Here is a 72,089-nt window from a genome sequence, read left to right as displayed (position 1 = left end):
CTCAGCAAAGGGGGGCCGTTAGAAAAGCATAATTCAAGCCTTTAGCTGTATTATTCTAACATATTCTACCATATAACGAGACTGGCTGGCAGCTGTGAAATGATTAAATGCCCTGCGGCTCTGCTTCAAGGCTACATTAAGGAGGGAGCCGGGCATTCTTCCTGGCGCTGCCTACGTTTGTGTTTCAGCGAAACTCTTGTTATCCTCTCGGCCCTGTGGCCTTGTCCTTTTCATATACAGACAGCAATGTTACACAGTCGAGCAGTGTAAGCGGAAAATATACTGCGAAGCAATAGGAACAGAAAGCAATGAGCAATGGTTAGAAAACAAAATGGCGATTCTTGTTACATCAAAATGGCTGTTCATTAGAACACTCGAAAACCTATATTCTGTTGTATCGTGCATGAGACGGTTGGCCCACGGCCACCAAAATACATTTGCGGTCTCAAATTAGATTTCTAGACTGACAAACCCTCCTTTGGCCGTATGCCAAACGTCTCATCTATTTATTGAAACCTCCTCTAGTGATGATGAATCTGAAGTACTTATGTCTGAGTCTTGCATGCTATCGTGGTCATCATTGCCTTCAGTAATATCTATTACCATCAACTCTTTCATTACTCTCATCTCATTTGGGTCTGGGCTAGTTCGATCATGGGGTTGTTTTTTCTTTGTTATCATTTGCATGCATCCTTCCGTACATCCCTCAGTTACCTCTGCACAAACTATGGGTAAACAATGTATACAACAACAACACGTTAGGAATATTCTGAACACCACTACTAGTATTGAGATCAGCTTCCATCCCCAAGATCGTAGTATTCCCCAAAACCAAGATCCTATTTCCCAGCTCCCTTCTCCCATGGGGAGTTCAGAGCTTAGAACGTGCATTTTCTTTATTGCTTCAAAGATCGTGGGGGAATAGTCATCGACATAAATGCAACATGCTGATCCCACTATTTTGCAAATACCCCCACGATCAACCAGGATTACATCGAGAGCTATTCTATTTTGCAGCGTTATTAACCTGATTCCTCTTTCTTCCAACGTCATGTTGAATAATATATCTGTTGTTGTGTTTATTGTATTCTTTAGGATTCTGGACAATTGCCTTATATTATAGAAGTTCACTATCTGGCCTAAGAATGGAATGAATAATTTTTGCTTTTGACTCTAGTTCTGGATAATTTGGCCATGGCTGCTGTTTCCAAGAGGAATGCTCCTGGGGACAATAGCCCGAGATAACATGTACCTCCCCAGTTTCTGGGCAACCAAGGGTATGCTTTCTCTCCACATATAAAATAAAATGGATCACCTACGTATACTGGTTCTATTTCCCATTTTAGTACCACCGTATTCATACAACCAGTATATGTTCCGACCGAAAAAGATCCTTTCTTTTTCTGGCAAAACGGGACAGTTCTTGGGCTATAATTCACCGTGTAAGATGGGGGAATCACATCTTTGTTCCCTTCTGTTCTTACACGAAACGTCATTACAGATGTTGTTTCTGGCGGGGACAATCTATCTCGTCTATTTTGTCATGTTATTTTTCGTGTGCTTTTCCTCGTGGGCTCTGGGGTTATTACTTGTGCTTTATGGAAAATGGAACAACCCACGGGCTTCATTATTATCTCCTCAAACTCATTCATGTTGGTTCTGTCTAATTGACCCGTATTACTCTTATTCCACTTCCCATAGAACATTGCACCTAAAGATGTACTACATGCAGAACTTAATGGTAACGGCTTCACATACCACCCTATTCCTTTCCCAGCATGCTGCGGTAAATGGGCACATACCCAGCAGTTTGTTTTCTTCAGGATTGCATGTGTCATGTTCATGATTAATAATAATGTATTATTCCCAAAACCTTCCCTGTGTTTTTCTTCCATTGGGGGTAGGGTATAAGTGATCACCTGAACCGGGCTTTCAGTAGTGGATATATTAATTATTGGTAAAAACATTTCTAATGGGTGTATTGTTTCTACCCACCATAATATTAGGGCTATCGATATTGGTGCTACCACGCTCATAAAGCACATCATTACCGTTAGTGTCAGCATACAATTTGTTTTACCATGCGTTTTTCTTAAAGTTATAGTCTTTATAACTGACTCATTTTCAGCAGTGCTGGTCCAGGAGGAGGCTGGAACCGTTCCCGGCATGTTTCTCGTCGTCCTTCTTCTTCCTTATCACAGTTCGTTGTGGCTATCTCTTTTCGTCGCGCTTGCTCTGATGTCTATAAGTTCAATGAAATTCTCCCAGTTCAGTTTTGCCTGTCCTCTTTTTTTTTTTTTAGCCTGGATTCGATTATTCGTTTTTAGGCGAGATCACTTGTCCCTTTTTATACTGCTCATAGGACCTTTGATCAGTTTTTGCCTCAGCATCATGTGCGCCCAGCTTGTCAGCTCTGGTTCCGGACACATGTACTGTTAATCAATTATCTCACTTGCCATAGTACCATGTGCGCCCAGCTTGTCCGCTCTGGTTCCGGACACATGTACTTTTATGACCGCACCGAGGAGCCGCGAGTCTTGAGTTGTCCGATTTGCACAATTCTCACGCTTCCCTCCTCTACACCCCTGGTTCCTTCCCCGTCCATGAGCTGAACCAGAGGTTGACATAAACACCAAAAGAAAAAGAATGCGGATCACTTTGTCTTCCGAGGCCGCAGGTTGTATCGCCTTGCTCCTGGTATCGTATGATCCGTGAATAGTGCCGGTGCACTCTCAGATTCAGGCTTGAAGTCAGCCTGCGGCGCTTCTGCAGGTGCTGGTGCGCGCCGCGCCAATAATGCAGATTCGGTCTTTGGCGTGCTGGCAAGTGCTGGTGGGCACCAAAGGGGTACACGATTTGTTTCTGCTGGTATTTGCAAGGCAGATTTTACGTCGGTCAGCAGTGATGTCGATTCTGCTGGGCAACGTTGGGGCACTCTTTGCCCTTCCCCCTCTTTGGCAATCGTCTCAGGCTTTGTTTCGAGTTTCACTTCATGTTTTGGCAGATCAGGTGGCTGCACACTGGCAACAGTTTCTTTTGTCTCTGCAACCGCTGTCTCTTTCTGGTCATCGGCGTCAGGCAAGACTTTCAGTGCAGTTGGAATCTTCTTGGCATCGGTGGCATGGATCCACAACTTCCTTCCATCCACCCGGATTGCCGTCTGCATCGCCAAAAGTACTTGATAGGGCCTGCGCCACCTGGGTGCTATTGACGACTTTCTTTCGAAGTTTTTTAGCAGCATCCAGTCTCCTGGCTCCAGCGCGTGCCCCGGACCGGTATACCGCACGGGTAATGCCTCCTGCACCTGCTGATGAATCAAACGCAATTTCTGCATTAAAAGGCCACAATAAGTACTAAGCAGAGGATGTTCTATCTCACTGAGCCGTTTTGGATGAGGTACACCATACATTTGCCGGCCTCCCCATTATGATCTCGTATGGGGAGAGCCCAGTTTTAGCCTGTACAGACGTACGCATGCATAATAGTGCTATTGGTAATGCATCCACCCAACTCAACTTGCTTCCCGCACAAATCTTGCTAATCTTTGATTTAAGTATCCCGTTGTGCCTCTCCACAAGAGCGGCAGAACTCGGATGCCGTGAACTGTGGAATCTCTCATCAATCTGGAGACCTGCACATATCTGTAACACCACTGCACCCACAAAATGTGGTCCATTATCGGACCATAGGACACGGGGAAAGCCAAATCTGGAAAAATACTCCTTCAACATTACTTTTGCCGTACTCATTGCTGTGCAGTCTTTTAAAGGATATGCCTCCACCCACTTACTGAAAGCACAGATTACCACCAAGACGTATTTTAAATTTTGACACCTTTCCATCTCTATGAAATCAAAATGAACTACCTCAAACGGCATGGAGGGCGGGCCAAAACTTCCTGTTGGTGTCACTGTTCCCTTTCCTACATTGTGTTGTAAACACGTGATACAGTTCGGCACCAACCTTTCTGCATTCTCTTTTATGTTTGCATTTTGCCATACTGTAGAAAGGTGTTGTATCATTTTCTTGGCACAGATGTGCGTAGGACTGTGGGCCATTGGGACCATTGCAGTCGCATATGAATTTGGCAACATCCAGTTTCTAGTTCCCTTGTCCACCCAACAACCCTCCAAATCCAACTCAGCAGATCCCTCTGCCCATCCCTGTATTTCATTGGCCGTAGCCTCGGCCTGCATTTCTTTGACAGTCGCAACTCCATCTTCTATCATACAGGGTACTTCCTCTGTCTGAACCGTCATAATCTTGGTATTTAAATCAGTGGCAGTTTGTTTCGCAATCCTGTCTGCAAACGCGTTTCCCTCTCCTATTTTGCATGTTACTTTTTTATGTGCCTCGCATTTCACTATTGCTAGGCGCTTTGGAAACGTGAGTGCAGACAGCAATCGTACAATCAAAGGGCCATGTTGAATTCTGGCACCATGTGATGTCAGAAACCCTCTCTCAGCCCAGAGTCGTCCAAAGTTATGAACCACTCCAAACGTGTACTGACTGTCAGTATATATATTCACGTTCAAATTTTCAGAAATCTCGCAGCTTGTGCTGAATTATAGGGGATTCTTTTACTTTCTATAACACTCTCTAGAGTAGTGATAGCGTATGCAGCAGTTGTCGTGGCATCTGGTAATTTAAAACATGAGCCGTCACAAAATAACTCTCCATCCGGCTCTTTCTGTGGAATATCACTTAAATCAACTCTCCCCTTGGTTTCTTCCTCAGTGACCATTAAGCAATCGTGGGGGGGTGATTCATTCTTCCCAATTTCTGTTATGGTTAATGGCATTAATTCTGCAGGATTCAAAGCGCTACACCTCATAATTTGGATATGGGGTGCGAACAAGATAATCTCATATCTTGTCAATCTAGCAGAGGTGAGGTGTTGCATCTGTGTCCTATTTAATAGAACGTCTATGGCATGTGGCACCATCAGAATTAAAGTGTGCCCCAATACCATGCCTTCCGTTTGTTTCACTGACGCAGCAGCCGCCGCGACAGATCGCAAACATCGTGATAGTGCGCGCGCTACAGGGTCCAGCGCAGATGAAAAATAGCCGCACGGCCTATTTCTTCAACCTTGTTCGTGTGTCAAAACCGCCAATGCACATCCATCACTTTCACACACAAATAGTCTGAAAATGTTCTTATAGTTCAGCATACCCAAAACTGGAGCCGAGCATAATGCAGTTTTCAATCCATCAAATGCTCTCTGACATTCCTCATCCCACTGCAAAGGCATAACCGCATCTTTTCTAGTCAAATTCACTAATGGTTTCACAATCAACGCAAAATTACCAATCCATTGTCGGCAATATGAAGCCATGCCTATTATGGCTCTGACTCCTTTTTGTGTCTTTGGAATAGGCATACAAGAAATACTTTCTATGCGTTCTGACGTTAGTCTTCTCCCTCCTTTCGAAAGTAGGTAGCCCAAATAAACTACCTCCTTTCGATTATACTGAAATTTCTTCACGCTAGCTTTATGGCCATGTGCCGCTAGGTGTGACAGTAGTAATACAGCGCTTTCTTTACAAATCTCCTCTGTGTCTGCAACTAGTAATACATCGTCTATGTATTGCAAAAGTACACAACCCACGGGTAATTCCAGCATGTCTAGCTGCTCTTTTAGTGCTCTACTGTAAATATTTGTACTTTCCGTGTAACCTTGTGGAATCCGTGTAAATGTAAATGATCGTCCTCCTAATGTGAACACGAACAAGTATCTACTGTCCTTGTCAACTGGAATACTAAAGAATGTGTCTTCAAATCTATTACACTAAAATATTCTGCTGAAACAGGTATCATTGTCAATATTGTAGTGAGGTCTGGCACTAAAGGAAATTGCGGATGCACTACCTTGTTTAATGCGCGTAGATCAATTATGAAACAGTATGGTACCTCATTACCTCCTTTTTTATGAACCGGAAGGATCGGGCTGTTACATGTACTGCCTGTGATTTCCTCTATTACCCCTAATTTCACCAAATCGGTAACAATACTCTTCAATCCTTTCTCACCTTCAACCGAAATTTTGTATTGGGGTATTCGCGGTAGGGTAACACCTTCTTTTAAAATAATCTTTACTGGCTCTATCTTTAAACATCCCACATCATTGTCAGGCATTGCCCATATACAGGTTGGTACTTTACTTAGTTCCACTTGTAACGCTTCGGACATGAATTCTGACACAGGGGCATCGTGTGGCCATATCATTAGAAACACTCAGTCTGCCGTGCAATGTATAACAGAACCTAGTTTTTTCAACAAATTCAATCCCAACAAATTTTCTCCACAATTTTCTGTTAGAAGGAAAGGACAATGTTCAGTGAATGGTCCTATGGTAACTGGGACTGGTTTGGACACTGGGTTTATGACTGGCGTACCTGCGAACCCTACAGAAATATTCTTTTGCCCTGACAGTGGTGCATTCGGAACCATGTGATGGTCTATTGAACACTTCTGTGCTCCTGTATCTACAAGAAAGCAGTGTTCCTCATTCTCGACTCTCATTTCTATCTAGGGTCCTCTCTGATTCACGGGAATAGACACTGATTCCGACCCCTGTCCTGGGCTGTCCTATTGGGGAAATAACACATCGTCCGATGTGTAATCATTACTATTACTGTAATACGTGTTTGGCTGTGTATCGAAAACATTTCCACTCTTCCCTCTATTTCCCCCACTCTGATTTCCATATTGTTGATTTTGCTGTCCCTGACTCTGGTTTGGGGCATTTTGGTTTTGGCCTTGGTTTTGATTACCTCCATTATTATGATGCTGCTGCATACTATTCCTATTTGGTCCATTCGCTCCTGTGTGTCCTCTATGCTGTCTCCTCTGACCAGACCCATTTCTGTTCTGTAAATGCGGGCTTTGCGCTCGCCAATGTCCTTCCTCTTTACAATATGCACACTGATTCGGCCCCACTGTTCCCCCATGCATATTCGAACTACTCCTTACTTGTGCGTTTCCTCGCCCTCTATTATGTCCTACTACTTACTGCATTAATACCTGTGTCTTTAGATTTACCCTATCCCTCTCTTCTTTTTCTTTTCCTGCAGTCACTCTGCGCTCATAATATTGGCCCATATGCAGTACTTCGCCTAACGTTTTTGCTTGCCATGCACTCTCTGATGTCATTATTAGATCCTGAATTGGAAGTCTTAACCCCCTCACATATTTGTCAACAAATAACCTCTTCCCTGCTTCTGAACCCACATCCTGCCCGCTGAAGTCTGTGAATACTTCTTCAAATCTATTAAAATAATCTGTAGACAACTCATCTTTGCCTTGTACACATGCAGTCAGTTTGTCCCATTGGATTCTTTTCTCTGGAACAATTGCTTTTAACTTCTGTACTATACGTGCTGGTAATGCCACCAGGTTCGGTCCTGGTGTTCCTCCAACCGCTTTATTCCTATCCTCTATCATCAAATCCGCCCATGTGGCGCCAAAGGCAGTTGTGTCATCTACCTTCCTTATTTGTTTCCATATATCTGCTGGCAGGATCACTGGGAATATTAGGTCTATATCACCCATGGTAAGCACGGATGACTGTAGGCAGGACTCTACTTCCTTGTAAAACCCTGCAGGATTCTTTCTTATATCAGGAATCGTCTGCTTTATGTTGTTCACCTCTTGTCTGGAAAAGGGGACATGCACGTTTTGGGCGGTGTAATGGGCTGGTGTTACCTGCGCTGCTAAATTGCCCGCTGCGGGAACCGCCACTTTGGGCACAAAGGTAGGTGGGACCTCTCTCATAGGAAATGCCCCACTGACCGTCCCTCCCCCTTCTCTTAGATGCAACAATATTCCCAGATCCAATGATAGGGCTGTTTCTCCTGTTCCTCGTTCTGATGCTCTCCTATATACTGCCATTATTTCAGGCGGGCTGGCCTTATCGTTTTTTATATCTTTATCTAATAAGTGTTCAACCATCGATTGTAGCGCTTTTCTTTTCATAGGCATGGAATATTCATCAAATATCTTGTGTATCTCCATTGTGGGAATACTAGGATCTGACATCCATCTAGACGCTTCTTGCATACATACTTTTAACTTGTCGCCCCTATGTACTGATGACATTGAATGTCGTCGCTGTATATATGGCTCTACAGTTTCCTTTTTATTTCTCCCAATATCTTTACTCCTATATCCGGGTGCAGTAAACATTTCGGCATAGTCATTATCTAATTCATCCCTTAAATCAAAAAGTCTATACACATGTTCTCTTACTTCTTCATCCCTCTCCCTACAGCGTGCTAATGCATTCAGATCTAACAATCGCTGTGGTGGTAATTTCCCAATTAGCTGTTTCCATCTCTCCACCAAATATTCACCCATGCATTCCAACACTACGAAAGTCATATATCGAAGCCAATGTTGCCGTACCATCATTCCCGTCTATATATATCTCTGCCTGTTGCTGCAATTCCACCTTCCTTTCCTTGCTGATTGCGCTGCGGGTTACCCTTGTGCACTGCGTTGGTCAGTCCCGCCTTCTGCCCCCGTGGTTTCAACTTCAATCCCAGGAGGAACGGACGGTACCGAGTCTGTGTCTAAGGCGGGAGGTGCGGATGGGAGAATGGGAACAGCGAGTGTCTGTTGTGGGCCTGGTTGGCTAGTAGGAAGTGTTACGTGCGCGGTCTGTGGCTGTGGGAGGGCTTGAGCTACCGGAGGAGGAGCTTGAGCTACGGGCGGGGTCTGGGCAATAGTTACTAACGTATCTGGTCTTTCGTCTGATCTTGGGCCTTGTTTTGTATGAGTCAATATATTTTCTATTAATTCATCTGTCATGTGTAATTCTCGTTGTGGGTATATCTTTTCTATATTCAACTGGTCACGCCTGCCTGCCCTTCTTAGTCTCTCAGTCCACTCCTCCTCTTCTTTTTCTTCCCCTACCTCACCTTTCGATTTATGCCTGCGCGCATGCTTTGCTCTGCTTTTAAATCGGAGCATTGCTTCCTTTCTCCAGTCTTTAATAGTTTCAAATGCTGCAGGACGCGCTTTCTTTCTTATCAACACCCTTTCCAAGTTATGTATCCTCGCCATCTCAAAACTACCATTAATCGGCCACTGGTGGTCTTGTTGCTTTCTCGTTTGCCTATGCCAAGTCTCACAGAATATTATCGCACCCACTCCATACTTCACATACATCTCATACACCGGCGTTCCCCCCAGGTGGTACAATTTGGCCATCTTGCAAAGATTGTCTACCACAGCGGAAAAACCCCGCTAAGGTGGACAATACACCAGGCATGTTTCAACCTTCCCCTTGGTTAATCAACCTTACCTAGGGCGTTTGATTTTGCAAAGTCAACTCTCAACCAATATCAGGATGCTTTGAAACGGGGAATGAATCACCTGATAAATCAAGTCGTCTGTATACCGATGCACCAAAGGACGTCATGTCTGCGTTTCTTGGCTTCTACCTCGTTTCGGGACCCTCGCCTCCTTGTTCTCTAGCCAGGCACGTCGATCAGGGATCAGATGTATGCAGATCTGCAAAGGAGTCTCTCATCACTATTACAGGGCGCCCCGAACACCTCTTGATCCCGGCTCGATCGTCCCTTCCTCACCGTTCTCTGCCTTTCTCAATTACAACGTTACGCGAAGGAACAAGTGGGGGAGGGTCCCTATTCGGGCGCCATCTTGAAAGGGGCCCCTAGGGGACCCTGACGTCTACGGAAACAAGGCAGGTCACCACACACGATAGAGACGCCAGACACAAGGTTGTATTCCCAAAGCTAGGGTTTTATTGCAAAGCAAAAGTCTCAGTTGGCCAACTCGGTCTCAACGTCCCGCGACGTGTATCTCTAGACCTCGAGGGACGCAAGAGAGCGAATTACGTACATCAGTTACATATATACAAAATGCATATCAAACAATCAGCTATGTCATGGTTAACACCCCTCTTCATTGGGTTCCTTTGAACTTGGTGTGACGATGGACATCTCCGGCCACTATGACACCTTCAAACATCTATTCTAGTAACAATTTGCAATTTGTGAGTGCTTAGGCATCTTTCGGTTATTGAATAGAACATGGCGCTTCTGTTCTTGGAAGCGAGCTACATGCAGAGGGGGTTGCATTCCAGACCTTGCTATCTATCAGGTGCTATTTGCGTCCTGGGAGCCGACATGCTCTTAGCGGGCTCAGCGAAGGGGGGTCGTTAGAATAATACCGCTAAAGGCTTGAATTATGCTTTTCTAACATATTCTACCATATAAAGAGACTGGCTGGCAGCTGTGAAATGATTAAATGCCCTGCGGCTCTGCTTCAAGGCTACATTAAGGAGGGAGCCGGGCATTCTTCCTGGCGGTGCCTACGTTTGTGTTTCAGCGAAACTCTTGTTATCCTCTCGGCCCTGTGGCCTTGTCCTTTTCATATACAGACAGCAATGTTACACAGTCGAGCAGTGTAAGCGGAAAATATACTGCAAAGCAATAGGAACAGAAAGCAATGAGCAATGGTTAGAAAACAAAATGGCGATTCTTGTTACATCAAAATGGCTGTTCATTAGAACACTCGAAAACCTATATTCTGTCGTATCGTGCATGAGACGGTTGGCCCACGGCCACCAAAATACGTTTGCGGTCTCGAATTAGATTTCTAGACTGACAATAGGCCTATAAGATGTTTGCTCCACCGGATTCTTATTGGGCTTCAGGACAAGGGTCAGCCGAGCCTCCTCCATGGAAGGAGTTATTCTCCCCGTCTCCCCAAAGGTATTAAAAAGATAGGCCAGCTGAGGGGCCAAGATATTTACAAAGGTTTTATAAAAGATTGCACCATAGCCGTCTGGGCCCGGTGCCTTATTCAGCGGTAACCCCCCAATCACCCTCCTCACCTTCTCCTCTCTAATTTCCCCGCTCAGCATCTCCCGTGCCTCTCTCCCTATCCTCTCCAGCTCAATCTTATCCAGGAAATCGTCCTGCAAGCATTCCCGGGGATTCTGCAATGCATAAAGAGCCTCATAGAAGGATGCCAGTGCTTCCCTTATCTCCCCTGCCACAGTAACCCTATCCCCCCTTTCAGTCCGCAGGGCCGTGATCGCATTTTTGCCCTTAGACCATCTCAGCAATCGCACAGGAGGGCATCTGCTTTGTTTGCTTTCGCATAGTATTGTTGGCGTACCCTCAGGAGAGCCCCCTCCGCCCTTTTAGTCCGAAGGACCTCTAATTGTCCCAGTGCCCTGCGGAATTCCCTCATAGAAGGCCTGGACGGCGCCGTCCCCGCCCTCGGTCTCGCCGTTTCCACTTCCTCCTCCAGCTGCACTTCCAGCGCTCTCAATTGCCTCTCTCTATGTGCCACCAACGCTATTAGCTCCCCCCGTAACCCAGCCTTAAAAGCATCCCATCTCATCACCTCCCCCGTATCTCCCCTACGATTGATGTTGAAGAAGTTCTGAATCTTCTCCTCTATGTCCTGCCTAATTATCGGGTCTCTGAGGAGGTGTCCCGGGAATCTCCACATCCAAACCCCTCTCTCCCTTGGGCCCATGTCCAATACCATTGAGACTACTGTCATGATGCCTACCCCGGAGACAGGGTTGGACTGGCCGCATCGGCCGATCGGCCACTGGCCGGTGTACTTTGAGAACTGGGGGCCGGTTTTTTGTGAAGCACCCCCTGGGCCGTTTTTTTTTTTTAATTTACTGTTTTTTTTTTTTAATTTACTGTTTGTTGCACGGCACTGGCTAGCAGTGGCAGACAGGTGCCATGGGCGCTGCGCTGCTTGCGTGAGTGTGCCACCGCTGCCGGGCCCGGGCCGTGTTTTTTTTTTTACATTAACTTTGCATCGACTCAGCAGGGCCGGCCAGGCTGGCTGCTGCTGCCTCGCTCGCACTCGCACTTCAGGCGCAGGAAACTGACACACCGACTGCAGCAGGGAGGGGGGCGGGCAGGGGTCAGGCTGGCTGTCACGCATCATCAAAGCAAGGTAACAACACACGTTGTTGTTACCTTGCTTTGATGATTTGATAAAGCAGGAGGAAGGAAGCAGCACATTAATTAGCAAATTTGCATGATGCCATCGTGCATTATAATTTATGCATCATGCAGATGCACCGTGCAGCCATGGGTGGCATGGGCATAGTGGTGCTCACTGTCACACTAGTGCTCACTCCCTCGCCTTGTGGGCCTGGGGGGGCCGTCCCCCGGCTCGCTGTCGTCGCTCTGCTAATGAAATTAGCAGGCCTGCGCCGCCTGCGGCCTCCTCCTGCCGCCAGGGCTGGGCCGGGGGCTGGACTTGGGCCGCCCAGGCCCCCAGGGGGCACAGCACACAGTCTGGCGCCGGCCTCCTCCACGCCCGCCCGGGCCCAACAAGTTGCTTTCAACTTTTCAGGAAGGTGTTGCCCTTTGTGCAAAGTTGAAACAACTGTTGTGCCTGGGCGGGGCTGGGCCGGGGACTCTGGAATATGGATGTGGCTCAGGCTGCGGCGCTGTCCCAGACTCTGTGTCGCCGGGCGGCGGGCCGCGGCAACTACCTAGAGAATAAATGGGCGTTCGCGGGCCTCTCTCTCCACCATGATCAGATCATCCCCCAGAGACGACTCGAGTACGAGAGAGAGACAGAGACAGCAGCGACCGCAGACGAAGTTCAGCAGGAGGAGCCTCCACCGTCCGAGCCAGGCTGCTCAGGTAAGAGATGCATGCACGGTGCACGTGCACCACTATTCGTTCCTTTCACGTCTGTATAGCAAGGGCCAGTGACTCATGGTGATATGCACTTCCCCTCGTTATCATGGATTGCTGCTGGCCGCGCCGTGATGCCGATGCCGTCACTGTTAGGCGCAAGGGGCGGCCAGCAGCACATCATCTGAAAATGAGCACCACGCCACTTGTGAATGAGGCGTACTGAGCATTTCTCTGGATCTGGCATCCATACACGGCCCGCTCTCATCCATTGTGTACCCCACGGTCCCCACCCCACCACCTTCGTCACCCATCCCATCCGCGATGCTCTCTGTTGCACAAGCCAAGAGGACTTGTGAATGGTGCAGAGTGTCCACAGCTTCTGGGCTCTCTGGCAGGTGCTTTCGTCTTGGAATACAAGCTAGACATCAAACAAATGGGGATTGGGCGAGAGGCGGGTAGTAGATGGGCGTTGACCTATTGGCATGCATGGATGGGGGGTAGAAGGGAAACTAAGAGGTGTGCATAGGGGGAGATGTCTGGGGGAGTTAGGCAGAGTGGGAGGGAAGAGAGGAAAATGATGGTGGAAACAAGGTCAAAGGGGCTGGGAAATAAAGGATGGATGGGAAGGAGAGCTGGGGAGTTGGAGAGTGTGCATACACAGTGGTGCCTCTAAAGGTGGGGGAGGGCAGTGGATGCCTTTCCTAACCCCTGCGCCCCTTATCTGCCCCCCCATGCAGTGAGCAGCAGCAGGCGTGCCGGCACTGGGCAGGCATGTGGAGCACACACACACTGTGCCAAGCTTCAGATTGTCATGAGTTCCTTTCTTGCCCAGTCCAGTCAGCTGAAACGGGTACACAATGAAATGAATGTGGGCTATAGTTTGATATTGCCCCCACGATGCTCCCTGCCAGAAGCCTTCCACTTGTCAGGTCTGCTCTGGCTTTCTTTCAGTAGCTGGTGTGCTATATTCTCAAGGCTGCAGCTAGACATTATTAGAGGTGCTCTGCTCTACATAGGACTGACAGACTGAGTGGCACAGGGATTATCCAGGGGCAACGTGATTGTTTAATGTTTCTTTGCCCTAACATTTTGTGTATTCAAAAATACTCCAAATATTGATCTTACTGTGGCCTACATTTTCTCAGATAAAAGAGTTGCTTGTACATGACATCTAGCTCATCATGCCTGATTCTTCCAGGCTGAGAGCGCTGTAACACAGTACGTGTGTTATCCCCATGTAATGGTACACAATGCATCGACCCCAGCGGGACGCAGCGGACTGGGGCTCTGAGTCTGACCCCTGCCCGCCCCTTTACAGCCGGAGCGGGGAGGTGTAGTAGGGCCCCTGGAGGCTGGAGCCCAGTTTGAGCTTAGCAGCTAGCTTAGCTAACTCTCTTCTTGGTGGCGGCCGCCGGCCGGCGCCGCGGGTGCTGGCGGCGGGCCACTGCCGACTCGAGTCGAAGAAGTGGGGCATATTTGTCTCGGACTCACTCGGGCACGCCACGCACCGGAACAGCCCACTGCCCACAATGTGTTCCTTTTGTGGCACTGGGAGTTTTCTGTTAAAATGTGATCATGCAAATTGTGCAATTTAAGAGGAACAGGGTGTGCCGTGGGGCTGGGGGCTTGAGCTGGAACGGTTCCTTAACTTCCTTTTGTGGCACTGTTTGAATAGTGCCCAAGGCGGAGTTTTCTGTTAAAATGTGATGCAATGTGCAATTTTAAGGAACAGGGTGTGCGTGCGGGGCTGGGGGCTTGAGCTGGAAAGGGCAATGTGTATGTGTTCCTTTGTCTATGTAGCAATAGCAAGCATTGAACTCGCTGAGCCTTTTTAATTGTATTTGGTAATGTATATGCTGTTGCCTATCTCCAAATGCACCACAGTATCTATCCCTATCTAAATGATATGTGGAAGTGTACTTTTTCATGAGCGTTGTCAACTTTTTACATAACTGGCCATTAGTGTACTATTTTAACAAATTTGTTAAGTTGTGAATTGACGCGATTCACGGATGATGGTTTGAGGGCCACTTTTCTGAGGCGAGGGGTGGGCCACTTTTCTGAGGCGAGGGGTGGGCCACTTTTCTGAGGCGAGGGGTGGGCCACTTTTTTTTGTGTGTCCGGGCCTATTTCTAGTCCCAGTCCGACCCTGCCCGGAGACCCAGACCAAGTCCAGCAACCCCGGAAGCAGGCATCAAGTTACCCCAAGCAAGCCCAACAACCACCACTAGGGGCTATTTGGGTGCACTCCTGACACCTATGGTGCCAGGCTCATATGGAGAGTCAGTCCTGGCGCCATAGGCTCATAGATTAAAACTTACCTGATGCAGACCATGCTGCAAACTTACCTGATGCAGACCATGCTGCAAGAGCTCCAAGCCAAACAAAGCTTGGAAGGGACTATTTTACCTAGGGACTATTTTTTTACTCGGATGGGGCTGGGGAGGAATACTTACCTGGGACTACTTTGGAGGCTATTTAAACCACGCCTGAAGAGCAGCACACGCTTCGCGTTATTCTGCATCCAGCAGCGTAACGCTCACCGTGCCTGCAAGTCTGCATCCAGTCTTCTGCCACGCCCGCCTCGAGTTTGGAGCTCCTAGAAAAAGGGAGAAAGAAGGAGAAAAGGTTAGAACAAGAGCAATACATTTGATCCTTACCTGAATTCCCGATCCATCGCACCTTCGAGCTGGAAGAAAGAAGTTATTTTATGCGCGTCGCCTCGCCTGCTGCAGCGCCGCGCTGAACTCACCGGCCTTCGCAGCATCTTCACATTTCACCGCATCCTCCTGCATGTTACCGCCGCACTCCGGCACCTAAGGAGAATACAAGAACAGCAAGGTGAGCCAAGGGAATACACAGAGGAATACCCCCCATAGATGTACCTGATTTTACCACCGGGGGTACTATTCTTCTTCACAGGTCGGCGCAGCTTCCACTGCATCCAAGCCGAACCCCGGCCCCTAAGGGGAAACAAAAGGACAGCAAGGTGAAACAAGGGACTAACAAGGGGAACCCTCCTCACCACAAAAGACTTACCTGATTTTACCGCCGCAGGCATTATTCCCCGAAACTTGATACTTTCTCTCAGCGCCTGAATAAGGGAGAAAGCAACAGGTTACTTATGGACATTATTTTATCGAACTGTGTTGGATAATACAAATCCTTACCAGAACATTACCGGTTGCCACTAGGAACTCTTCAGTAGGGTCAAGCTGCAACCTGCAAGGAATCGGACAAGAGTGAAAGTTAGGCATTTGAACTCTTACGAACTACATACTTACGGCGTCTTGCTGGGAATATCAGAGTCAATATTGTCCTGGAATTCACCAATTCCTTTGAGCCAGTGAAGCAACTGGTTATGAGATGGAGAGGTCATCTTTTCAAATCATCAGGCGAGACTATAAGAGGGAACATCCAAGGTGATCAGTGGGGAGAACAGCGGGGTGGGGGGATTTACGCTCAACTCCATGGGTGGTTAATTCCCTTTCTTCACTTGCAGAAGAATATTCCTACGGGCCAAGCAAACAAAGCTAGGTGGGCCAGTCCAGTCCGTCATCTCCACCCTACGTGTCACAAGGTGGAGACCGCAGCAGTACAGTCCAGTTCGACGCCTCTGTGGGAGCCAGGTGAGGGTAATAGAACGCGAAGCCAACCCACAAATTCCCACCCGGGCGTTATGGATACCTCAGAGACTGATCAATTGGCCCAATTACTAGGGGAACTGAGGGCTGAAGTGCATTCCGCCCGTCAAGAAACCAATGCTCCTAGGAGAGAACTGATTTTGTCAAAGGAGCCAACTGATGATCTTGCTAGGCAACTATTGCAAAGCCAGGCTGGACAAGCACCCCTACCTGGTTCTGGGGGAAATCCAGCTCCTGTGTTATCGAGTAACCCTGTGCAAATAAACCTACCAGGACATATTCCATTAGCCCCACCCGAACGCTTTGCTGGAGATCCCAAAAGGTTCGCCGTGTTTATGAACCAATGCCGCTTGCACTTTTTATGCAGACCTGGAGCCTTCCCAAACGATCAAGCCAAGGTAGCCTTTGTATTGTCATATCTCAGCGGCAATGCAGCTGATTGGTCAATTCCACTAGTTACTCAGGATGACCCAATTCTTCGGGATTTTCAGGGCTTTCAAACTAGCATGGAAAGATTATTTGCCCGGCACTCCCAAGGACATGCCCTGGATAACAAACTTTTGTCCCTACGACAGGGTAACCAGGACCTTCTATCCTACATCGCGACTTTTAATAGGTTAATAGTGGAAACTGGATGGCCTGAGGTAAAACGAATCACGTTATTTCATCGAAGGCTTCGAGGAGAACTCAAGGAGGTCTTGGCTCAAGTTGTGAACCCACCTCAAGACTGCGCTGAATATATAGACTTAGTGGTCCAGTTAGATCAGAGACTTCAGAACAGAAAGGCTGATTGAGCCAAGTTTGAGAATCGGGTGTTGGTCAAAACCCACGCTAACCCCAAAGGAGCAGATGCTTCAGAACCCATGCAAATAAGAGGGGTTAAAGGACCCTTAACCCAGAAGGAAAGAGAAAGGAGACGGCAGATGCAATTGTGTCTATATTGTGGAACTTCTGGACATTTTCTACGGGATTGCCCTGTAAAACCACCCAAGAAGGTGGTAGGAGCTGCTGATAAAAGCCATATGGAGTCAGACTCAGGAAACGACCACGCCCGACAAGCGTAGAGGTCCGCTTGCCGAGCTTGAAGAACGATACTCAGACCTCGCATTTCATCATACCAATGGTCCTCGTAGATCCAGGGCAGCCATCGCGTATGCACGCAGTAAGGGCATACATTGATTGCGGGGCCATAGGAAACTATGTGGACTATGAACTGGCTTCCAGGATGAATCTACCTCTCTGCCGAAAAACCACCTCAGATGTCATCACCACAGTCGATGGAACTGAAATTGCCTCTGGGCCTGTAACTCATTCCACCGCAGAGATTACACTATTGGGTTAGGATGGACATCGAGAGACTGTTGTGTTTGATCTAATCAAAGCCCCACAGTTCCAAATAATACTGGGGATACCTTGTTTGGAAACACATAATCCTTGTATTGGTTGGCGAGAGAAGAGAATAACCTTCCCGGAATGTGCACAAACCTGTTACCCAAAGAAAAATCAGAACTCAGGCCTGGCCACAGTAACCACAGCAGTCATGTAACTACCTCCAGAATACCAAGAATTCCAGGATGTCTTCCAAAAGGAACAGGCAAACACCTTACCTCCTCACAGATCGTACGATTGTCAAATCGATCTCATACCCGGTGCACAACCGCCTTGTAGCAGGATCTATGCCCTTACGGAACCTGAGAACCTTCACCTACGACAATACTTAAACCAGTACCTTGCCAATGGCTTTATTCGCCCATCCAAGTCCCCTGCATCTTCAGCTTTGTTCTTCATACCCAAAAAGGATGGTGACCTCACAACGCGCACAGACTACCGCGCATTGAACCAGATAACTGTTAAGAACCGATACCCGTTGCCTCTGATCCCTGAACTACTAGACCAAGTGAAGGACCCTTGTATATACACTAAATTAGATCTCCGGGGGGCATACCATCTGGTACGTGTAAAAGAGGGCGACAAATGGAAGACTGCTTTCCTCACTAAGTATGGGTTATTCGAATACCAGGTGATGCCTTTCGGGTTGTACAATGCACCAACAGCCTTCCAATACTTCATGAACGATGTCCTTCATGAACTCATTGACGTTTGTGTTGTCGTGTATATCAATGATATTCTAGTATACTCCTCTTCAGTATCTGACCATGTGAAGCACGTCCGAGCAGTCCTTGAGAAATTGCGCCAGCACAACCTATATGCAAAACTAGAAAAATGCGTTTTTCATACCACAGAAGTTGAATTCCTTGGGTTTATCCTGACCCCAAAGGGATTTCGAATGGACTCACAAAAGGTGGACGCAATCCTTAAGTGGCCATCACCAAGTTCAGTTAAAGGAGTACAAAGCATGCTCGGCTTTGCCAATTTCTACCGCAGATTCATCCAAGATTTTTCACATGTCGGACATCCCATCACAGCACTCTTGCGAAAAAATAAACGCTTCATGTGGACTGAAGAAGCTGGAAATGCCTTCCAAGAGCTGAAAGCGAAATTCACATCTGCACCTGTGTTAAAGCACCCGCGCCCAGAACTTCCATACATAGTGGAAACTGATGCATCCAGTCTAGCCATGGGAGCTGTCCTGTCTCAAAAGGACCCTGAAACTGGCCAGCTTCACCCAGTAGCATTTTGGCCCAGAAAGTTCTCGGCACCCGAGTTAAACTATGTGGTTACTAACAAGGAGTTAGTAGCCATTAAATCCGCCTTCAAGGCTTGGCAGCACTATCTTCTCGATGCCAGGCATACCATTACTGTGGTCACGATCACCAGAACTTACAGTATTTAAAAACAGCCTAGGCCCAATCGTCACGTCAACTCCGATGGGCATTGTTCTTTGCCGAGTTCGATTTCGTAATAACCTATCGACCAGGTTGTAAGAATGGTAAAGCAGACGCCTTATCTCGAACAGGGATGGGAGAGGCAGAAGTGAACCCAGAACCAGTACCTATAATTTCCGAACAAAGGATCCTTGGCATGACTACTCTACAGACACTAGAGGACATTCAGGTAAAGATCCAGCAACTCTTTGATCCTACAGCCCTGCAGGACTGGGTAAAGAAAGGCCCAGAATACTCTGTCACCAATGATCTGCCTTATTACCAAGGGCGGCTATTTCTGCCACACAAGGAACTACAAGAGCTAGTCATTTCCCGTTATCATGATACCCTAATGGAGGGGCACACGGGTATTGCAAAAACTGAAGCTGAAATTAAAAGACAATTCTGGTGGCCCACCTGGCGAAAGGATATTAAATCATTTGTGATGTCTTGTGGCATTTGCACCCAAAACAAAAGTCAAAAGAAAAAACCAGCTGGACTCTTACAACTTTTAGACATTCCTCCTACACCATGGCACACCTTATCGTTAGACTTTATTACCGATCTACCTCCTTGTAATGGGTTTAACACCATTCTAGTTATTGTGGATCTTTTTTCCAAGATGGCCCACTTTATTCCTTTAAAAGGACTACCTTCAGCCTCAATCCTGGCCAAAGAATTCCTCGAAAACATTGTCCGCATACATGGATTTCTGTCCGTGTTGGTCTCTGACCGGGGCAGTCAATTCATTTCCCATTTTTGGAAAAAATGTTGTCAATTGGCACAACTCGAAGTGAGGTTATCGACCAGTCACCACCCCCAGACCGATGGTCAAACGTAGAGAGGACCAACCAGACTCTCGAACAATACCTGCGTTGTATGTTACATTAGACGGAGAGTAATTGGAAAGACATTCTTTGGATCGCCGAATATGCATACAATAATTCAGTACACTCTGGAACTGGACAAAGCCCCTTTTATACCTTATATGGGCACCATCCTCGAACCTCAGACCTTGACTCACCCCAAGACTTAGAAATGCCTGCAGTGGACCATCTACACGCTACGATTACACAAGCCTTTAAGGAAGCAACTACACATTTAAAACAGGCGAAAGAAAAATACAAGAAAGATGCTGATCGGCATAGAAGTGATTCTCCACAATACCAAATAAGGGACCAAGTATGGTTAGCCACAAAACATATACCTCTAAAGGGAACATGGACCTTTAACCCCAGATATTTGGGACCTTAGTCTATTAAGGCCATTATCAACCCGGTGGCTGTCAAGTTGGACTTACCTGCTAATATGCAAATTCATCCCGTCTTTCATGTGTCACTTTTGAAGCCAGAACAACCAGGGACAAGACTAACCAAGCCACCAGACCCCATCCTTGTAGACGGAGAACCCAAATTTAAAGTTAAGAACATCCTGGACTCCATGCTGATAATGTCAAATCTTTTTTATTTAATCGACTGGAAAGGTTACAGACCACAGGAAAGGTCATGGGAACCTAGTGACCATGTTCATGCACCCCGATTGGTGAAAAAATTCCACTGAAATTTCCCAGACAAACTGAAACCACAGGGAAGAATGACTTTAGGAGGGGCCTTGGGGGGGAGTGCTGTCATGATGCCTACCCCCGGGGACCCAGACCAAGTCCAGCAACCCTGGAAGCAGGCATCAAGTTACCCCAAGCAAGCCCAACAACCCCCGCTAGGGGCTATTTGGGTGCAGTCCTGGCGCCTATGGCGCCAGGCTCATATGGAGAGTCAGTCCTGGCGCCATAGGCGCCGGGCTCAAAGATTAAAACTTACCTGATGCAGACCATGCTGCAAACTTACCTGATGCAGACCATGCTGCAAGAGCTCCAAGCCAAACGAGGCTTGGAAGGGACTATTTTACCTAGGGACTATTTTTTCACTCGGTTGGGGCTGGGGAGGAATACTTACCTGGGACTACTTTGGAGGCTATTTAAACCACGCCCGAAGAGCAGCACACGCTTCGCGTTATTCTGCATCCAGCAGTGTAACGCTCACCGTGCCTGCAAGTCTGCATCCAGTCTTCTGCCACACCCGCCTCGAGTTTGGAGCTCCTAGAAAAAGGGAGAAAGAAGGAGAAAAGGTTAGAACAAGAGCAATACATTTGATCCTTACCTGAATTCCCGATCCATCGCACCTTCGAACTGGAAGAAAGAAGTTATTTTATGCGCGTTGCCTCGCCTGCTGCAGCGCCGCGCTGAACTCACCGGCCTTCGCAGCATCTTCACATTTCACCGCATCCTCCTGCATGTTACCGCCGCACTAAGGAGAAGACAAGAACAGCAAGGTGAGCCAAGGGAATACACAGAGGAATACCCCCCATAGACGTACCTGATTTTACCACCGGGGGTACTATTCTTCTTCACAGGTCGGCGCAGCTTCCACTGCATCCAAGCCGAACCCCGGCCCCTAAGGGGAAACAAAAGGACGTCAAGGTGAAACAGGGGACTAACAAGGGGAACCCTCCTCACCACAAAAGACTTACCTGATTTTACCGCCGGAGGCATTATTCCCCGAAACTTCATACTTTCTCTCAGCGCCTGAATAAGGGAGAAAGCAAGAGGATAATTATGGACATTATTTTATCGAACTGTGTTGGATAATACAAATCCTTACCAGAACATTACCGGTTGCCATTAGGAACTATTCAGTAGGGTCAAGCTGCAACCTGCAAGGAATCGGACAAGAGTGAAAGTCAGGCATTTGAACTCTTACGAACTACATACTTACGGCGTCCTGCCGGGAATATTGGAATCAATATTGTCCTGGAACTCACCAATTCCTTCGAGCCAATGAAGCAACTGGTTATCTACGCGCCCCTGTGCTCAATGCAGGATGGAGAGCTCATCTTTTCAAATCATCAGGTGAGACTATAAGAGGGAACATCCAAGGTGGTCAGTGGGTAGAACAGCGGGGTGGGGGGATTTACGCTCAACTCCACGGGTGGTTAATTCCCTTTCTCCACTTGCAGAAGAATATTCCTACGGGCCAAGCAAACGAAGCTAGGTGGGCCAGTCCAGTCCGTCATCTCGGCCCTATGCATCACATTGGTGGAGACCGCAGCAGTCCAGTCCAGATCGACGCCTCTGTGGGAGCCAGGTGAGCGTAACACTACTTTGTGATCCGCTATGCCAATTGGCCCTGTCATAACCTCCTGCACTCTGTCCACCAGGCTTGAGGACACCCAGATATAATCGATCCTTGATTGCGATCCGTGAACTCCTGACAAGTAAGTATATCCCTCCTCCTCTCCCTTGATCTCCCGCAGACATCCCTCAATCATGCTTCCCGTATCTTATTCCTGAGGTCCATCGACATTACTGCCCCCCCTCCTCCCCTCAAATGACCCGAGCGATCCCTATCTCTCTCCCATGCTATGTTGAGGTCACCCATTAAGATTATGTGTCCCCGTGCTTTCTCCTCTATCAAGCCCAGGAGCCGCCTCAAAAAATACTCTTGCCCCACCTTCGGACCGTACACTACCACTACCGTATATGGCCTCCCCTGATATGACCCTATTGCCAAGATGTATCTGCCCTCCCTGTCTCGTATACTCTCTGATATCTTGAGGCCCACCAATGTTTTTTTTTTAAATATAAATGTATTTATTGTTTTCAAACCAGATACAAAATTCCACACGTCCCACTCCCCCCTCCCCACCCACCAAACCCCCCTCCCCCTGGGAAAAAACTTCTTCCTACCGGTGAGCTACTCTCCACGAAATATGTCCGTAACTCTTATATTATGTGGACACCACTGTTCCATGTAATCCGACTGAAGGTAGTCCTGTACCATTCCCCATTCCTTTGCGAAAGTGCCACCTGTCCCCTGAATTGCATGGGTCGTCTGTTCCATTGCCATTTGTGCCCAGACCTTCTGTAGCCATGTAAAAATCATAGGGGAGTCTTTCTTCTTCCAGTTTTGGGCAATTGTTGTCCAAGCCGCTATCAGCAGACCCACAATGCTTCTCCATTGAGGCTTTTTATATTTCCTAGTTGCTCTGTCTTTCATTCCCAACAGCCATACCCCTGCTCCCCATTGATCCACCTAGCAATTCTACCACAGGGGTTCTAGCCACTGCCCTATCTTGTTTAACCCATATTGCAACCGGGTACTCCCCCATCCACTCCCGCAACACCCTCAGTTGTGCCGCCGGATAATATTTGTCGGAATGTGGTAATGCCATCCCTCCTTCCCGTATTGGTGCTGTCATGGCCCCTCTAGAAATTCTCAGGGGTTTCCCCTTCTATATGAATGTGGTGACCGCTTTGTTGAGCGCTTTAAAGAAGGATTTCGGTACCCTAATGGGGAGCGCTTGGAAGTACTAAAGTGACCTTGGTAGGGTGGTCATCTTGATCGATTGAATTCTTCCCCACCATGAAATCTGGAGTGGATTCCATCTATCCAGGTCCCTCTTTATGTGCCTCAGGAGTGGGGGGAAGTTCCTGTCACACAGCAGACCCACCCTATGTGTCAGTATGATTCCCAAATATTTAATCCCATCTTCTGCTACTTTTAAACCCAACTCCGATGCCACCTGCCCTAGGTCCTTCTGATCGCCTGCCAATATCATTAATTCCGACTTACTCCTATTCACTTTGAGTCCCGAGATGTCCCCATACTGCTCTAGATCCCCCATAACTGCCACCAGTGACCTCCCCGGATCTTCCAGTGCCAATAACATGTCATCCGCATATGCGATTACTTTATGCTGGATTCCCGCCATTTCAATCCCTTTAATGTGTACGGACTCCCTTATTCTTATTAGGAGAGGCCCCAGGAAGATAGCAGACAGGAGTGGCGATAGAGGACATCCCTGCTTGGTTCCCCTTGAAATCTCTACTTTCCCCGATACTTCACCATTTATAGCTATCCTGCAAGAGGGGGAGTTATAGTTGGCCTTGATCATATCTACAAATTGTTCCCCAAACCCCATACCTTTTAATATCTTAAACAGCAGACACCATTCCACTCGGTCAAATGCTTTTTCAGCATCTATTGCTAGTAATACTGCCGGAGTATTTGTGATGCCTATTTTTTCCACCAAATGTGTGATCCGTCTAGTATTGTCATGCGTTTGCCTTCCCGGTATGAAGCCAGATTGGTCCGGGTGTATCAGATTTGGGAGGAGCAGAGACAGTCTTGTTGCCAATATTTTGGAGTATATTTTTGCATCAAAATTTATCAGGGATATAGGCCTATACGACGCTGGATATGTCGGATCTTTCCTGGGCTTATGAAAGACTAATACCTTAGCTTCATTCATGTTCCGGGTAATGTTACCGCTCTCTTTGAAGGAGTTCATGAGCCTGGTGAGAAAGGGGGTTAGGGTGACCACGCATTTTTTGTAGAAGAGGGCCGTGAAACCATCAGTGCTTTATTTACCAGAAGGTCTGCTATTGCCTTTTTCACCTCCTCCTCCCCAATAGGGCTCTCCAGGGCCAACCTATCTTCATCCGAGATTCGAGGGAGCGGGAGGGTCTGTAGGTATTCGTCCTGTGCATTCCCGTCTGGGGAGCCTGTAGAGTATAGCCTTTGATAGAATCCCCTAAAAGCTTCCCCCATGTCTTGCGTGCCCGTCAAAGGCTCCCCCCTCTTGTTTCTAATTTTCTTAAACGCCACATCCTTCTGCTTAACCCGAAGCTGTCGAGCTAGGAGTTTGTCAGCCTTGTTGGCCTTAATGTAGTATCTCTGTTTGAGATTTAATAGTGCTTTCTCCGCCCCCTTAGTGCGCAACATTTCCAGCTGGCCCTGTGCGTGTTTCAGGGATCTTTGCAGTGAGCGCGTGGGATGGCTCAAAAGCTTTCCTTGTATGTCCTCCACTGTAGTTTCTAGCTTTTTTTCCCAGCCATACCTCTGCTTGTCTTTTGCCACCTTCAGGGCGATAATTTTCCCTCGGATCACTGCTTTAAACGCCTCCCACACCATCCCCAGGGGAACTTCCCCGGTGTCGTTTTGTACAAAGTATTCCTCCACCATTTCTCTAAGTGATTCCCCCATAACAGGATCTTGGAGTATATCGAGGGGAAGTCTCCACTTCCATAGCCCGTTCTTCCCTTCTGACAATTCCAGATCTATCAATAACGGGGCATGATCGACAGTGTAATTGACCCTTTGTTGATCCCCTTGATCCTTCCCAATGGGCCCACTGAGGTCCAGAATTAATCGATCCTAGACATAGAATTGTGGACATGTGAGAAGTAGGTGTATCCCCTCTGGTCCCCCCTGAGTTCTTACCACACATCACACAGGGCCAGCTGCTCCATCTGTCGTTTAAGCTGTTTCGATGGTGTCCCTATCCTTTGGGAGCCACCCGAGCTTCTATCAACCTGTGGGTGCCACGCCAAGTTTAGGTCTCCCCCAGAATTACTTCCCCCTTTGCAAAGTCTTCCAACCTCCTCAGGGTGTCCCTCAAGAAGCCGTCCTGGCCCACATTTGGGGCATATATTGAGGCCAAGGTAATGTGGTTGCCCTCCAGCACCACATTGGCGAAGGCATATCTCCCTTCCTTATCAGGGCGGTTATCTACCAGGACGAAATTACACCCTTCCTTGACCGTTATCACTCCCGCTCTCTTTTCGGGTGCATTTGCCTGTGCCCAGATTCTATAACCCCTTATGCATATTTTCTGCTTGTCCTTAGCTCTAATGTGCGTTTCTTGAAGTAACAGAACCTCCACCTTCTCCCTCTTAAGCAAATGTTCCAACTTTTTCTTCTTTACTGGTGGTTAATACCCCTCAGATTGTATGTTATTTACCCCTCAGATTGTATGTTATAATCTGGATTTTCCCCATTTGGTCATACTAATGTCCAATGTCTCAGAGTCCACCTGTATTCAAAGCCTGCCCTCCCCTCCCACCCCCTCCAATATTAACCATTAAACCATATAACTGTCCCCCGAGTGGAGCACGGGTTCCCACGTTCATACGCATGTGATGCATCTCCCTCGCCCTTCTCAGGATTTGCTCTTTTTGAGGATATGACGATAAGGCCGCCACCACATCTCCCGGCCTCTCTCCAGGGGCTCCCAATCTCTTTGGGCTCACTCTGTGCACTCTGTCTATCCCCACCTCATCCGCATCTTGAAGCTCCAGCACATCTCTGAAGACCTCTTTGACCGCATTCTTGAGATCCTTATCTTGCACTGACTCTGCCATATTCTTTATGCGAATGTTGGATCTCCGCGAGAGGTTCTCCAAGTCCTCACATTGGATCTCCAGATTATGTGTAAGCCTTACCAGATGCTCCTGGGTCTCGCTAATTTGTTGCATTTCATCCTCCATATCGTGCACCACTCTTTTAAGTGAGTCCGTCCTCTCCTCCAGGCTGGCCATGTCCCGTTTCAAATCTTGGACCACCTGCTTCAGGTCGTCTTTCATCGTTGCAAATTGTTCCTGGACAGTAGACATAAATTTCCCCTGAAGCTCAACGAACCACATTTGCATATCATCCCTTGAAGGCATATGGGGGTGACACCCGTGGGCAGTGCCTCCACTTTGGGGAGGGTCATCTGGCCCCTTCCCTCTGGCTTGATTCAAGCTGCCTGTTGCCCACATCTGTAAAATGTTAGCATCCTGTTTTGCATTCTGCGCCGCCTGCTGAGTTGAGCCCCCTTTCCCCTTGGCTTTCGACATGGTCCCTATGAAGGTGTTGGGTTGCTTAAAATTGTTGCTGGGGTAATCCCTCCTTATCACTGCTCACCTCCAAAATCCCAGCTGCCGCCAATTCCTTGCCGTATGGGAATGTGACTAACAGTCCATTATCCAGCGTGCTCTAGAACGCGGCTGCCCACAACCACACAAACCGTGTTGTTCTTTACTCCATACCCCCGTTTCATGAACTGTATAGAAGCTGGCGGGGGGGGGAAAGCTGCCTTGTTTGTACACCTATTACTGCCCTATGACTCCCTGGCTGGTGGATTCTCTTGGTGGTGCTAGGCTTACTGACGACCATCCAGCGCTGTTGTGCCCTCTCGCTCCAGGTGAAGACTCTCCTCCACTACCGTGGGGGGGGGACTGCCGCCTCACCCCCAGTGCGATGCCTCCCTCTTTCCCCGGATCTCTCTGTAGCTTCTTCTGGGGATGGGGGGAACCAACCTGAATCTTTGGCCCTTCAGGTCACTCTGGACACATGGGGTTCACACTTTAAATGAGCAATCGCCCTCGCTTCAGTGTCCTCTGTCCTCCCCTGCTCTCCTCACGTATGTCCGGGGGCTCCGTGTGTTGCTGCTGAGCCCCAAGACTCACCGTCCCTTTCCTGTGTGCGGGGGACTCTCCGGTCCCGCTCACGGACACGTCTCTTCTCCGGCTCCCCGCTTCTCCCGTCCTTGCAGCTTCAGACCCCGGGTCCGGGTCCTCATCCCGCGAGGACTTCTAGGGCTCGCCTCTTCTGTCCCCACCCCTATGGACGGGATCTCTCCTCTCACCCCCTGCGCCGCCGGCCGTCAGCGCAGCGTGACCCGGAGGGGGAGGGGCAGTCTTCACTCCACCGCGTTCCGTGGTCCCACCGCCCACCGATGGTCCAGTCCACTCACCTCCTTAGGCTCCGGGGGCCTGCAGCAATGGGGGGTCGATTTCCCCCTTCGGCAAACGGCAAATCCTGCCAAGTAGTGCTTCATTGAGGCGGCCTGGACGGGGAGCGTAGCTATTCGCGACCCATCACTCTGGCAGCCATCTTGGAATGCCCAAGGCCCACTGATGTTTTAATTGCCAATGCTACCCCCCCCGGATCTGGTCACCCCGATGCATGCAAAATCTGGTCATATCCCCAAAGTTTAAGGCGCCCCTGATCTGTGGGTCTAAGATGCGTCTCCTGCAGGCCTAAGACATCCGGGTTTTCTTTTCTAGTAAAGTGTTCTAACTTTTTCCTTTTCAGAGGAGTATTGAGGCCCCTCACATTATGCGTTAACCACTTGAGAATATGTTGGTACAGTACGGCCAGTGAAGAGCCATGAATCCCCGGAATTCCCCCCCCCCCCCAAGTGTGTACCCCAATGGCGGGGCTGTCCATCCGTCCCCCCTCGGCTTCGAAGCACCCACCAGACCTGTAAGAATATTCTCTGAACAACGCCTCTTGAACTCTGACCACTTCCCCTGCTGCCCAGGTACCCCGTTCCGCCCCTTTCCCACCCTCCCCCCCTTCTGAGGAGCGTGCCCTTCCTGCCTCCCCCATCCTGCCTCCTCGGGTAAACTCACCCTTTCTGATTCATAGATGGGTGCTCCCCCCGCCAAATTCATCCTTTAGTGGCCCACCACCAGATACCAAACCTGTATTTAAGACCCATCTTGTACTGCTAGGCTACCCTCTCCGGGGTCACTCGGAGTATTCTCCGACAAAAACTTGCCACCGAGCTTCACCCTCCTTCTCTTCTCTCCCACCGTTGCCCAAGCCCACGGCCTTGCGTCCGGGGTGGTTGCCACCGCCTGCCTCCCCGAGCTCATGGACGTCTCATCGACATCAAGACTCAGTAAGCCCGCGCCTTCCCGCAAAGTGGTGATTTGTTTCTGAGCCCCTCTCCACTCGAACACCAAGTCAAAGGGAAATGTCCATCTGTATTTGATCCCTCTCTCATTCAATGCCTTGATGACCGGAGCCATCTGCTTCCTTTTCAGTAGTGTACTGGCCGCCAGATCCTGAAACAGAGCTATGCGATGCTCTTAATACTTTATGGGCTCTTGTTTCCTCGCCTCTCAGAGGACTGCTTCCTTTTGAGTGTACCAGGCGAACGCTGCAAGAACATCTCGGGGTCTTGACTGGGGCCCCAGCCCCCCTCTGCCCACTCTGTGCATGCGAACAAGCTCAATCTCCTCCGGGGCCGAGGACCCCAGAATCTCTGCAAAGATCGATTGGGCTACTCTTTTTAGCTCTTTGTCCTGGACTGTTTCAGGGAGCATTTTAATTCTTATGTTGACCCGACGGGATCTATTTTCCATGTCCTCCACCTGGGTTTCCAGGTTACGCGTAGCTACATCCAGCCGCTCAATCGCCTCATTGCTAGCCGTTACCTCCTTGTCCAACTCTTGTAGCCCTCTCTCCAGTAGATGCATTCTCTCGCCCTGCTGCCGCAGCTCCTGTTTGATTTCTCCCATCGCCGCGTTAAGGTCCGCCCGAAGAAGCTGAAATTGGTCCTGGAACGTTTTAGTCATGCTAGAGTGAAGGGCGTGCATTTCCCCCTTCAGTTCGTCTCGCGACATCATAGCTGCGCCCTCCTCACTTGGCGATGAGAGTCTCCTTGTCACACTCTCCCCTGCAGACTTAGCCGGATCTCTCGTATCATGACCCGGCCATAGGGAGGGGAGGGTACCTGAGGCGTCTCCCTTGGCCGCTTGGCCCTTCCTACTTTTCGCCTTGGGCTTCATGGCCATCTCCGAGTGGAAGCCAGCCATGTAGAACGCGGGCCGTCCTACTTCTACCCTGCCTGTGCCGGACCACTCTGCGTACTCCTCCACCAGATGCAGGCCCCAGTCCTTTCCGTGGCTCTCTCCCCCTTTCAGTCACTGCGAGCCACCAGCTTGCCGCTCTGCTCTGCCTCCTCCGGAAGGTAAATTGCTCAGTCCCACCTCTGTGCGGCTGAAGCCCCACTGAGCGGTACCACTCACCCTTAATCGACAGTCTTTCTGTGTTGATGAAGCCACCAGGATCCGGTGGCCGGAGCACCTTCCCTGGGGCTCATCTTTTTATAGTGTCCGCCCAAGTCCTCTCAGAGAGCTCCCCTCTGATTGAAGAACCCCCTGTCCCAGGAGGCCCTTCTTCCTGGTTCCACAGGGCAGGCTCCGTTGTTCCTCGCCACTTCCAACCTCAGCCCTCACCCGGGTCCGTAGTTGTAGCCGGGCGCACGGCCAGGCACTAAACCACCACCTCCTCCTCAGTCCCAGCCCGGGGTCGGACCCCCGTTGCGTCTCCCAATGCCAAGGCATGTCCTGCTCCGGCACTGCACTCCACGCCTCCTCCTACGCCGAGATCCGGCCCCGCTCCTCTGGGCTGCAGCGGCGCTCCATGGTCCGCCGCCGCACTCCCCGGCTCCCTCAGTGCCGGTGGGGGCTCAGCTGAATCTCCCCCCGCAAGGGCCCAGAGGTACCGGAGCACTCCTCAGGGCTTCCCCCGTCGGGCCGCAAAGCCCCTCGCTCCGACAGTGAGCCGGGCCGGGGCACTCTTCTTCCTCCAGGCCCCTAGGGTCGGGCCGAGCCGGTCCGACCGTCGCGCTCCCGCTTCACTGGGCAGACGAGATCTGTCCCCACTCCTCTGGGCTGAAGCTGCGCTCCACGGCCTGCCGCCGCACTTCCCGGCTCCCCCTATGCCGGCGGGGGTTCACCGTAACCTCCTCCAATGAGGGCTCCGAGGCACCGGAGTACCCCTCAGGGCTTCCCCCGTTGGTCTGCAAGGCTCCTCCCTCGGACAGTGAGCTGGGCCGGGGCACTCTCCTTCCTCCAGGCCCCTAGGATCGGGTCGGGCCGATCCACCCGTCGCACCCCCTCTCCTCCGGGCCGATGAATCCACTCAGGCCAGCACTCTCGGCACTGCTCCAGCCTCCGCTCCCATGCCAGCTCCCTGGAGAGCTTGTCCTGTGTCCGGCGCAGCTCTTCCCGCGCCGACTCCACTTGCTGCACAAACTCTGCTCGTTGCCGGAGAGCCGCGACCTCCGCAGAATCCGACCCCCGTCACTACTCTGACACCCCGCAGGGGCTATGATGCCACTTTCTGAGCCTCAGGTCGCCGCAAACACTGGATGATGGGCTACCTCCAGTATCGGGGCTCGGGAGCTCCATGGGCATGTCTACCCACCACAAGCGGCCATCTTGAATCCCCTGTGAGTTTTCTTGACCAGAAACCTTGCGGCACTCTTTTCTGCCCTTGCTTTTGCCACAAGTTCCACACAGCAGCATCATTGTAGAAAATAATTTCCAGTTCAAAAGGATCAGTATTCTTCATGGGGCCTAGCGTGATGTAATTCTGTAAAGAGTCCTTAGCCTGCTGAAAGACAGACTGTTGATCTAGGCCCCATGTAAAATCGCGTTTCTTTCTAGTGACTTTGTAGATGGGTTTCAGTATAAGGCTTAAATGAGGTATGTGATTTCTCCAAAAACCCATTAACCCAATGAATCGTTGGACAGGAATTTTCTTAAGTGACCCAGACCAGATTGCACCTAATAATTTCACCTCTTGAGCGGGCCCCTGTACCTTTTTGGGATTTATGGCTCACCCCCGGTTTTGCATGTGTGTGATCAACTTTTCAGCAGCTTTTTCCACATGTTCTTTCTCAACACTGGTTAGCATGATGTCATCAATATAGTGGGCAACATACACATCATCCAACAGCACCATCTTCAAGCCTCTGGCAATCAACCCATGACACAGAGTGGGACTATGCAAATACCCCTGGGGCAATTTAGTAAATGTAAATTGTCTGTCTCCCCAAGTTATAGCAAATTGGTCTTGTGATTCAGCGTCAATATCAATGGAGAAAAATGCATTGGCCAAGTCCAGGACCACATGCCATTCACCCACTTCTCTCTTAAGGTTTTCAATCAGAGTAATGATGTCTGGTACCGCCACAGCTAAGGGTGGCACATTCTTATTCAAGGCGCGAAAATCTATTGTCAGGCGCCACGCCCCATCTGGGCGGTGGATAGGCCAGAGCGGAGAGTTGATTGGACTGACTGCCGGCCTCATTATGCCAGCTTTCACCAATGACTCAATAGTTTCACCAATCTCTTTGTGCCTTCCTGGCAACCTGTACTGTTTCAAGTACACTGGCTCAGCAGGAGGAGGTAAATGCAAGGGGGACCATTTTGCATGCCCAACCACCACGGGGTTAACAACTCTCACATGGATTTTCCGATTGCCACAAACAAATTCACCTAAGTCTATAGTCAGACTTTTGCCCAACAACACATCCATTCCCAGTATATACTCGGGTATGTCTGCAATCTGGACATTAGTGGTGAAGGGCAATCCCTCGCCAATGGACATCTTTACATTGAATGCTTTTGCAACAGTTTCTGCTCCCCCATAACCATTAATTTATTGGGATTGCCATTCAAACACAATGTGATTGGCACAAAAGGGCATTTGTCTCTGGGACTGGTTCTCTTTATTAACCGTACCTCAAAGACAGAGCCAGCCCTTCAATCAAAAATGGGGTCTGGGACCTCCCATTTGTTCTTTGCCAAGTCAGGGTACACTTTTGCTCGCACTTTGGGCTTCAACACCTCCTCCTCAGGGGGTTCAGTAGGGTTAGTTTTCCCTGACCCCCCCTTCTGTAATTCTTTCCATTTCTCAAGCAACACAGGTGTGGGTTTACCATCTATCTCTTCCTTTGGAATTCCCGCTTTTAGCAGGTATACCCACATTTGCCTGCGTGAAATTTCAATAGTGTCCGTTTTCGCTTTAGACCTTGCATTTTTGCCAAGCCTTTTCTCTGAATCATTACTCGCAGCCACTAGGCGCACAGCTTTGCGCACATCCAGCCCTTCTAATTGTCCTAGTAACAGTGCAACCTCACCAAATGCTTTACCTTGTGCTGGACCCAGCAATGAAAGCAATGCTCCCTTCATATGACCAGGGGCATTTCGCCAAAAAGCGCGCGCGCATCCCTGCTGTAAACATATCCATATCAGGTCCTACAAAATTAGCACTGTACATCGCGCACTGTAACCCCATCTCTCTAAACTGCTCTGTCGCTACAGGCAGTGAGACCCAGGGGCCCCAGACTTCTTCCATATCCATTGGACTTGCATACAAATTTACCAATGCATTCTGAAGCCAATTAAACAAGGAATGTGACCCTTGCTGCCCCTGCGCGCCTCGCAACATCTGTCCCAGCATTACTTTAGTAGTGATTGAACCCATCTTTAATAATTCTTCTGGGGTTAAGAAGATGCCATCGGCCCCGGTGTCGCACAATCTCAGATACCATTTCAAAATCGGTTCACCTGCTCGTTGTCTAAACAACTTGCCAATGTCTAAAAGCTCTGTCTGTGTATAATCGCGGACAATCCTAGTATTCTGAATGTTTCTACCGCCAGCTTGGCCTTTTGATTTGTTAGTGATTAACGCCCGTGGTGGATAAACACATTTCTTTGGAGCACATTCCAGCTCCTCTCCCTCAGAACAGTCTAGCTCTGCAAGTCTGATTTCAACGGGTTCATCCCAGTCAAATGTCTGTTCGCTTTCACTATCGCTAACCTCACCAGACCATAAATTAGGGTCCCATGTATCCTTCCTAATTAATGCTCAAATCCTTACCTTTGACGGATTCCCTCACCGCTGTCTGTGCTTGTGCGTGGCTACATGCACAGCTAAAGAGGCACACATATCCTCCATCTGATCAGCCACTTAACAGACGATTCCAGAGTTTCCCTCATAATGATTTGTTGCTCTTGGAGCAGGGTAATCTCATCAGTTAATTTCCAAATCTGTGCATCTTTAAGCAATTCCTTCTCATGCAACTTTCTGAGCGCCTACAGGAACAACCAGCCCATGTTTCCTGCTGCTTTTTGCGCCCTTATGCATTTCCCAAGCAGTAAACTCTCCAAACACTCACTAATTACCTCTGGGGAAACATCATTTTCAAGCATATCCCATGCTCTCGGCGCAGAGTACCAATGCAAATTGTCTGCCACACCCGACCATGCATTTGTTGCCGGCCACCCTGGAATGTGACAGAGTGCACTATTCCCATCATTGCTTTCATCCTTCCTCTGTTTCTTCCAGGAAGGCATTGTGCTCGCAAATCCTGCCAATGACTACGCCAAATGTAGTGAAAAGAGGAACCCGCACCCCCCTGGAGCCAGCCCATGGTGCTATATAACTCTTAATCACCTTCCCTCACAAGTACAAAACTATGCGAGACACAATGAGCTCAGTCTGGAAGTGTTACGCTCACCTGGTATCCACGGGGACGCCACCCAGCCCTGGTTGGATGATTTGCACTCTCAAACCCTCTCCCGGTCCCTTGGTAAGGCCTCTGGTTTAAGATGGGTCTGCAATATAGGAGAGATGAATTCAATACCAGATTGTCTTTGTTTTCCCACCTCCCTTGGCCTCAACTCCTTCCTCCACCTTGGGCCTTCTGACCTTAATATTGTAAAAGGTGGATTCTTTGTCCTGCTCCTCATGGCAGGGGTGCGGAGATGTGGGGGCGAGCAGCAACCAAGTTACTTCACTGGTGCAAGCCCCGCTGTGGGAATCCAGGCCTGCTGCGACTCCATAGGTTTGCTGCTTTACAGTCTTTATATGCAGTTCTTATGTTCCTCTTAGTTCGAATAATAATGTCTTGCTTCTTTCCTTTTAGGTATGAAAAGGTATTTTGGTGTTGTCATGCAGTTTGAAGATGAGCATGGGCCGGTAGGCAAAAGCGCAGTGTGCGCAATGCTGTCCGGTGAGTAATTTGCGATGCGCAGCGCTGTTTCGCCTTTTATATTGATAACCTGTGTCTTTTCTCTCCTTGCAGGTTGAGATATTCCTCGCCGAGCGCTTTAATGTTCCAGCAATGATACTGACCATGAGATGACTACCCAGGTAAGAATTGTGTGGCGTTCTTCATTCGGGAGGAAACGTGAGTAAACGCTTACTAATGCTGTCTTTCTTTCGCCTCTTTCCAGGTTATGGTATTCCAGGATGCATGCAGTGTCGGATGATGGAGTTCGTACCTTCAGGTGAGTGGAACTGAAGTCAGCGATGGATTGAAGACAGGATACTGTTCCAGGTAAGTTTCGTAATGTTCTTTTTCTCTCTGCAGGTCCTTGGTTTCAGGTAAACTGGCATCAAAGAACTGGACACGGTGAGCGTTACGCTGCCCACAGCAGAATAACGCAAAGCATGTTCTGCTGTTTGGGTGCAGTTTAAATAGTCTCAGGTAAGGTAGTCCAGGTAAAATAGTCCCAGTCCTGCCACACCCAAAGTAGTCCAGGTAAAGTAGTCCCAGGCCTGCCACATCCAAAAGACTAGACCACAGAGCTCAGTTCCTTGTACCTGAGCTATGTGTGTGCCTCCATGTTGGCTGAACCCCCCGCCCCCCAAAGTTAAATAGTCCTAAGTAAATAGTCCCATTCTAATGGTGGCCTTCATGAAGGTTATGAGTCTGGCGCCAGGACTGACTCCAAGAGAGTCTTTGATGAGGTTTTAAGGCCTTTGACCTGGCCCTAACTGGAAGGCTGACTTGCCAGTGAGGGCCAGGGGCAAGAGTCATGACATCACTCCCCCCCAAGGCCCCTCTCATGGTGGCACTGCTGCCTGGTCCTGGTTTGGCTGGGTAATTCTTATGGAACTTTTTAATTAAGCGAGGTGCATGGATATATTCACTAGGTCCCAATGATCCGTCTTGAGGGCTGTATCCCTTCCAATCAACAAAGTAGTATAGTTTGGATCTGGTGTACTTTGAGTCTAGGTTATCCTTTACTTCAAACTCTGGTTCTCTGTCAACTAATATTGGTTTTGGTGGTGTAACCCGAGTACCGGGTTGTACCGGTTTCAGGAGTGATACGTGAAATACAGGATGAATCTGCATAGTGGGTGGTAGGGCTAATTTAACTGCCACTGGATTTATTATGGATTCAATAGAATAAGGTCCCAGATATCGTGGACGAAAGGTCAGAGTTCCTTTTATGGGCACTTATTTTGATGCTAACCAGACCTTGTCTCCAATTTGATAGTCAGGGCTTTACTACGATGTTGGTCAGCAAATTTCTTTTGTCTGTTCTTGGCTTGGAGTAAACGTTCTGCTGCTTCTTTGAAGGCCTGGGAAATAGTTGTATGTAGGGTTTTAACCGCTGGCATTTCCAAAGGGGTTGGGAGATCCAATTCTGAAGTACATGGATGTCTACCATATATAGTGTAGAAAGGGGTTTGTCCAGTGCTGGTGTGTAATGAATTATTGTAGGCATAGTCAGCTATCCATAACAAGTCCTTCCAATTTCTTTCCACTTGATGTAACATGCAACGTAAGTATTGCTCGAGGATTTGGTTGGTTCTTTCTGTTTGGCCATCTGTTTGAGGATGGTGACTTGTGGATAGTCGAATGTCAATTTGGGCCATTGAACAGCATTTCCTCCAGAAGTTGGATACGAACTGACTACCTTGATCTGAGATTAAGACCGATGGAAAGCCATGTAGCCGTACAATATCCTCCAGGAATACTTTTGCTAAATTGGATGCATTTGGAAGACCCTTAAAAGGAATTAAGTGTGCCTTTTTAGAGAACAAGTCTAGAACTACTAAGATGGTGTTGAATCCTTGACTGGGAGGTAGATCTGTAATTAAATCAAGGGACAGTGTGTGCCATGGTGCAGGAGGAATTTCCAATGGTTGGAGAAGACCAGCTGGTTTCTGCTTTTGGGACTTGTTTTGTGCACACACACCGCAAGATTGGATAAATGTTATGATGTCTTTACGCCATGTGGTCCACCAACAGTTTCGTTTTACTTTAGCTAGAGTTTTGGCAATTCCAGGATGATAACCCGAAATAACCTGCTCTTGTAAATCTTTGCTTGGCAAGTATAGACGGTTCCTAAAATATGGTAACTGGTCTTTAATGGTTTAATGTTCTCCTTAAGTACACCACTCTTGTGAGAAAGTGGGATCCATTAAGAGTTGGATCTTGTTTTGATCTTAAACTTTTTTGTTTATTGGCAGACGGCTAAGGCAGGTACAGCACATTTTACACAGAGAGAAACAAGAATCACAAGTTATAAATAAGCATTACATCCTGATCTATTACAAGCAGCTCTGATTGGGGGAGAGGGAAGCATGGTGGGATGGGGGGTCATGAGGTGCTCAGTTCTTATGATGAGTCGGGGGGACCAGTCGGGGGGTTGGAGCTCCACTCCACCTCGTCTCTGCTATTTAAATAACTGCAGAATTCAGTCCACACATTTTTGGGGCGAGATCGAGATGGCGCGGGTAGTGATCCAATATACTCTACTTCACATGTTTGTACCCAAGTAAGGGCTTTCAGCCACATCTCCTTGGTGGGGGGGGGGGGAAGCACCGCTTCCAGCATTGTAATATACATTTTTTTGCAACGCAAGTACTCACATTTAGGAATTTTAACATTTTTTTTGCATTCTCTCCAACCCAAATTCCAAATAGCAAGGCCAGTGGGTCAAGGTCCACCGGGGACCCAATCACCTCTGAGAGCGCTTTCGTCACATCCAGCCAAAACTTACTCAGCGCAGTACAGGACCAAAACATATGTATGCGATCTGCTTCTTCATATTTACATTTCGGGCATGCATGAGTCAGGGTATGAGAGAATTTGGTAACTCTGAACTGTGTATAATAAAGTCTGTTAAGAAATTTGTATTGTATGCAGAGGAATCTAGCGCTAAGGGAGACTTTGCGCGTGTGCGCACACATTTTACTCCAGATCTCTTCAGTGATTTCCCTTTCTAGCTCCCTGGCCCAAGCTTCCCGCGGTTTTGGAGATGCTTCCTCTAGTTTCCCTAGTTGCATTTTATACAGAGAGGATATTATACCCCTTCCTCCTGCAGAATTTGATATGTATTGGAGTTCTAGTGAGTCTGGGGGTTCGTCTGGGTAGGAGGGCCACATAGCACGGACCGCCGCTCTTAGCCTGAAGTATTGTAATAGGTCCAGCGCCGAGTTGGAGTGTGCGTGCCGCCATGTTTGAGGGGTAATACATTTACCGTCTGGGAATAGATCAGTTAGTGCACGATAGCCCAGGTTTCCCCAGTGTCGGAGGAGGTGTTAGTCGTGTGTGGGGGTGAGACTAGGGTGTTGCCATATGGGAAGCCATTTGTAATACGGGCAATGCTCTCTTTTTGAGTCCAGAATGCTATTCCACGCTCTGATTGTGGTGGCCACAGGGTCTGCAGGGGCATCCATCTGGTAAGTACGGTGTAGTACTAAGGTCATGATATTGTTCCCATCGCTAGCGAGTTTCTCTAATTTGACATGTGGGGGGCGGATTCTGGTGTGCATACCAGTGTGTGGTGTGCTGAGCCTGTGCCGCAATCCAATACAATGTTAGGTCAGGGGCTGCGAAACCACCTTTTTCGTAGAGTAGGGTCATATGTTGCCACTTCTTACGGACGGCTCCAGAATGCCAGAGAAATTGGGCGCAAGCAGAGTGGAGCCTTTTGAAATAGTGTTTCCCGGGTCACACCGGGACATTAGCAAAGATATAGAGGAGCTTGGGAACCACGATCATTTTAAGTAGGGACAGCCTGCCTGCAAGGGACAATGGGAGATTGCGCCATTTCAGCATTCTGGACTCAATGAGCTGTGCCGCGGTCTCATAATTATCCACCAGCAACGAGGTTCTGGTCAGTGATACTTGCAGCCCGAGGTATCTGATGTCCCCTGGGGACCAACATAGGGGGAATTCGCAGGATGGTTGCTGGGTCGCTGCAGTGAGAGGGAATATTTCTGATTTAGAATAGTTGATGGTGAAGCCAGAGTATGTGCCAATTTTAGTTATGTCTCGGATGATTGGGTCTAGAAATGTAGAGGGGTTCCTCACATATAGAAGTACATCATCAGCGTACAGTGAGATGATTTCAGGTGTGTTCCGTAGACGAATACCTTTACGAGTATGTCTATTCCTAACATGATCTGCCATGGGCTCGATGGCTAGCGCGAAAAGGATGGGGGAGAACGGACATCCCTGGCGAGTGCCCCTATGTAGTACGAAGGGAGAGGAGACATTGGAGTTGACCAGCACCCTGGCCATACAGTCTGTGTACAGGAGTTTTTTGTAGGAGACCATATTCGGTCCAATTCCCATTTTCTCCAACACGGCCCACAAGTATTGCCATGAGACCATGTCAAACGCTTTTTGGGCGTCTAGTGTGACTGCCACTACGTCCGCCTCTGGGTCGATTCTGGCCATCACATTGAATATACGGCGTATTTTCAGTGCTATAGATCTGCCAGGGACAAATCCATTTTGGTCTGCGTGGACCAGATGGGGCATGAATGGAAGGAACCTGTTTGCTGTTATTTTAGCAAAAATCTTTGTGTCCGTGTTGATAAGCATTAAAGGCCTGTAGGAACCGCATTCATCTGGGGGTTTACCCGGTTTAGGGAGGACAGTGATCAGGGTTTCTCTTAAGGAGGGAGGGAGAGTGGCTACCCGCAATGATTCGGTCCAGACCCCATATAGTACCGGAGCCAGAATGGCCACATGTTCCTGGTAGAACTCAGAAGACAGGCCGTCTGGACCAGGGGCCTTGTTCTTGGGGAGGTCTGAAATTACCTGGACTATCATCTATGGTGAACGGGACATCAAGTTGCTCCTTGGTGCTTTGGGAGATTATACTCATGGGAATGCTTTCTAGCAGGTCGTCCAGGTCATGGGCTGTGTGTTCTGGCTGGGGGCCATTTAGAGTGGCATAGAAGCTGGCGAAAATGTTTATGATGGTTTGGTCAGACCAGTGTCGTAAGCCCTGTTCATCGAGAATGCTATCCACCCAACCTCTACCCCCCTCTGCACGCACTAGTTTAGCCAGGGTTCTCCCAGGTTTGTCTCCTTCACCGTACCTTCGGGCGGCCACGGGGCGAGCATAGTATCGCACCTCGCTTAGGGCATGAGATTCGAATAGTTCTAATTCCATTCTAATTTTCGCTAGGGTTGCCGGGGCTGGTGTAGAAGAATATTCCCGTTCAAATGCTTTAAGCTTAATTTCCGAGTTGTTTAGGGCCTGCCTTATGGACTTGAGAACCCCCTGGAGATGCACATCCCCCTAATATATACTTGAAATGCCTCCCAGCAGGTACCCTCAGTGGTGTCTTGTGTATTGTTATTTTCAAAAAAGGCGTTTATGTCCGATAGGATCTCAGCCTTAAAGATTTAAAGCGCCACGGGGGTCGGGCAGTCCGAGTCTTACCCAGTTGTATCTGTAGCAATACAGGAGAGTGATCAGAGAGCGTTCGTGGAAGGATCTTAACATCTGTCACCTTACCTACCTGGCACCCTGACAGTAGAAACATGTCAATTCTGGAAGAGCTGCTATGTACTATTGAGTGAAAAGTGTAGTCGCTCTCCTGTGGGTGGAGGACTCTCCACACATCATGTAGATTTAGGGAACCCATATGCTTAATGAGATGTTTGGCGGCACAGGAGGTGACCCTGCGTGAGGTGGTCGTTCTATCCAGGACATTGTCGAGTATGAGGTTCATGTCTCCCGCCCATATAATGGGGACCTCTACATATCTCGCTAGGATATCGATTACTGCATCTATGAATTCGGGGGAATCGGTGTTGGGACCATATGAGTTGGCTATCAAGCATTCTACATTATCCAGCGTGCAATGGAGGATCACGTATCTGCCGTCTGTATCAATGTGGGCTGTGTGGAGCGTGAATTTAACCGATTTGTGGATAAGAGTCAAGACCACCCCTGGATTGAGTAGAGTATTGGATATAGAATCTGTTGGGGCCCCAGGTCTGTGCCAGTTTTGATGCTAGGAGTTTCAGAGCGTGGGTTTCTTGCAAGAGGAGCACCTTGACCCCGTGTCTTTGTGCGTATGCCGTGATCCTGCGGGACTCTGTGAAATTTGTTAATCCCCGAACGTTCCATGTCATCATTCTAATAGCCATAGTGACAGATTATGGAACATCCCAACTAAAGGATTCATATCGGTCTCCAACCATGTGTGACCATGTGTGTCGCTGCGGCGCAAGCACGCTTCCCTTCAGAACCTGTCATAACCTTCCTGCCAGTTTTCATGAAACATTCCCCAACTTCCCCACCCCCCACCCTCACTGCCCAGTCCGAACAAGAAGTGTGATAGTGCCCAACCCCCCAGTGGCCAACTGCGTGCCTCCCCCAACTTGGCAACGCTTGACCAGTAGCCCAACAGGGGCTCATACATGAACATTCCGCCTCAAGCGGCATTGCAGCTCCAGTAGGGGCTGACCCACAATATTAATGCATATTGAGCAAGCAAAACTTCAAAACGGCTGATGGAACATAGGTTACGGTAAAGCAAACATATTATTCAGTAGCTAGATCAAAGCAAGTGATGCCGTAGGGCGGCATCTAACAGTAAGGCTCAGTTTCCGAGGAACGGCCAGCAGAAGGACATTGCAGACAGGCCAAATGGGGATATATTCCTTTCCACAGGCAGTGTTCCTGAGATTTTGATGCAAGGTATTAGGCCCAAAGAGGAGCAAGGAAAGGGGAACTAGTCGGCCCACCGGGGGGCCGTTTGCAGGTTTACCACGGCATGTAGGGGTTACCACTAAGGCATGGGAGCCCAGATCTTAGTCGTCGTCCATTGGATCCTCCGGGGGATCCACCAGTGGGATTTGTGCCTCGATGAACTTAACTGCCTCGTCCGGAACAGTGAAAAAGCACAGTTTGTTTCGGTGGGTGAATTTGAGGCGGGCAGGGAAGAGCATCGTGTATTCAATTTTCCTGTCTCTCAACATTCTTTTTACACTGCCAAACTCGCGTCGCTCCATCTGAACCCCGACTGAGAAGTCAGGGAAGATCCTAATAATTTGTGAATCTAGCCTCAGCTCCCCTTTCTCTCTGGCCAGACGTAGTATGAGGTCTCTGTCCTTGTAGTTTAGCAATTTAGGGATTATTGGCCTGGGGAAATCTCCAGGCTTAGGCCGGGGTGCCAGCGATCGGTGTGCTCTTTCGACCGTAAAGAATGGTGACATCACAGGACTAACCAGGAGGTCTTTGAGGAGTTGTTCGACTGCCAGTTCCATCCGCCCTTTTAGCGCCAATTCGGGCACCCCTACAATGCGAATGTTATTTCTTCGCGACCTCGATTCGAGGTCATCGCACTTGGCCTTGACCTGTTTCATGTCGCGGACGAGCTCCGTGACCGTGTTTTGCAGGGCGTGGACATTGTCCTCGTTATTTCCCATTCTTTGCTCCGTCTCGGTGATCCTGGCCCCATGCTGATCGAGTTTGGCTCCAGGAGGCAACGTTCGCATTAACGTCATCCAATTTTTCATGGAAGGCCGCAAAGTTTTTGGCAATGGACTGTATCATTGCAGATAAGTCAGGCTTAGGGGGGTTCCGGCAAGACATCCGCATCATCTTGTGGTGTGGAGGAGGATGCTTGGTCCGCCCTGGGCGTCACCTTGGCAAACTTGTCCATAGCACCTACTTTGCTGGTTCCCCGCATCCTATTGGGCATGCTTGTAGTAGGGGGTAGCTCCCAATCTGTCGGATTTGGTGGGGTTCATATGTGAAGAGGCTCAGGGTGAAGGTGACAGTTAGCAAGTGGTTGTAGCGTGTAGAGAAATGCGCCCAGTGATGCAAGTGTTTGCCCTGACTAGTTGGGGGTGGGGAGCCCGTGGATGGGCAATGGCGTCAGGGGAGCTGCAGGCCACAGCTGGGCAGAAAGGTCATATCCTGGTGGGCTAAGCAAGTGATTTGCAATAGCCATAGGTGCAGCAGACAGTAATAGGGGGGCCTGGAGAACTCCTGGATAGTCATTAGCGCTGTGCGTAGTAATTGGGCCCACAGAGCGTCATGCCGTTGATGGAGTGGACATGGGGGGGGCACACAAATGACAAGGTAGTGTGTTTTGAGCTGCTTGCGCTGATATATTGGCGTTAATGCTGACCTAACAGCGCCCGCTCTGTCACAGTTCTACCAGAGCAGACTAGCAGCACATGGATGTGCGGGGCCTCCAGATGCGAAGGTATTCTAGTGTTGAATCCACTTCCTGAGAGGTCGGCACGTAATAGTTCTGACAGCTGCGCCCACCGTATGGGTTTTATTTGCTCCCGTCCAGCGGAGCCCGGACACCAGGAAAAACAGGCAGCCCGCACGCAGGGGAAGCCGGGAGCCGCCCGCGTTTGCTTGGTCCTCTGCGCCGGGCCCTCCAGGCAGGGGCCGGCCACGGCGAGTGCTTCCGAGCTCCAAACCAAGTGGAGCGGCACAAGCTCCCCCTCGTGCCCGGCAAGGTGGCAGGGAACTCCAGGGCCGAGGGAGGAGAAGGGAAAGCCGCGGCCCCCACCGCCGATAAACTGGGGAGTACAGGGGTTCCAGGCGAGGCCACAGTGGTGATGGCAGCCCCGCAGCCTCTCCCCCTACGATGCACCTACAGTCGCCACCCACCCTTAGGAGGTCCCCGCAGCGGAAAGGCAGAGGCCGTCCCCAGCGGAGGCACAGACCAGCAGCGATATCCCTCCTTCCCACGGCAGCTCCGGGTCCGGCTGCAGGTCGGTGGGGCACCTCAGCGGGCTGCTATGTCGTCTCGCCAGCGCGACCCTCAGGGCCGCCGAGGCCACACCGCCCTCCGGTTCACAAGGAGGGGGGCCCAGCAGGCCTGTGCTGGCGGTCGGCATTCTCGGCCGTATCTCAGGAGGCGCAGGGCCAGCAGTAGCGGTTTTCTTACAGATTGTGCCCTGTGTAGAGGGGCAGTCAGGCTTTGTTTTGGAGGGCACAGGTGGCCGGATTGCGCCATTTATTGCAGATTGGAGCTTGTGGGTCCCGGAGCTTACGAGCTAGGTGGCCATCTTGCTGGTCGCTCAACAGCACCCCCCAGAGTTGGATCTTGTTTTGGAGTTCACCCTGTGTCAATGTTGTCATAAGACCAAGGAGTTTGTCTTCTGGAACGATGGCTACTGGATCTTGGGTTATTTATACCTTTTCATCAACACCCATGCGGGACAAGGCGTCAGCCTTTCCGTTTCAGACTCCTGGCCGGTAGGTGATCACATAGTCATATTCAGCGAAGAAAAGAGCCCATCACAGTTGACGGGATGATTGAGCCTTTGCTGTTTTTAGGTATTGCAGGTTTCGATGATCAGTTATGACCGTGACAGTATGTCTAGCACCAAGGGGATAGTGTCGCCATGCCTTGAAAGCTGATTTTATAGCCAAGAGTTCTTTGTCTGTGATAGCATAGTTGAGTTCGGGAGGTGAGAATTTTCGTGACCAGAAGGCCACAGGGTGTAACTGGCCAGTTCCTGGGTCCCTTTGTGAGAGAACAGCTCCCACAGCCATGCTAGAGGTATCTGTTTCAACTATATAAGGGAGGTCTGGGCGAGGATGCTGTAGAACTGGAACAGAAGTTAATATTTTCTTAAGTTCTTGAAAGGCCTTCTCTGCTTCTTCGGTCCAATGGAACTTTTTATAGTTTTTTCTCAATAGTGATGTAATTGGATGCACTATTTGGGATGAATCAGCGTTAAAAGTTTGCAAAGCTCAACATACTCTGGATTTCTTTAAATGAAGTTGGTGACGGCCAGTTAAGAATGGCATCTACCTTGTGCCTATCCATTCTGATACCTTTTGGTGTGAGGATAAAACCGAGGAACTCCACTTCGGTGACATGAAAAGAGCATTTCCGAATTTAGCATACAGTTTATGTTGGCAGAGTTTAGTAAGGACGGAGCGGACGTGCCTGACATGGTCGTCTTTTGTAGCAGAATACACTAAGATGTCATCAATGTAAACCAGGGCGCAAACGTCGATTAACTCCTGCAAAACATCATTCATAAAGTACTGGAATGCAGCAGTAGCGTTGCAAAGTCCAAAAGGCATTACCTAGTATTCATACAAGGCGTATTTGGTACGAAAGGCGGTTTTCCATTTAGTCTCCTTTCTTCACTTGAACAAGATGGTACGCCCCCCTACGGTCCAGTTTGGTATGGATTTTGACGTCTTTGACTTGATCCAATAATTCGAGAATAAGGGGCAGTGGATAACGTTTTTTTACTGTGATCTGGTTTAATGCGCAATAGTCGATGCAAGTCCTCAAATCTCCTTCCTTCTTTGGTACGAAGAATAAGGGACTGGCTGCCGGTGATTTAGATGGGAGGGCACATCCATTTGCCAGGTACTGATCAAGATAAGATTTCAAATGGAGGTTTTCTGGTTGAGTAAGTGCATAGATTCAACCACAAGGAATTTGCGCACCAGGTATGAGGTCAATCTGACAATCGTAGGGCCTGTGCGGTGGTAGAGTATTGGCTTGTTCTTTCGGGAACACGTCTTAAAAATCTTGCCATTCATTTGGTAGAGTACTAGTCACACCTAGTACAATCGCTGCTGTACTGGGAGTAGCAGATGTACATAAGTCTGTTTTCTCCTTTTCTTGGTAATAACAGGTGCGAGCACAATCATTGGAAAAGGCCAACTTCTTGGCACGCCAATCTATTAGAGGGTTGTGAGCTGCCAACCATGGCATCCCTAAGATTAGTCGAAACTGAGGAGCTTTGATGAGATCGAATGCAATAGATTCTCGGTGTCCATCCTGGCACAGTAGGGTTAGTGCTGCTGTACATTGGGTTACTGGTCCGGAAGCTATTTCTGTCCCATCAACAGTAGTAACTTTTTCAGTAGTCGACTTAGAGCATAAGAGAAGCCCCATCTCTGCTTTCAGATCTTGGTCTACATAATTCCCAACTGCTCCGCTGCCTATGTATGCTTCGACAGCATGCATCCGAGACGGTTGTTGGTGATTGATCAAAATTACTGGTAATGCAAAGTGTGAGCTCTGTGGCTCATCCTTCTCGCTCGACAAGCGGACCTCTACGCTTGCCGGGCTTGGTAGTTTTCCGACTCCTTGTTATTATCTTCCTTCTCTGTAGCTCCAACAGTTCTCCTTGGTGGTTTCACTGGACATTCTTTGAGGAAGTGGCCTGATTTTCCGCAATAGAAGCATAATTGCTGTTGCCTTATCTTGTCTCTTTCAGTTTTAGTTAAAGGAAGCCGTACACCTCCGATCTGCATGGGTTCTACCGTGTTTTCCAATGTACGTGGAGCATTATCCTTTGACCGGACATACACAGCTCGAGTGTCTAACCTTATCCGGTCCACTTTTCGGTCTTCTAATCAGTGATCTAATTGCACCACAAGGTTGATGAATTCTCCACAGTCTTTAGGTGGGTTAACCACTTGAGCAAGAACATCCTTTAGTTCCCCTCGTAGAAATAGTGTGGTCCTTTTTTCCTCAGGCCACCCAGCTTCAACGACTAGTCTGTTAAATGTTGCTATATACGTAAGCAAGTCTTGACTTCCTTGATCGAGTGATAAAAGTTTGTTGTCTAATGCTTGGCCTTAGGTATGACGAGCAAAGAGTTTATCCATTTCTGTCTGGAAACCCCCAAAGTCATGTAACAACGGGTTATCCTGACTAACCAATGGTACCGACCGATACGCAGCACTGCCACTCAGATATGACAAGACAAAAGCAACCCGCGCTTGGTCGTTAGGAAAAGACCCAGGTCTGCAAAGGAAATGAAGACAACACTGGTTCATGAATGTTGCATACTTCTTGGGGTCCCCTGTAAATCGTTCAGGTGGAGCTAAAGTAACTGCCCCAGGAAGGGTTATTTGTACTGGATTGGTGGAAGAAGTTGGTAAAGGTGCTGGCGGAATGTTACCAGGCAATGGGGTCTGTCCTGCCTTTGATTGGAGCAATTGTCTACCTATTTCGTCGGTACGATCCTTATTAACAATCAAATCCCTCGTTGGTTTCTTGCCTGGCTGAATTTACTTCAGCACGTAATTATCCCAACAACTGAACTACCTGGTCAGTCTCTGAAGTCTCCATGACGCCCAGGTGGATAATATTATTGAGGCTTTGCGTTCTGTTACGCTCACCTGGTATCCACGGGTACGCCACCCAGCCCTGGTTAGATGATTTGCACTCTCGAACCCTCTCCCAGTGCCTTGGTAAGGCCTCTGGTTAAAGATGGGTCTGCAATATAGGAGAGCTGGATTCAATACCAGATTGTCTTTGTTTTCCCGCCTCTCTTGGTCTCAACTCCTTCCTCCCTCTTGGGCCTTCTCCTCACCTTAATATTGTAAAAGGTGGATTCTCCGTCCTGCTCCTCCTTCAGGGGCACATAGATGTGGGGGGCGAGCAGCGACCAAGTTACTTCACTGGTGCAAGCCCCCCTGTGGGAATCCAGGCCTGCTGTGACTCCGTAGGTTTGCTGCTTTACAGTCTTTATATGCAGTTCTTATGTTCCTCTTAGTTCGAATAATAATGTCTTGCTTCTTTCCTTTTAGGTATGGAAAGGTATTTTGGTGTTGTCATGCAGTTTGAAGATGAGCATGGGGCGGTAGGCGAAAGCGTGGTGTGCGCAATGCTGTCCGGTGAGTAAAGAGCGATGGCCGGTGCTGTTTCGCCTTTTATATTGCTAACCTGAGTCTTTTCACTCCTTGCAGGTTGCAATGTTCCTCGCTGAGCGCCGTAATGTTCCAGCAATGATACTGATCAGGAGAGGACTACCCAGGTAAGAATTGTGTGGCGTTCTTCATTCAGGAGGAAACGTGAGTAAACGCTTACTAATGCTGTCTTTCTTTCTCCTCTTTCCAGGTTATGGTATTCCAGGATGCATGCGGTGCCGGATGATGGAGTTCGTACCTTCAGGTGAGTGGAACTGAAGTCAGCGATGGATTGAAGACAGGATACTGTTCCATGTACGTTTTGTAGTGTTCTTTCTCTCTCTGCAGGTCCTTGGTTTCAGGTAAACTGGCATCAAAGAACTGGACACGGTGAGCGTTACGCTGCCCACAGCAGAATAACGCAAAGCGTGTTCTGCTTTTTGGGTGTGGTTTAAATAGTCTCAGGTCAAGTAGTCCAGGTAAAATAGTCCCAGGCCTGCCACACCCAAAGTAGCCCAGGTAAAGTAGTCCCAGGCCTGCCACACCCAAAAGACTAGACCGCATAGCTCAGTTCCTTGTAACTGAGCTATTATTGTGTCTCCATGTTGGCTGAACCCCCCCCAAGTTAAATATTCCCAAGTAAATAGCCCCATTCTAATGTTGGTTTTCATGATGGTTATGAGTCTGCTGCAAAAGGCGCCAGGACTGACTCCAAGAGAGTCTTGGATGAGGTTTTAAGGCCTTTGACCTGGCCCTACCTGGAAGACTGTCTTGCCAATGAGGGCCAGGGGCAAGGGTCATGACAGGAAGAAAGCCACTCACTCAGAAGATTTTATGCTTGCATTTATTTACTACATAGACTAACTAGAATCCAGAAGCAGTTTTCAATAGTATGGGAATTAAAGTGCAAGCTAAATAATACGAATTATCAGTCACAGATGAATATGCAATAATTCTTACGCTCCTAGGAATCGTTGATGCTGATACGATAGAATCACACCAAGGACCCACGCCAATCAGTGCCCGGCACTGCTCAGGGACTGGCCTAGCCCCCGAAGGCCTGCACCCAAGCGGGAATGTGATGCCAGGAGCCTCTGTCCTCTAGTGCTGGCTGGTTGTCCAGGCACTGTTTCTCTCCATGCGCGCGTCTCGCAAACAGCCCAGGAAGAGTCCTCCCCTAACTGGCCCAGGTAAAGTTCTCTTATTAGGGGCTGCACGTCAATCACTATGACGTACCAGCTCTTCGAGAATCTTCTAGGCTAACACCTTCCATGCAGCAAAAAATGTTTTTGACTGGAAAGTTACTGCCAGTTTTTGGCTCTTAGGCTCCGTGTACGTTGTTGTGGGAAGCGCCTTTCTACATTGCTGTGTTATCAGTGCACCTGACTCACAGAGCACAGAAGAGAATAGCCGTGCCTGCATCCTACAAGCTGCGCAGGGCTTCTTGCAAAACTAGATATTTATGTTTCGAGAAGGGCCTTCGCAGTTAACCCCTCGCAAGCATGCTGGCTCACACAGATCGAGAGGCCTGGCTGGTTCAGCATTTTCCTCCACACTTCGAATAAGCTCTACATACACGCAAGATAGCTAAGTAGGTTAATGCAAGTGCAGGTTACTGCAAGTGCCTAGATGCTTTTCACAACAGATGCGCAGGCGTGCCTATGCACGAACAGTGTCCGATGACACCTTCCGGCTGCCTTCAGGGGAAGGAGGGTGAGGGGGGCACGGGCCACCTTACCTTCCACGTGCGTGGCTTCTCACAGGCAGCTGGACCTCCTGGCCAGTGCTCGATGTGGCATGGGGCCGTTGGATCCATCATCACCAATGTCAGCCAGCAAGAGTGGACCACACTCTTACAGTCACGGTTTCACTCACACTCCGCACGCATCCATAAATAACACGGCACAGGCGACGTGCTGAGGGGAACTTTCTTTAATCACTATCACACGTGAACTGACCTTAATTCCCCTCCAATTGACCCGCCCCCTCCCTAGCACATAGTCACTTCTCTTTCAACATGTGGCCAAACATGGAACCACCTACATAATGATGTGGGAGAACACAGGACCTGTCACTTCACAACGTGACAAACTCCGATTTAAAGAAACAAAATGGACTCCCCACCCAGATTGCCTTTCAAATCTTCACCTATTCAAACCTCATGCAGTTCCAGCACAAGCAGAATTTCCTTGCATGTCTAGCAGTAGAGATTTGTGTTGCTAGCACACACCTGAGACACCTGTGTGTGCTAATGCATCTGCTAAACGGATTTGTTTGTCAAACGCATTAACCTATACAAACGCCATTTTTGGTTTTACACCCTTGTCAAATGTACTGCACAGGGGAGGGCTAAATTGGCTTGGGGTGCTGCTTTGATCCTGGCAGGCAGATACAAGGGGAAGGGCCTGCTGCTAGGCTGGGAAAAAGGTCAAGTAAATAGTGTGAGGTGTTGCATGTGGCCAAGTATCCTTTCTGGCCCCCGTTAGCCTCCCCTATCATGGAGAACACAGTGAGACAGGCTTACAGTCCGGGCTCTACGGTCGCTCTGATGCAGGTGTGGAATGCCCCGTTTATTTAAAGCACATGCGGCAGAGTTACATCACTCCCCCGCGTGTGTTTGCCCTTAACGGGGCAGTCACCACATGAGCTAGCATATTAGGGAGTGCAGGATCTGGGTGGCTCATTCATGCATTCCCTTGAGAAGAAACAATCCCAGCACCCTTTGTGTTGATGTGTAACTGGGCCAGATGTTGCTGTTGCAGTCATAGTTCAGTCGCAAGTCAGTTTGTTCTGATAGGAGTTACAGATTTGTTTATTTTGTTCCCAGCATGGGGTAGTTTTGGATAGTGAAAACCTTCACACATTTTAAGTCATCGAAAATGACTACCATGCCAGAAGAGGCCCAACTGTGGTCTTCCTGTGTAGAAAGACTATTTGCGGACAGTCTTCTGAGGCTTTCCGGTGTCCAGACAAGTCTGCTAGAGGTGCGTTTACGGTCCCCTTGCTCCCCCTCTTGCAGCATTGGATACATAGATAAATTGTTCTAGTCGCTCCACTCGGTGTGTTTTGCAGCTGGAGACTTGGGCTCTTCTGGAGTGGAACTACCCATGCAGTGGGCAATTTTTACCTGTAATGTTTAATTTTTATGGAAAAGAATGCTGTTCCCCCAATGCTGCCCCCATGATAACCCAAGCCTAGCCAGCAGGAAATACGTCAGGTTGCTACAGCATTTTGGTTGCTATTTTTTCATAGTAATTTATATTTTTATTTACCCATACATATAGTCAGATATTGACTTTGTACACAATAAATACATATAGCTCCAACAAATTTAACGTATACAATAAGAAGAATAGATAAAATACAAGGTAAAAAGAGTAGCAAAACCAACACCATCACCATAGTTCCAAAAAAGATCACTTAAAATCCTCAGTACATAATCACACAATTTTACTATATAATATATTAGATTAAAATCATTCCGAGTCATAAATCGCAGCCACACTTCCTGTATAATGAAGATTACCCCTTCATACTGCGCAGGGAGTCTTGATTTCATTGAAGACATGGAGCCGAGCATTATGCTTCAACTTCTTTAATACTACTCTTCAGCAGTTTCAAATACCTGAATGACTTGAACTACTAATTTTCTCTTTTTTTTTAACTACATTTCCCTCTGCTCTCTGTACTTCTGTAGTCCTTGCCAATCTCTGCCCTGCCTACATCTCACTTCCTGTCCTTAACTCCTCCTTTTCTTTGGATACTCTGAACTGATCCATCGTGACAACTTTGAACCAAACTAAAGTTGCAATGAAACTCTGGCTTTCAACTGCCTTGGGTCCTCTGTCGGCCTGCCGCGTTCCTTCGCTCCGACTTCGCTGTGTCACAGTTCATTCTTTTCCCTTGCTCAGTTGTCTTTCTGGTCATCCCCCGTGGAGCATACAAGGTAATCGTCATTAGGGTGGAGGAAATGCACTGTCCATCATGTCATAATCAAAACATTTTTAGTACTTTATTCACACTGCATGCACTGGGTGGGAAATGAATGCTCGCGTCTGTGTCGTTAATAGAATAGAGACTCCCAGCGCAGTATGTAGTGGTAATCTTCATTCTATGTCAAGACCGGAGGCGAGAATTATGCTTGTTGAAAGCTACCCATTGCTGTTGTCGCCATTGCTTGAATCGGATTAAAGTGAAAGGTCTTAAACGCATCTGCCGCTTGCATAATATCCTGCAGTATCACTCCTGCTGCAAAATCTTTAGAGGTCATTGCGCCTCTTAATGAATGAGCCCCAAATCTTTTCAGGTCAATTTCTGCTAGCTGCAATGGTGGTTGTCGCTACCGCTTTGTATGGCTTCCTACGTGCTATCAAGAGCTGTGTAACACCTGCTGGCCTTGTCTCTTGTGATCTCTCGTCATACTCACTAATGCATGCTGCTATGCACCATTTCGGATGCCCGGGTAGGTAGGGATAAGAGATAAACGTGGTGCTAGTCTTTGCTCTCTTAACGTGCTTGAAGGGAACTCCTTCTGGTCCAAATGTTTTCCTGCTCACCTCAAGGGCCTTGACGTCCACTACTCGCCTGCATGATACTAGACATAATAGCATGGCTAGCTTACCTGACAATTGTTTGAAGGATCGATACTTGTTCGCTGACCAGCTTGCTAGGAAGCGCAACACTGTCATCACGTCCCATAGGTGCAAATATTTCAGCTCTGGCGGCACCTTGAATCGGGCTCTGTTGATGAGCCTTACTACTGCCGGGTTCTCTTTTATCAGGACTACGTCTACGGGTAAGTATCCCGCCGATATCACTGACCTATATACTCCAATGGTCCTGAAGGCTTTCCCGTTCTGTAACAGTTGTGCAGGGAAAATGAGGACTGCTACTACAGGAGCAGAAATGGGATGAAAATGTCTCCCTCTGCACCAACTCGACCATTTATTCCAAGCCGCGTCATATCGCCTCTGTGTAGATGGTCCCCATGAGTCTGCGATGAGCTCCGCAGATTGTTTCAAAATACCTTGCAGTGCCCAGCATTTCTGGATATCCTGCACGCCATTAGAGAGAGAGGCCCTCTCTCACTCTCAGAGGATGAAACGACCCAGCGGGCTCTGTGAACAGGTGTTCTCCTGATGGAAGAATTCGTTGAAAATCAGTGGTTAGTTCCATCAGGGTTGGAAACCATACTTGTGACTTACACACTGTAGCTACCAGGATCAGAGTACCTTCCTCTTGGCATGTCTTTGCTAGTACTCTGCTCAACATCATGAAAGGGGAAAACGTACAGTGCAATTCCACCCTGCAATCTTGCAGTAATGGCTGTCTGGTTTAGTCTCCAGCTGAAATAGCTGCTCCTCTCTGCGTTCAGCTGGGATGAGAACAGATCTGTGTGTACTGGCCCCCATCACTGTTCATGATGCTGAAATACCTCTCTGTTCAGTTTCCAGTCGCTATAATCCGTCAGGTACCGAGAATTCGCCTAGGAAGGGTCGGCCGGGGACCGTTATGTACGCATCTTTCACGTCCATCCTGGTCAACCAGTCTCCTTCTCTCAATGTGTCCCTCAGCTGGTGGATACACTCCATCTTAAAGTGGCGCTAAAATATCCAGCCGTTCAACTCTTTCAAGTTTATGACTTGCCTCACTTTCTCTTTCCTGTGAACAAGGAACATATTGCTTACAAATCTTGGGGTCACTATGCATCGCTCAATGGCCCCTTTCCACTCAAGTAAACTTAGCTCGTAATGCAGGCTCCCTTCCTCTGCCTGCCTAATATGTACCCCCTGTGGCATGTGCTCATGTTTTCAGCTCTTGCACAAAATCTAAACACAACCCTCTGGCTGTCTGCAGTACCCAAGCAATGCTGGAAAGCGTGTGCCTGTTCTGCCAAAATTGCAGTGTCCTCCCCCTACAGTTGGGTACATAAAGGTTCTCATCTGTGGTGGGGCCTTGTCCTCTTCCTGTTCCTCTGCGACCTCTGCGGAACCGTCCTCTGGAGGGGAAGGAGTCTGGTTGCTTGTTCTCCCAGTAGTGGGCCCTGTTGTTCTGAAGTCTCCTCGCTCCCTAAAAGCGACTGGCTGCTCAACCTCTGTAGCGGCCGGTCACAGCAAAAACTCTACTCTGGATTATTTTTCTGATTGAGGCTTGTGCTTTTTCGAGAGAGAGGTATAGGTCCCCACGAACCTCCCCATCGCTTTTCCAAAGGTCTCCCTGAAAAGGAGTCTCTGCGCTGCTTCCTCTGCCTCATAAGTGGCCAGGGCACTCAGTTTTGCGTCAATCAGCAGGAGGCCTCACCTTTCTGACGATATTGCGCAGTTCACGTTCCCGAGCCGGCAGACTGCTCTTTGAGCCCAATTTGCAAAAGTTTTGGCGTCTACTTCCTCGCTCTGCTAGGTCCATGATCTTTGCTAATCGGCCTGCAAGGTCCAGTACCTTCTCTTGGCAGCTTCTCCAAGACCTGTCCACACCCTTGTGCGGGCCCTTTACTGTTTTGGTAACAAATGCTAACATCTTGGGGTCTAACTTGGGTGCCTCTGCTACTTTGCCCGGCAGGTCTGGCTGGGGACACCATGCTCTCATGCGCTGCCTTGTCTCCTTATCTAGCGCCTTCCTGAGCCTCTGTGCCATGTATTTAGACACTCTGGGTGATGGTTGCCAGTCTGACGATCTGGGGTTCCTGATGGTATCAGGCTCGAACATGTCTGATATCTCTTCATCGTCACCCTCTAAATGTTTCTCTTTTTGGACTCTTTTTCCTCTGAACGGTCTTGCCCACTCTTTCTCCGGCTTGCCTTCTTCATCTTGTGAAGACTATGTGGCTTCCGGGGACTCCTCTTCTATGTCTGCATTTCCCATATTATCTTCCCCTGGGGACGAGGTCATGAGGCTTGGCACCACTGATCTCTGCAGGAAAGCATTCCTTAACTTTACAAAAGCATCAGCAGCCTCTGGGGCATATTTGCTCACCCCGTAGTTGCGACCTCTGGGGTCAGTAGAGGTCTTCCTCTTACAGGTCTATGCACTCCCCTGAAGGCTTTGTGGACGTGCTCTGCTTTGCCTCAGTGCTTTTATACATCTGGCTTAGGATTGATTCCAGTGTAGCCAGCCTATCGTGCAAGGGCTTCATTCCCTGTGCCACTGCATCCACTAACGAGCTCCCTTGCCCCTATCTGAAGCTGTAAGCTAGGCCTTGCACCAGCTCCTCCTCGCTGAATTCATATTCTGACATTCACACGATGACTTGGTGCTCTGTGCCAATACCCGAACTTGTAGGCTGAATTGCACGTCCACTAGTGCGTTTCTTTGGATTATTGTAATCTTTTTTTTTTCTCTTTTTGTGGCTAGCACCTTCTTTCAGTATTGTGCTTCTACTCTCAGAGGTTGATACTCTCCCCCTCCAGGATAGTGTCCTTTCATACTGGGCCTCTCTCACGAGAGTTTTTATTACTTTGTGAGTGAAATCTCTCATCTTTCTTGTGTGCAAACCTTTGTTTTCTAGTGGCTTCGTGCTGGGCTTTCACGGCCGTTCCCACAAGCCTTCATTAAAGTGGATACCGTTCTCTTCACCGCTGCGCCTGGATTCGATATTTTCTTCAAGCTCTGGTTGCCACATCGCTCATGCGACCCGTTTCCCTTTAGGCCCCGCCCAAGCAAGGAAGGGGGCCTCCACGCTCCTCGCAGCTCACGCAAAGGAGAAACAGGCCCCCGGCAGTGCCAGAAATGTGTCATGGGCCTCGCTTCTCCTCTGCTGCTTTTCTGTGCCCCTCGCGCTGTGTGCCAACACAGTGACAGTATCTGGTGGCCTCACCTTGCTGGTGCTCGCTGCATCGGTGATGCAGCTCCTGTGAGGTAATACTAATGAACGCCTCACGCTCACCTTAACGTTGCAAATCATGAATTTTAGCGCTACATCTCACCGACTACATCAAATCCTGCATGGGCTTATTTCTATTCTTATACTAACAAGTCAATCATTTGCAGAGTCATAACAAAACACTCTGCAGTAAAAAGTGCGCTTATCTTGCTGAAGAGAAGCAAAAGAAGAGGAGGAGTTAAGGACAGAAAGTGACATGTAGACAGGGCAGAGATTGCCAAGGACTACAGAAGCACAGAGAGCAGAGGGAAATGTAGTTTAAAAATAAAAAAAGAAGAGAAAATGAGTAGTTCAAGTCATTTCCAGTTATTTTCTGTTATTTTGTTGAAACAGCTGGAGTAGTAATAAAGAAGTTAAAGCATAATGCTTGCCTGCCTCTAGTCGTGACATAGAATGATTCTATTAGCATCCTTCTTATATTGCACTAAATGACATTGTTGAAGCAAATCCAAGCCGTCGCATGCAACTATAAGTTGCATAATAGTTTCAAGGACATGTCCCCCATATAATCTACACATCCTTCCATTACGAGGAATGCCCCTTCTAGCACCTTAAACTTCATGTGTATTGACAATATTGAATTTGATTTGCATATATTGTTTAGCTGTATTGCTGTCCAAATAAACAAAAATACACCGCCATTCCAACATATATTCTAGGAACATAACACTGTTTACTTTAGTCGCCAGTTCTACTATGGCCCTTTCCCTGTGTAAGTCCTTAGTACCTTCTTCACCAAGTTTTTATAACTAGAGGCAGATAATGGATGGGGGCATGGCTAACTGCCATGTAGTGAAGTTTCACTCTCTGTCGCTTGTGCTAGATCCAAAAATATCTGTGCCTTGCAAGCAGTCAAACAGCTTACCGAGAGCTCAGAGCCGTGACAAATGCTGTGGGAACACATGCAGCGCAAGAAGATATTAAAGCTGAAGGGATAAAAGGAGGCGTAACTCCCCACAAGTCTTGGTGCAAGTGGATCCCGTTAACCAAGATGGCGACGGAGGCATGGCGCAAGTGACCTACAAGTGTGTGAACGCACTCCAACACCATATGCTGCCGATGAGAAACTCGCAGGAAGCGACCCCAGATGTTCTCGCGGCAGAGGAGCTGTATAATACTCAGCGGCACAACGCTAACAATAGCATTGCATGTCTTTCAACAGCCGAAGCGGTTCCGGCAGATACGGCAGGAGGACCCGGTATAGAAGCCCTGGTCAGAGGGCAGAAGCAGTGGAGGCATGACCAGAGCAGTCACCCTGCACCGGGCAGCGTCTTAGAAACCGACATAGTAAATAAAGGTAGCGCAGAGCCATCTCCACACCATATCGTCACTGTACGTACTCAAAGCCTAGAGCCCCGCTGTGCATGAGCAGAGACGGCAAGGGATCACAATTACCCCGGGGGGAGCGCAAGATCCTCATGAAAGTCCAGGCCATTCAGCGCACTGCAGAAGCTGAGACCGGAAAACTCTAAAAAAGTGTGGGCGATGTCAAACCAAATGTACATCAAATAAACAATTTGCAGACACGCTACACAGATACAATAAGGGTGTGAACCTCCCCTTAAAGGTATCAGGAGCAAGCGTACAGAGGAGAACCCGGAGACATAGCCAAACACCAGCGGTGTGTTGGATTCCCACCACAGCCTCAGCCACATAAGGCCGGATTCCCAAATAGGCCAGTTCCAGAAAAACACACAGGGAGAGACAAGATACAACATTTCGCAGTGACACATCACAGCTGGAGGCATCAGGGACCAAATTGCACAGCACATTGGTGCACAGTTACTAAAAACAGCTGAACTATCTCCCACATGACATCAAAGTCAACTAAAAATAAGTCTCAACAACCTATAATAGAGGGATATATACGAAAATGGCAACAGCAGTGCCGGACACAGGCAAGACTCCAGCAATGCAAGCACCAACAGAAGAACAAAAGGTCGTAGAGCAACAAATACTAGCAGCCATAGCAGCGCTCAAATCTTCACTGTAAACCAAGATGGATGCAGTCATTATTGATGTTGGGCTTTTGCGACAAGATGTGCTTTCACTAGCAGAAAGAACTGGGATACTAGAAAAACAAGTAGGAGATAACACAATGCACATAAAGTCAACGGCAGCGGACACCAAAACTCTGCAACAACAAGTTAAGAAGCTAGAAGACAACGTAAGAATGATATGCCTTCCGGAAGAAGAAAGATCGGACCCTACGACATACATAGAAAACATGTTACTGCAAGAAATAGGGCCTGGCAACCTTACCCAAGGATTCCCTGTAGAACGAGCGCACAGGTCACTAATCAAGAAACCTACACCAGGAGTGCCCCCCCAAACCTATAATAGCCAAAATACAGAATTACGAAGACAGGGAAAAGATGCTAGCATATTTCTGAACCGGGGATCTATACAAAGGGCATCAGCTAAAATAATAGAGTTCCCAGACTACATCCTACTAGTACGACAGCGCAGAATGCAATTCGCTGCAGTAAAGGATAAACTCTGCAAAGCCTGCCACAAATATATGTTGCTATACCCGGCACGTTTGAAAGTCATATACAAGGACAGAGCCCTCTTCTTAGATACCCCTGAAGATTTGCAAGATTGGATGGACACTCGAAGGCTAGTACCACAGCAGGAATGAAGACCACAAATCTGGAGACACTATACAAGCCTAGCATAAGCAACCGGTGTAACAATGCCACAGGAAGCAGGAATAAACTTGAGTATGACTCTGTACGACAAAAAACATACAAGCATATGGAGCACCTCTCCGGTCTCCTCCCAGGTCCTTTGGACGGCCCTTGCCTCTCACTTCATCTCAAAAACCCAGGACATCCTGTCCACCCTCTCGCCCCCTCCTCCTCTTCCCCCTCCTTCTGAAAACTCTGGCCCACCTGCAGCAACCCCCCCACCCTCTTTCTTTTCCTTTCCTCTTTTCTCCCCTGACAAGGTCTCTAGACAAGTCCGGTCTATGAAAGTCTCGTCAAAACAGGTTCTTCCCTGCTCCTCCAAAACCATCATGGACCACACTGACACCCTTGCTCCTGCCCTGGCTGATTCCTGCAACCTCTCCTTCTCCTCAGGAGCTTTCTCCTCTCCCATCAGAAGCACTCTCTTGTGCACCCTCGTTTCAAGAAACCCACAGCTGACCCTTCTTGCCCAGCAAATTATCGCCCGATCTCCATCACTCCTTTCCTGGGCAAACCCTTGGAAAAGCTGGCCATCTTTCAGCTTAACCTTCACTCCGATTCTGTTGGTTGTCTCCACGACAATCAGTCTGGCTTTAGAGCTGCCAGAAGCTCGGACACTGCTCTACTGAACATCCGTGAAGATCTGCTCTCCAACCTTGACTCTAACATCCCCTTTACCTTCATCCTACTCAATCTCTCTTCTGCCTTCAACAGAGTCAACCATACCATCCTGCTCAACCGTCTCCATGACAACCTGGGTATCACTGATCAGGATCTGGCCTGGCTGACTTCTTACCTCTCTGACCAACTCTCCCGATTCAGCTTGGGTGCATCCTTTCCTCTTTCTCCCTCTCTACCTGCGGTGGTCCCCAGGGGTCTAACCGCTCACCCTAGCTTTTCAACCAATACCTGGCAACTATTGCCTATCGCATTGCCGTTTTCTGCTCCAATTTTCAGTACTATGCTGATGACACTCAACTCATTTTCAGGCTTCTCTTTGCCACCTCTTATCTCCGCTGGCCTGTCTGCCATTCAGGAGTGGTGTGCCGCCAACGATCTCTGTCTGAATGCCAGCAAGACCGATCCTCCTCATCAGCACACCTTCACCCTCCTTTCCTGTCACTCTTTGGCCGGCCTCCCTTGGCCCTCCGCCTACCGCCACCTGAGTGGCTAAGAACCTGAGGTTCATCTTCGACTCCACACTTTCCTTTTCTGCCCACATCTCTGATGTCTCTAAAAAGTTAAACTTCCAACTGCACCTCCTCAGAGGTATTCTGCCTTTCCTCTCCTTCCACTAGAAACTCACTGTCTCTCGAGGCCTGGTTCTCTTTAGGTCAGACTATTGCAACAGCCTCTTTAAAATCTACCTGCTTCTACTCTCCGCCCTTTGTAACTCATCCAGAACAGGACTGCAAGAATTGTCCTTGGCCTCAAGCCCTGGGATTGTATCTCTCCAGCCCTGAAATCTCTTCATTGGCTTTCAGTGGAGGCAAGAATTAAATTAAAGACCCTTTACATTGTCCACAAGTCTTTCTGGGGCCTGGGTCCAAAATACCTTCAACTCTCCCTCCGTAACAACCTTCCTTCTCGAGCTCTTCGCTCCTGCACCTCTAACTCCCTCAGGGTCAGTCATTTCTCAAAGAAACGAGCTGGGGATAGATCTCGGTCTTCGGCTGGGGCCTCCCTCTGGAACAGCCTCCCTGCCACTCTGAAACTTGAGGAGAATCACCTTTGGTTCCGGAAGCACCTCAAGACCGTCCTCTTTGCTTTTGCCTTTGCGCCTCCTCTCCCTTGCTGATCTGTTCTGCTTCGGCATTGTGCACCTGGTTATCCTCTGATTTTGAGCCGAGGTACTTGCTCAACCTGCCACGCACCCGCACTGCCTCCTGGCAACCCTTGCACTTGGAGTCTGTATCTGTAACCCTACAGTCCCCCGCCCCCCTTTTTTGCGCTTATCAGACAGCCCCTGTCTGTGCCTTAAACCTAGTACTTGCCACTTGCTGGCTGCACTACCGCTGTTGTTTTTTTATTCCTTTGCTCAGCACTTTCACCCTTCCCTCTCCCCTGCACTTGCGCGTTCTCAATGTCACTGGGCCTAGTAAGATCGTTGTTTTTGTTCTCCCTTGTTCCCCTCCCTTGCCTTGTCGCGCTCTCAAATAATTGTGCATGCGCGTGATACAAATAAAATATAAATATCAATGAGGGGTCTTCCAACCCAGTACATTCACATCTTTGGGATACTAGTTTTAAAAGTATCCACCTGCCATACACTGGCGCCGTCGACCTGGCATGGGTAGTAAGCAGGAATGCCTACGCATGCTAAGTATAGCTGGGCGTCAGAAGTTGGAAAAAAGTTGGGGGAGGAGGGGTATGTTTTATGTTTTTGTTTGCACAACCTCGGACCACACCTTAGCCTGATATTAGAACTGATCAGCAGACTCTCACTGGCAATCTACAATATCTGGTATACACTGCGTCTCTCTTGTTCCTACGATGCTATCAGGGGGGTAAAATGAGAAAAGGGTGCAGAGCGAGAGATAAATCCAGGTATATCACCCAAACACTTTACAATGGTGGATGCCCTTAGACTAATTACCTGGAATGTCTGGGGTCTAAATAACTACATTAAAAGAAACAGGGTGATGTCATATTTACACAGACAAAAGGTAGACATAGCATTAATGCAAGAAATGGATCTGACCAAGGAAAGGCAAAATACACTTGCTAAAAAATGGAGCGGCAACACTGTGGGGTCACCCTATTCAGCATATGTAAGGGGAGTGTTGATTTGTATAGCACCAACAGTAGCTCTTAGAATTAGGCAGAAGATCGCAGACACCGAAGTCAGGAGGATCTTAGTACACAGGCTCCTAGAAAAGAAGGAGATATGCATCATTAACACATACGCCTTGAACCATGACGCCTCAACGTTCTTCAAGTCCATGTACTCCAGAATGGGCCCATGTAGGAATAGCACTGTAACATGGGCAGGCAATTTTAATTGTGCACGTGACCCACTATTGGACAGGTCACACAACACACTAACATGTCCTACTCCCCCAGCCAAGACCTTGAATGCATTGCTGCAATCCTTTGACCTGACTGACATCGGGCATAGACTTCATCCAAGTTTGACACATCACATACTAGAATAGACTATTTCTTCACAGCCACAAAAATAGTAGGAGAATTCACTGAAGCGTGTTACAAAGCTTGAATCTTGTCAGATCACGCACCACCACTGTTTTCATGGCAAACAACGCCTCCAAAGGCTTGCATCCCAACTTGGAAACAGAGGAGAAGCCCTACAGGACAGGATGTTCAGGGGCCCCCTAAAAGAGAGTATCAACAATTATCTCCACCACAATACGGGTAGAGTCGAATCGGCAGGCACACTGTGGGAAGTGTTCACAGTAGTGATAAGGGGCAAGGCCATTACCAAACCGTGGGGACACAGGCAGACAACACTAAAGAATTAAGTAAAGCAGAGAAAGAACTACAAAAAAAAATAATAGGAAGCAGGCTGCACAAACTCCTGCCTCCCCAATACACTTAGGTTAAAACAAGAATGTCTGGCACACTGGGATAGACTAGGCAAACTCAACTATATACAAAATACACAGAAATACAACATGCAGAAGGAGACAACCCCAGGTGATTACTGGTCTGGCTTTGTAAGAACGAGGTCAAGGGGGCAATGATTCATGCCATCATAGACAATCAGGGCTCAATGCGCACCACACTATCAGATATAAACAAAACTGTCTTTGAATACTCCCTGTACAAAGAGCCTACCAAAGCACAACCCTCAGAGCTAGAAGAGGCGCTAGCACAGATCAAACTGCCCCATCTAGACAACACAGTGGCTGTAGAATCAGAGGCCCCTATTACCAAGGAGGAACTAATTGCCACAATTAGAAGCCTGCCATCCGGTAAAACACAAGGCGCGGACGGGCTGCCAAGAGAGTTTTATAAGCAATTTGCTGAGCAAGTAGCAGCTCCATTATTAGACAGGCTACATGAAGCGTACAAACTGGGTTCTCTCCCTATATCTCAGAGAGTCCATAATCATACCCCTCCCCAAGCCGAACAAACCAGCCACAGTGCAGCTCATATAGACCGCTGTCCTTACTTAACTAAGACAGTACGATACTCACTGCACTGCTGCTGGCTAACAGACTGAAAAACGTGATAACAGCTAACTCACCCAGACCAAACAGGTTACTTACCTGGGAGAAACAAGACATGGAACCTACGTAGACTCCATCATATCATAGACTGCACCAATAACTGGGAGAGGCCTTCTGTAGTAGCTTCCTTGGACGCTATCATAGCGTTTGACTCAATCAAAGGGCCATGGCTATTCAGCGTTTTGCAACATTTTGACTTAGGGCTGAAATACATTAAGTGAATACTGTTGCTATAAAGTGATCCACTAGCAAGGGTCAAAACAGGTCACCAATTGGGGCACAGACAGGGTTGCCCCCTGTCTCCTATGCTTTTCCTTTTAGCCCTCGAACCAAAAGCAGCATTCCTCAGACAAGAATATAGTGAAGCGGGCATAATGATACACAGAGCGTGCCACCAGATATCAATGTATGCAGATGACATACTGTTATATATACTACGACCAGAAGAGAACTTACATTACATAATAGAGGTACTAGACAGATTCACAGAGTTCTCGGGTATAACGGTTAGGCAGGAAAAATCATGTGTTTTCCCACTGACGGGGCTGAGAAGTAGAGAAGTGGAAGCCTTACCCAAAATAGCAATACCGTGGAACAAGAAAAAAGTTCAAATATCAGGTATAGACATATATCACGACCCACATGCAGAGCATGTACAAAACAAACAAGGGGCACTAGATGGGGTGGTAAGGTCCATGGACTTCTGGACGCGACTGCCCATATCGCTGATGGGTAGGTCAGTATTATTAAAGATGATAGTGCTCCAGAGACTGTTACACTACTTTACCAACGTCCCGTACAACATACCTAAAACATTCTTCAAACAGATGGACACGAAATGCAGAAGGTTTTTATGGCAAAATAAAAGATGTAGACTCGCCCTATCTACACTCCAAAGGCCACATGCAGAAGGTGTGATCAAGATGCCCAATTTTGATCTATACTTCTTAGCTAGCCAATTCCAATTCATAATGGCATGGTTGTCAGATGAACCGACACAAGACACCCCACTTCTACAGCCCTCTAGTAAACCCTTTTACTTAAGAGATACTGTGTGTACATAATACTCACCTACAACACCTTCCAAACCTAGTAATAGTAGGCAAACAGTTGTGGCACATGACCTCCAAAACTCTAGAAATAACAGCCCCGTTTTCACCACAAATCCCACTGGTGGCACTAGCAGCAGACAACCAGCAAGGACGGTTAAACATATGTAGACACTTGGAACCCAACGGAGTAATGACTGTCAGCGACCTGTTCCTAGAGAGCGCACTAATGGACTTCAAGACATTGACAGAACAGACAGAACTATGCAGAGGCCAAAACATAATATATGATACATTGCTTAACGCCCTGAAACAAAAATGGCCCACTCTTGATGACCAACTTAGCCCAATGAAATGGTCAAAACCTTACAGAACGTAGCAGGGGAGGGGGGGGCATATGGTGTAACGTATATACAAGGTGCTTCTCACCCAACACTCGGCCCCAGCAGGAAACGTGAGACAGATGTGGGAACACAACTTGGGGGAATCATTTACAGACACAGCATGGTAGAGGGTGCTCTCATATCACAAACACCTATCTAGAAATGCTGAACTGTAACTCCTACAGCTGTTTATCACACACAGAGCATATTTAACAGCCCAAAAGATCTCAAAGTTCAAGAGCTTGGTGATGCATTGCTGTCCAAAGCGTAGGCTTGAAAGAGCTGGGATGTTGCATATGTTTTGGTCCTGCCCTAAACTACAATAATATTGGGAAGCAGTACCACATAAATTAGCCGGGACAGATGTAAGGTTGGACATTTTCTCCCCATCTGCCTGCCGGTTAGGAGTGTACGCTCGGCCCAAAAGAGCGAAACACATGAACAAATTGAAAGACCTATCTTATGTACCAACAAAGCGCAAAATAGCGATGGGTTGGAAGTCTCAAAAAGCACCAACCGTGGAACTCTGGTGGAAAGACCTGCAGAAATGGGTGATGGCGGAAACCACGGTCTGGCAAAGGACCACCCATTGGGGTAATGTCCAAGAAAGTGGCACCATAGCAGACTGGAGATTACTCATACAAGATCTGTTTATGACCACCGCTAGCACAACAGATAACGTATCCCCAAAAACTGTAGCAGGCTTGTTGTCCACAGTGTAAAACATCTATAGTCTGTATACCGAGAGTAGGTACTATATCGGTGGGTAGAGGTTGTGCAGTTGTTAACAGTTACTCGTTGGGTAGGGAAGAGTGTGGGAGGGGTAAAACAAGTATGCAGGATAAGCATGTAAGGTTGTTTCATTGCATGTACTATTATAATGCAAATAAAATGAAATAAAATTTGTTTAAAAAAAAACTAGAGGCTGATAATTGTGCTCTATGAGATCCCAAAATAGGGTCCCAGTGCACCACAGTTAATCGGACCCATTCCAAACAGTTTTTCTGTGGCAGCTTTAATATCCTGCCACAGAATTGTGTTCTCGTACTGAATCTTCAAGTCATACAGGTGAATGCCTCTATTCCTCCTATTACAAACATCATCATCAACACTTTTACTCACCCAATCTATGTGCACACATTCCTGTGTAGTGGATCAAATAATCTCAAATCTTTCAATCAGGTTACCATTCTCAGCCCTCAAACAGAGATTGTTTAGCATTATAAAATGTCGCAATTCAACACTAGCTATTTGGTTAGTCTTAGTCAATTTGGGCTTATTCCACTTTACCCGATTAAGCCCACAATTGATGGATACTACTCCATATTTCTCATACCACTGTGCTGATTTTTCCAACTCCAATAAAGCACACAAAGGTATGAGAAACCAGAGGGTATTCTCCCAAGTAGACCTCGAGAATCCCTTATTCAGGTGGCTGGGGAAAGGCTGGCACTCTCAGATCCCAACCCTTGAGGTGGAGGAGCGAAGTAGGATCACCTGGGATGGGGAACCTGGGGTTATGCTCGGGGAAATGGCGGAGGTAAGACACAGTATTACATCAAGGGAGAATACGAGGACGAAGCCCCTGAGGCTTTTGTAGGCTGTTTTAGATGAACAGCCCTTCCACCTAATGAATCTCCCTTACCAAAAGCCAACAACCGCTTCACCTACGGTGAAATGTCGTGGGAAACTACATCTCCCAGGATCCCTGTTTTCCTGTTGCCTACCCGAGTGCTCCCAGTCTTTCTTCTTCACGTCCCTCTGATTATTATTTCTTGAGCTGCCAGTCTACATTGACAAAACACTACCGTTCCCACAATCCCCCCTATTCATTTCACAAACCCTACCAAACTGTAGCCCCCACTTTTTTCAACACACTTTCTGACACCGTGAAAGACAACAGACTAAGACCAGAGCCGTTTACCTGACATGTTCCGACCCAAGGGTTGGGCAGAGTCATGCAATTGACAATAACTACACACACCCGACGGCCCTTTCTCAGATAAAGACAGAGCACAAAACCGCATGAGGAAACAGCTATTCCAGGACGGCAGCTCAATATGAGAAAGGTGGTGAAAACCGAAGGGATGACAAGGATGGAAGTGCCCTTGCCCTTTCAGACCCAGACCTGCAAAGCCTCTGTGAAAGGAATTATAAGACCGGGAACTACAGCTAGCGTGTCGTGCAAAAGATGTCAACGGTGCACAGGGTCCTCCCATAATAATAACCAAGGTGGGGAGAGATGCTTGCTACTGTGGTACCGTCTTTGACTCCAGAGACAATAAATGCCAAGCGGTTCATCACAGCTGGTGAGTCGAAGGGCGAACCAATAGGAAACCGAACTGTGTTGAGCAAAGGTTGCAAACGGCAACATATGAAAGAACTTATAAACAAATAACTTGTGTGTTACTGAACTTTGAAAACCCAGGAAAAGACCAGCTGCAGAGTGGTCCAGCGCCACGTGGGCACATACTCGAAAGACTCTGGCTGGTCCCCCTTTTGTTGAAACTACAGACACCAGTAGGCCATAGGAGAGCCCAGCGTAAAGAGTTCAAAGTGGTCATACAAGGGTTGAGTAAAACCCCTTCTGCAATTGAAAGTCTTTGACCAGTAGCCCAGAGGAAAGAGGTGAACTGTTGCAAGTGTGAACCCGACGGAGGGATGCCAATAGAAAGCTAGAGGAAGGGAACCCCATGTTTTCTGATGAGATTGTGAAATTAGGAATTAAGGCAAGTGTGACAGAGGGATGTCAAAAGAAAGCTAGGGCAAGGGAACCCCACTTGTCTGATAAGATGATAGAATCATGAACTGTGTTAGAATGGCTATGTGAACCCAATGAAGGGATGCCAGGAGAAAGCTAAGGGAAGTGAATCCCACATTTTGTTGAAACCAAGATGAACTGTTGAGTGAGGCAAATGTGAACCCGGCTGAGGGTTGCCTGCAAGTTGGGGTGACACATAACCCTGTGACCATTGTGTTGACAAGAGGGAACCCGGCTGAGGGATGTCCACAGTGAAAGGTTGTATAAAAAACATTGAGACTCGTGAAACTACAGATAAAAATACTTCGAGTGAAAGCCCTTAGTGAACCCAACGGAGGGAGGCTAACATTCAAGAAGGATCGGAGCCCGGTTGAGGGGGGTTCAGGGGTGAAGAGTCATCACCCAACGTAAAAGGAACTTTTTGTTTGTTTATTGTTAACAAGTCAGGTCCTCAAAGGCAAGATGCTTTGTATGAAAAACACTTGGCCACCGAACGTCCTGATATCGCTGAAAGAACTGTAACCTCATGCTACAGAAGCTCAGCTGTGTATGGTGCTCAGAAGTCCCGGCTTGTCCCGTGCTAGAAAACGCGGGGAAGCAAGACCCCAAATACACCATCCTGACTTATTTTTGTGAACACTTCTTTCTTTTCTGGTGAACATTATCCCACACTATTTTGTAACTTGGCGGTAAGGATTGGCAATATTTTGATTTTTTAGTATAGGCCCTTTTTATTTGACAAGACGCCACTAGGACTGCCTTATTATTATTTGATGGCCGTAGCTTGCTCTTATCTTAGATTAGGCGTTTTTCTCACCCATTCATACAGTTTAATAAACACCATTGAACTGTGATCACTTGTGTTTGTCTTTACTGTTGCCACCATGGGTTTGTAACATAGTAAGCTCGTTTTCACCACTTATCAAGCCCCACCCACTTGGTGCCTTCCTGCTTGCCGCTCCGTTTCCCTACACAAGGAGCCCTCCAGCCTCTTTTCCTTTGCAGATGGGGAGCAGGTGCAAGTGGATCTCGGTCACTTGGCCTAAGCCCTGCCCATCTGGTGCCTTCCTGCCTGCTGCTCTTTTTCACCACTTAGCAAACCCTGCCCACCTGGTGCCTTCCTGCTTGCTGCTCTTTTTCACCAGTTAGCAAGCCCCGCCCACCTGGTGCCTTCCTGCTTGCCGCTCTTTTTCACCACTTAGCAAGCCCCGCCCACCCAGTGCCTTCGTGCTTGCCGCTCTGTTTCCCTACTTAAAGAGCCCTCCAGCTTCTTTTCCGTTGCAGATGGGGAGCAGGTGCAAGTGGATCTAGGTCACCTGGCCTAAGCCCTGCCCACCTGGTGCCTTCTTGCCTGCCGCTCTTTTTCACTACTTAGCAAGCCCCGCCCACCTGGTGCCTTCCTGCTTGCCGCTCTTTTTCACCACTTAGCAAGCCCCGCCCACCCGGTGCCTTCGTGCTTGCCGCTCTGTTTCCCTACTTAAAGAGCCCTCCAGCTTCTTTTCCTTTGCAGATGGGGAGCAGGTGCAAGTGGATCTAGGTCACCTGGCCTAAGCCCTGCCCACCTGGTGCCTTCTTGCCTGCCGCTCTTTTTCACTACTTAGCAAGCCCCGCCCACCTGGTGCCTTCCTGCTTGCCACTCTGTTTCCCTAATTAAAGAGCCCTCCAGCTTCTTTTCCTTTGCAGATGGGGAGCAGGTGCAAGTGGATCTAGGTCACCTGGCCTAAGCCCTGCCCACCTGGTGCCTTCTTGCCTGCCGCTCTGTTTCCCTACTTAAGGAGCCCTCCAGCCTCTTTTCCTTTGCAGATGGGGAGCAGGTGCAAGTGGATCTAGGTCACCTGGCCTTAGCCCTACCCACCTAGTGCCTTGCTGCCTGCCGCTCTTTTTCACCACTTAGCAAGCCCCGCCCACCTGGTGCCTTCCTGCTTGCCGCTCTTTTTCACCACTTACCAAGGCCCCCCCACCTGGTACCTTCTACCTTCCTGCTTGCTGCTCTTTTTCACCACTTAGCAAGCCCCGCCCACCTGGTGCCTTCCTGCTTGCCGCTCTGTTTCCCTACTTAAGGAGCCATCCAGCCTCTTTTCCTTTGCAGATGGGGAGCAGGTTCAAGTTGATCTAGGTCACCTGGCCTAAGCCCTGCCCACCTGGTGCCTTCCTGCCTGCCGCTCTTTTTCAACACTTAGCAAGCCCCGCCCACCTAGTGCCTTCCTGCTTGTCACTCTTTTTCAACACTTAGCAAGCCCCGCCCACTACTTCTGCAGGGGTCTGTCCTGATACATTCTGGTTTCACCATCACTGTCTTGTGGCAAATGCTGGATTTGACTTTTATGGACTTCATTCATTCACGGTGCGTCATTCATGGTGCTTCACACTTTCTCAGCTTTCATTCTGGACTTCCTTTGCATCTTGTAATCATGGTGGCCCTGAATCACGCTGTTCCCATCTTCATCTTGTATCCTAGCTTGCAACATTATGTGTTACTACTGACTTCTGCAATTGTATTAGCTCTCCACACTTGCTTCTCCACTCTTTTTGACTTCTTACTCTGTGTTCTCTCTCACTTCCCCTTCTCCCTTTTCCTATTTCCTCCCCTTACTTTCTTCTATGCACTTACTCTATCAGATTTGTCCCTAATATGATAGCAACCTCGTTTGTTTCCTCCACCCTCCCATGATAGTCGCTTGTTTTGTTCCTCCTCTCCCTTTCTGCACCCCTCTCCCTCACCTTTTGTTTTTCTCCGGCTCTATCAGAAATGTCATCAGGCCTAGCACGGTAGTCGCCTGTCTGTTTTTATTTACTTCCCACTCTCCCCCTCCCTTCCTTATCTACGTTTTAGCTCTTGCACTATCTGAAATGTCGTCAGGCCGAGTACGATAGTTAATTTCACATCGTTACTGTTCATGGCCTGTAAGAATGTCATTGTATTTTCCCTTGTTCCCTCCCTTGCCTTGAAGCACTTTGAAACACATTGTGTATAGGCGCTATATAAATAAACTATCATATCATATCGCCTTCTGCCCAGATTACTATAGACATATCAATAACTAAAGAGAGGGCTGCCTGATTAACAAATATATAATCTATTGTAGATGCACTATAGCCACCGACTCAACAACACAAATCCATACTGATATAACATTCGTGCCCATGACACAGCTTTATGATAAAAATTCTTCTTGATAAGAGAAGAGACCTGATCAGTGGCGTAACAAAAAAGGTGGGGACCATCCTGCATGCCCTGCTGAGGGGCCCACCCCACTGCCACTGAGCCCCCCGCTGGGCATGGGCAGCATGGGGCCCCCACACCACAGGGGCTGCCGGGCCACCTGTTACACCAGTGAAACTGATCAGATGTATGTGCAACAGATCTAGGCAGAATCTGAGCACTAAAATCCCCCCTTATAATTACCTGTCTAAAAATACCCAATGTATCTAAAAGTTCCTCGACAGTATTGATGTTTTTACCATGTAATGCCATTTCAGGGGCCTCAGACATTAATGACTAGAATTCCCCTGTCCTGATGTTCCGCATGTTTGACAGTTCCTGCCAAGATAGTTTCTTTATTTAACTCATGCTTTATGATATTCCATGAGTTATTAATAGAGATAAGCAAGCCACCCTTTGGTCTACCTTTAGGTCCCTTCACTGCAGGGGCATGTACAGTGATTCTACCATCCACTTCAAAGGGATCAGTACACCAACTCTCCTGCAATAACACCAAAGTGAACAGCTGTATATTAGCTATTGTATCTATTGTCTATTGAACTTGAGGAGAACCATCTGCGGTTCCGGAAGCACCTCAAGACCTTCCTCTTTTCCTCTGCCTTCACTCCCTCTCCCCCATGCTGATCTGTTCTCTCTTGGCTCTGTGCACCTGGCCACCCTCTGTCCTCCTGGCCCAGGTACCTGCTCACCCTGCCACCCTCCTGCACTGCCTCTGGGGCACCCCTTGCACTGGGGTCTGTATCTGTACCCCTACAGCACCGCCCTTTTTCTTCCTGCACTTATCAGACCTACCCTGTCTGCTGCCTTAAACCTAGCAATTGCCAATTGCTGGCTGCACTACCACTGTTTGTTGCCTTGTTTATTTATTTAATTATTTATTATTATTTATCTGTTTCTTCTTTGCGTCTCAATTTCCACTTCTTCCCCTTCCATGCATTTTTCCCCTCCCCCTCTCCCACGCACTTGCACGTTCTCAATGTCACTGGGCCTAGTAAGATCGTTGTTTTGTTCTCCCCTGTTCCCCTCCCTTGCCTTGTCGCGCTCTGAACCCCTTGTGTACGAGCGCGATAGAAATAAAATATCAATATTAATATTACGCCACCCTTTGATAAATAGTGAGAACAACCCCCTGTGTTCCAGGAGCATACAACAAAGCCATGGTTAGGGCTGTTTTTTAGAAATGTTATTGAAATGCTCTGGGCAACCATCGCCAATAACCATCGACTTCCCCATTCTCAGGTGCCTGTTGTATAGTATTTTTCTCATCGTTACTCCCAACCATATTTTTCAACTATGTTTTCTCATGCCTGGCATCACAAGATTTATTAGATTTGCCAGATTGACTAGTAGTGAAATCATACTATTAGCAAATTTTAATCTGTCTATTGTGAGGGGTCAGAAATGAGGGGCAGACTCTCATCGTCAGACATTTTTATTAAACAGAATTGGGTGGATAAACTCCTCTCTATACTGATCCTAAGAAGAGTTTCCCTGCCTAGGAAACTAATACTAAAGATCAGTCTGTGTCAGGTAGTTGGAAATGTATAAACTGTCCGTGTGTCCAAAAACGTTCTAATCTGGCCCTCACACTAGAAATAAACTTAGGGTGCAAGGATATGTCAGACTTATGTTTAGCAAAAAGTGTTCATAATCGAAGTAGATCGGTAAATCCAACCAAAACATATTTTCCAAGAAGAAACCCTTGGATCCAAAAGGGTGGTTCCATTCTACTGGATATTTAGGTAGGATGGCAGTGTCTCTTTCAAACAACAGTTTCTTGATATCACAAAAGTGTTTCTTTGTCCAACAGTTCCTTTGGTTCTTTATACTGAATTGGGGTTGTTTTACTGAAGTAAAAGAAATCGTGGTGGAATTGACCGTAGTTGATTTCATTGCAAATACGTTTTGTCCTTGGTAAAAAAAAAATGAAAAACATGCGCCCCAAACTGCCCATAGACCCCCAACCCTCCACTTAGAATTTCTCCGCCTGCAGCCGCCACCTCTCCTGTACCCTGCAGAATCAGTTCCGTCTCTCTAACATGTGTCTAATCTGACGCCGCAGAGTCCCTTTTTCTTTTTTCTTTTGTTTTGGGTTTGCTTCCAATGTTGAAGAATCCCCGAAGCAGGAAATGCCAAACATGGGGAGCGGAGGAAACCCCCGCAACCTCTGCTCCTCGGTATTTTAAGCTTCAAACTAATGGTACTGGCTGAATTAGGCCAAACATTTATACTAGGTTCAGAAAGTTCTTGTACAAACAATAAATTCCATAACATTCAACACTTCCTTGGTTTCTTTGTACTGGATTCACAAAAGTTCTTATTCATATGATACATTCCACATTAAGATTTCTTTAACTTCTTTTGTACTTTGGCAGATTAACTGATGTGCTCCCTTACCAGGAATCCTTTTGTGAGCTCTTCAGATCTCCTGGTATACTCCCCTGCCAGGTAGCCTGTCACAATTTTAAAAGCCTTTGTACAACTTCAAATGCCTGGTCCATCCACTTACCAGGACTTCTTTCATGAGTTTCTTAAGTTTCCCGATATATTTTTCTGCTAGGTATTTTGCGACATTGGTTAACCTTCCCATCATATCTTTGATGGACATCCTGGTATACTCCCCTGCAAGGAATCCTCTTATGGTTTCTTCAAATCCTCAGCTGTACTTCCCTGCCAGGTATCTAAAAAGATGTAGACTC

The sequence above is a fragment of the Ambystoma mexicanum genome, chromosome 11 (assembly GCF_040938575.1).
Source record: "Ambystoma mexicanum isolate Mex_15411 chromosome 11, UKY_AmexF1_1, whole genome shotgun sequence".
NCBI lineage: Eukaryota > Metazoa > Chordata > Amphibia > Caudata > Ambystomatidae > Ambystoma > Ambystoma mexicanum.
The sequence above is the reverse complement of the archived record's forward strand: the minus strand, read 5'-3'. Positions refer to the sequence as shown.